Source organism: Primulina tabacum, chromosome 9 (assembly GCF_025594145.1).
Source record: "Primulina tabacum isolate GXHZ01 chromosome 9, ASM2559414v2, whole genome shotgun sequence".
In the NCBI taxonomy this organism is placed as follows: domain Eukaryota; kingdom Viridiplantae; phylum Streptophyta; class Magnoliopsida; order Lamiales; family Gesneriaceae; genus Primulina; species Primulina tabacum.
This window is the reverse complement of record NC_134558.1, coordinates 7,014,858-7,086,946: the sequence shown is the minus strand read 5'-3', so window position 1 is coordinate 7,086,946 and position 72,089 is coordinate 7,014,858. Positions and strand designations below refer to the sequence as shown.

Sequence of the window (72,089 nt, the reverse complement as noted above, 5' to 3'; positions counted from 1 at the left end):
TTTTATTGAATGTAGATTGTACAGGACTTGTACTTTATTTATACGAATTTGTATATTAGTTAGATTCCATTACGTTCCGCAATTAAAGAAATTTTTTTATGACTCAAATTACTTGAATTAATAAATTGATCCTAATGATGATTAAGAATTGAATTAGCGTCCGGGTCCCCACACCCCTTGTGATGATGATCATGATACGATGATGTCTTCATTAAGTGATTTTGTACTGCCTCGTTAAAAACCTTACTAGGAAAAACCCATTGGGATAAAAACCATAGTAAGGAAAAAAGAGTACAGTCACGTAAACTCTCCCTCATGTTGACATGAACAATTCTTCACAAATTTCGTAGATTGCGCATCCCAATATTATATATGTGCTTTCTGAATATTGTCGTAGGAAGTGCCTTTGTGAAGAGATCTGATGAGTTTTCACTTGATTGAATGTGACGAACATCAATACATTTATTCTTCTCAAGCTCCTTGGTGAATGCGAAAAACTTAGGAGGAATATGTTTAGTTCTATCGCTTTTTATGTATCCTTCTTTCATTTGAGCTACACATGCAGCATTATCTTCATATAGTATCACAGGCTTCTCGTCGAATGATAATCCACATGAGATTTGGATATGTTGGCTCATTGATTTTAACCACACACATTCACGGCTTGCTTCATGTAGTGCAATAATCTCGGCATGATTTGATGAAGTTGTTACAAGCGTTTGTTTCTGTGAACGCCAAGAAATTGTAGTGCCTCCACGAGTAAATACATATCCAGTTTGGGAACATGCCTTGTGTGGATCAGATAAGTATCCAGCATCGGCATAACCAATTATACTTGGATTAGCATCTTTTGAATACAAAAGTCCCAAGTCTGTCGTTCCTCGTAGATAACGGAATATATGTTTAATTCCGTTCCAGTGTGTCTTTGTTGGATATGTGCTAAATCTTGTCAACAAATTTACGGCAAAAGATATATCAGGCCTTGTACAATTTGTAAGATACATAAGGGCACCGATAGCACTTAGATATGGTACTTCTGGACCAAGAATATCTTCATCATCTTCACATGGACGGAATGGATCCTTTTCTATGTTTAATGATCTAACAACCATTGGAGTACTTAAAGGATTTGATTTATCCATATTAAAACGTTTAAGGATCTTTTCTGTATAATTTGTCTGGTGAACAAATATTCCACATTCTTTTTGTTCAATTTGTAAACCCAGACAATACTTGGCTTTTCCAAGATCCTTCATTTCAAATTCTTCCTTCAAGTATGACACAACTTCTTGAATTTCCTTATTCGTTCCAATGATGTTTAAATCATCAACATATACAGCAATAATTACGCATCCGGATGTTGTTTTCTTAATGAAAACACAAGGGAATATTGAGTTATTTACATATCCCTTTTTCATCAAGTGATCACTTAGTCGATTATACCACATTCGACCGGATTGCTTTAACCTATATAATGATCTTTGTAATTTCACAGAATAATATTCTCTGGGTTTTGAACTTTGTGCTTCAGGCATCTTAAATCCTTCAGGGATTTCATATATATATTACTATCAAGTGATCCATATAAGTAAGCTGTAACAACATCCATTGTAAGGTCAAAAATTAAGACGACGTAATCCAACTGCATGCGAATCTAGGAAATTATGAAAAATTGAGTAATTAATTGATTTTAGATGCTAATTAATTATGTGACGTACTTGTTTATATGCTAAATGAGATTTATTTGTCATCATGCATAAAAAAATGTATTTTAGGAATATTCAAGTGACGATCGAGGAACGGGGACCGAGGGCTGAAGAAAACGTAAAATATTTTTATTAAATAATTATTTTTAATTATTTAAAAGATGGTCGATGCTTTTTAGTATTTTTGAAAATAAAGGGTTTTTGAGGTGATTTTATACGCCGGGACATAAATTTTATCGGTGTTGGTTCTTCAACTAAAATAAGAACTTTTTGGCAACCCGGCTAATAAATTCACATGTTTAATTAATCAAAACTTTGGTTAAAATTTTATTAATCCTAATTAAAGCTAATGGGCTTGAATTTTGTGGCTTAATAGGCCTAAAGCCTACTTAGTTAATGAATTAGTATTTAAAGTGTTAATTATATCAAAACCCTGTTCTACTTCATGATCATAATCGGCCACCAACTCTCAATAATCTGAAACTCTCCACCACACACACACAATCTCACGACACTTCACTCAATTTGGAGAGGATTTCGAAAAGGCAAGCAAGATCAAGCCATCGTCGCGTCCCGTTCTTCGTCGTCAACGGATTTTCGAGCGTATAAAACGCAAAGGCACGCCATACATCTCCTTTTCTCATCCATCATATCATATTATTGATTGAATTATTGTGTGCATGAAGAACATGAAATATTTTTCAGAATTTTCGGTTTATGGCATGTATAAATGAGAAAACATGATTTTTGAATCCAATAACTTGTATATTATTTGGTTAAGGGGCTGCCATGACATAAGGAAGGATCAAGAGTGGTTTACACTTGTTTTAGAATCACACCAACTCACATTAATCACCACCAAAAGTTACGGCAGAAACAAAACACCAAGCAGCGCGAGTTGCTGTCTTGGGTTGAGGGTTCGGGTTTTCATTGCAGGGGGTTGGGGTTGGGTTGGCTGGTTCTAGGGGCTAGCCAAGGTCACGAGGGAGTCAAGGAGGGAGTCCTAGCCAAGCTAGGACTCACGGTCAGGGCTGGGGAAGAGTCCTAGCTATGCTAGGACTCCACCCGAGAACCATGCACAAGTTGGTGCAGGGTTTACGCACAGGTCCAGGGGATGAGGGGCTCAACTCGGGGTCACAGACTGGGCTAGGGTGGCTCACTAGGGTTCTAGCGTGGTGCACAATAATTTGGTTCAGAGGCTGGGGCGTCGGCTTAGGGTCTAGACACCAAAATCGTAGAGTCCATGAAAGCTGAAAGTCTCGGCCAGCATGGGGTTACTTAGGAAGCTGTCGTTTTTGTGGTTTGGGCTGGTTTCTTGGTGAGGTTAGAGTCCAGTAGGGTACTTCAACATGTTGGGCAGGTTTTGGTTCGATATTGCTCGGGGGTAACTCGTGAAAATCGAAAGTTGGCTCGGGGTCGAAGTTTAGGTGTCGAATAGGGTATTTAAAAGAAGAAAAAAATTGGAAAACGGCTCACGGGGATCGAGTCGGGGTCCATAAGGGGCTAAAATAATATAAAAAGACTAAATTTAGAATTTAGGAATTTTATATTAAAGTTTGGTATTTTTCGGGATTAAAACACCGTCAAAATAATTAAGAAAAGATAATTGAAAAAGTCTAACATTTAAGCCAAATAAAATTATGAAAAAATTCACGTAAGCTTAAATAATTATTTGGGACATGTTAGAGTCATGAAATCAAGGAAAAAGTCGAAAAGGTAAAATTTTACGTCTAGGGGTAAAACGGTCTTTTTGCACCTAGAGCATAGTAAACGTCATGGCAGTGCCCTAAATGCTATTTTTATGAAAATATGATTATTTTTAAATGTTTATGAATTATTCATGATTAAATGATGATTTTTAAATGTCTAAGGGATTTTTATGATTTAAGAAGACATTTAAAATACATGTTGCATGCTTGGTTTCAAAAATGAAAAACGTAATGATATTCATGATTTTTTTAAAGTGATGTGAATGAAAAATGTTGAAGGATGTGAAATAATTGTGACTAATTCGTTAATGTTGGCGACGTCGTGAGTGTTATGGTCCCAGTGGGAGCCCGACGATCGTGTTTTCATCATTGCGAATATGTGGTAACGGTTTTGTGGTAACGGAAGAATGGGAATATCGTGAGGGGAAAAGGCCCCAGAGGGAGCCCATTTATGGGAAAAGGCCCCAGAGGGAGCCCCGACGATCGTATTTCTATTCGAATCATGATAGGCCAGGGCCCAGTTGACCGGTGAGAGTGTTGCTGGTGTCCCCCGCCGCCCAGTACTGTGGTTTTATGTAGATGGATCCATCGACCCTCATGAGCATGATCAGGAAAGTCACAATTAACGATCTGAATTCAACAAAAGGAAAAGGAAAAGGAAAAGAAAAAATATTTATGATCATGAAAAATGTTTTGTCATGTCATGGAGGAAAAAGGGAAAAGGTTAAGGTTTATGATTGCATGTCATGAAAAAGTATTTTATGAAAATGTTTATGTTTAAAGTTTTATGCATCATGAAAATATTTACAAAAATGTTTATGTTTATGCATCTTAATGAAAATGATATTTTAAGTACAAATATTTTTCACCGTTATATGTTGACTGTATTACGTATTACTCGTTATCAAGATTATGGTGTGTTGAGTCTTTAGACTCACTAGGTGTGATGGATGCAGGTGGTATTGAGGGAGGACTTGATGAGTGATTTGACTGGACTGAAGGCGCACATAACCCGAGGACCAGCGCTACATTTTCCGCATTATGCTTTATGATTTTATTTAAATATTTTAAGACGATTTACTTATGCTTTTGAGAGATTTTGAGAGGTTTAGTATGGGCTTTACTTTTCAAATTTATTGCTTTTTAGGTTTGGTAATCATGCGACGATTTTATTTTATGACCATTGCACTTGATTTTTAAAATGCTAGATGGTTGGTATTTTATTTTAAGGGTTAAAATATTTTATAAAAATATTTTAGTGAAAGCCGAAAATTTTAGAGAGAGGAAAAAAAAATTCTAGTACTTTTAAAGCAATAAAAAGAGCAGGACGTTTCATCCATAAGACGCATTTCTAAATTTTCAGATACTGCCAAGCTAATCAAATACCGAAACGTAATTGCATCCATCACGGGAGAATACGTTTCTTCATAATCAATTCCAGGCCTTTGAGAAATACCTTGCGCAACAAGTCGAGCTTTATATCTTACTATTTCATTTTTCTCATTTCGCTTTCGAATAAAAACCCATTTGTATCCAACAGGTTTTACACCTTCAGGTGTAAGAACTATAGGTCCAAAAACATTACGTTTATTTAGCGAATTTAATTCAACCTGGATGGCTTCTTTCCATTTTATCCAATCATACCGATTTTTACATTCACCAAAAAATTTTGGTTCATGATCTTCATTATTATTTATGATGTCGATTGCCACATTATAAGAAAATATATCATCAATTTCTTCTATATCTTTTCGGTTCCATATTTTTCCAGTATTAATATAATTGATAGAGATTTCATGATTCTCGTCAGTTTGTGGTTCTGACAGAACATTTTCATCATCATGTGTTTCTTCAGGAACACCATTCTCTATTTTGTGATCATCATGTGTTTCTTCAGGAACATCATTCTTTATTTTGTGATCATCGTGTTTCTCTATGAATTTTCTTTTTCGAGGATTTTTATCCTTGGAACCGACTGGCCTTCCACGCTTCAGGCGTTTAATGACATCATGAGTATCTTCAATTTGTTTTTTCGAAAAATTTGATTTGCTATTCTTTGCAAGTGCACAATTTGCTGTACATCTTTTTCACATTGTTTTGTTCTTGGATCTAGATGTAACAATAATGATACATACCATGTAATTTCTTTTTCAGTATGTTTCTGTTCTTCCACTAACATTGGGAATATTTCCTCATTAAAATGACAATCAGCAAAATGTACTGTGAACATGTTGCCTGTCTGAGGTTCAAGATATCGAATGATTGATGGACTATCATAACCGATATAAATTTCAACCTTTCTTTGAGGTCCCATTTTCTTTCGTTGCGGTGGTGCAATAGGCACATACACCATACATCCAAAAATTCTCAGATGAGAAATGTCTGGTTCTTTACCAAATGCAAGCTGCAATGGGGAGTATTTATGATATGCACTTGGTCTGATGCGAATTAATGAAGCAGCATGTAAAATTGCATGTCCCCATATAGAAATAGGGAGCTTTGTTTTCATAATCATTGGTCTAGCAATCATTTGCAGACGTTTAATCAATGATTCAGCCAATCCATTCTGTGTATGTACATGAGCAACATGATGCTCAACAATGATTCCCATAGACATACAATAATCATTGAAAGTTTGGGAAGTAAATTCACCAGCATTATCAAGTCTAATTTTCTTGATTGTATAATCGGGAAATTGATTCCTCAATTTTATTATTTGAGCAAGTAATTTTGCAAATGCAACATTTCGAGTTGACAATAAACATACATATGACCATCTGCTGGAGGCATCAATCAATACCATAAAGTATCTGAATGGTCCACATGGTGGATGGATTGGTCCACAAAAATCACCCTGAATACGTTCAAGAAACATTGGTGATTCAGTTTGGATTTTGGCTGGTGATGGTCTTATAATAAGTTTTCCAAGAGAACATGCTTTACATTGAAACTTATTATTCTGAAAGATCTTTTGGTCTTTCAGCGGATGACCATGTGTATTTTCTATAATTCTTCGCATCATTGTTGAACCAGGATGTCCTAATCGATCATGCCAATTGGTTAATATTGAAGAATTATCAACTACCATGTTTGATTCAATGAGACTTATATGTGTATAATGCAATCCAGTAGGGAGCATTGATAGTTTTTCAATCACATATTTCTTTCCTGATTTATATGTGATAAGACACATATACTTCTCATTCCCTTCATTCATTGTTTGAGTATCATAACCATGGGAATATATATCATTAAAACTCAACAAATTTCTTTTCGATTGTGGTGAATATAAAGCATCATTGATCAAAAATTTTGTACCATTATGTAACAAAAATTGTGCTTTACCACATCCTTTAATCAAGTCTACAGAACCTGATATTGTATTCACTGTTGTTTTTGTTGGTTTTAGTTCCAAGAAATATCTTTTATCTCGGAGGATAGTGTGCGTTGTACCACTATCGGGTATGCAAACTTCAGCTTTGCTCATAGCATTTTCCATATTTGAACTTCAAAATAAAATATGCAATGAAATAAAATTACTGACAATACATATGTAAATATAACACATATCATAATTGTACAATAAAACATTATTATATGAATACATGAAAAATAAATTATTGTACATTTATATTCTACCATTATATTGTTCATTTTCAGAGAAATCATTGAGAAAATCTGTAGCATCAATATTGTTCATTTCTATCCCACCAACATATTGATCATTTCTAGAGAAATCATTCATAAAATCAGCAGCATCAAAAACGAGTTGAATTACTCAAACTGTCACTTCGTTCAGTGAAGTTGGTCACTTTTTCTTTCCCCTTTATCGATTCCTTATAGAGCTTGCAAAGGTGCTCAAGGACACGAGACCAATGTCCTGGAGTGCCGCATCTGAAACAAGAACTTTCAAATCTTTTCGAGTGATTTTCATTAACACTCATGTTCTCATTATGCCTTTTCCGTGGATGGTTCGTGACGCCCTTTTGAGATGAGTTATAAAAATAACTATCTCTATTGTTTTCAAAACCACGGCCTCGACCACGACCACGACCAATTCCACGTCCACGTCCACGACCACGACCTCGACCAAAACCTTGTCTCTGGATTTGATTTTGGTTTCAAGGTTTAAATTCATTTTTACTCACAGCATTTACTTCTGGAAATGCTGTTGATCCAGTGGGTCAGGACTGATAATTTCTCATTAATAGCTCATTGTTCTTTTCCGCCACAAGAAGACAGGCTATGAGTTCAGAATATCTCGCAAATCCACGCACTCTATATTGTTGCTGTAAAGTTATATTTGATGCGTGAAACGTGGAAAATGTTTTTTCAAGCATTTCCGATTCTGTAACCTCATGTCCACAAAATTTTAGCTGCGAGATTATTCGATACATCGCTGAATTATAATCACTGACTTTTTTAAAATCTTGGAATCTTAACATATTCCATTCATCACGGGCGGTCGGAAGTATAACTTCCCTTATATGTTCAAATCTTTCTTTCTATCCTTTCCACAGAGCCATGGGATCTTTTTCGATGAGATATTCACATTTTAAACCTTCATGAGATGCCGACGCAAAAATATTATAGCTTTTGCTTTTTCTTGTGATGAAGATATACCATTTTCTTTAATGGTCTCGCTTAGACCCAATGACTCAAGATGCATTTCTACATCGAGAGTCCATGACATATAATTTTTTCCCGTGATGTCGAGCGCAACAAATTCGAGCTTTGTCAAATTTGACATGATGGTACTAAAAAATTACGATGCATTTTATTAGTTAATGAATATTGCAATACAAAGTAATGGATAAACAACAAGTACAAGCATTTGCAAAAATAAAGAAAACACACGAGGAGGATATTCTCCGATAAATAAAAGACTCGTGAGTATGATAACCAAAATAATTAAAAATAACCTTGAGAAAGCCATCTTCTTTTTTCTTCGAAAATTTGATGAAGAATAATTTTTAAAATAGGAGAAAGTTGGAGTGATTGAAAGAGTTTGTGAGATCATATTTATAGGGCAAAAACTAGCCGTTTTGTTACCGTTTATGACCGTTGATGTACAAAAAAATAAATGTATGTATTTGTATAATTTTATGGTAATAATATGGTGTATATAATTTTAGTCATGTTTAAATAATTATGTATATCATATCACATTATTATAGTGAAGTGTCATAAGTTATTTTGTTTAAAAACCTTATAGACTTTTATACTTGTCGTATCCCTTATCGGGAGTGTGGAATGTCGTCTTAACATCATCCCAGGATTTATAACAAGTTTTTGAAAAATTTATTTTTATTATTTCTAACATTAAATTATATATTAAATATATACACAATAAATAAATAACAGTAAAATAAATATTATTACTTTTGTTACATTTTTCTTCTGTTTGGAGCTTGAAAAAGTATGGAGGACTTTTAAAGCTTCGTGCTGATAACGTGTTGTGAAAAGGTAAAAATTTATGGTAAAAAGTAAAAATCTCAAACTCTCAAAATTTACCAAACTACACACTTTATAATATTTTTCTCTCTACTCAATTGTATCAAATCTTTACAAATGGAGACCTATTTATAGGATTTCTTTGGAAAACAATCCAAAAATAATTTTATCATTACATACATCATCACACACTAATTTTCAATATTCAACACCTAATTTTACCTAATTTTCAACATTCAACATTATAATTTTCAACACAAATTTTTCTCATACTTTCAACGGAATTAATATTTGACAACAAGTTAGTTTTATATTTGTACGGATTAATGTGAAAATCCTAAAGGTATAATTTCACAATAATTGGGGTGTGACAATAAATTATATTTTCACGAGAATTTATTGCCAACATTTAAAGAAAATCTCAAATATAGTTAAATAAATTAGGTGTGGGGAGGGGACCATAGTGAGAAATAGACCGCCAAATGTGGGCCGGTCCATGGCCCACCATGACCGGCCCACCATTTTAAATTCAGTGGCAGGCGCACCAAAACATTAATGTTGTAGTCGGATCTCATCTCTAGGTAGAGGTGGTTAAGGGTCGAGTCAAACCTAGACTCGAATCGGAATTGGTCCATGGTCAACTGATATGTTAATTTATTTAAAAGATTTGACCAACTATCGTGACTGGAACCACCCTAAGGCGGTCGGTTAAGATTTATAGATATAAAATCCGACGATCTGACGGGTCGGTCAATTATATATATATATATATATATATATACTTGAAATCAACGAACATTATGATGTGGATGTTGTGCAACGGTCGACCGATCCGGACCGACTGGTTGACCGTTGCACAAATGATTATTTTTTCCAAATTTTTTTCTATAAATACCACCCTGATCCACCCTTTCATATTTTTCATGCGATTTTCTCTCATTCTCTAATTCTGAATTGTTCCTTGATTATAAAAATATCAAGTCTCGATTATTGATTTATTTTCACTTTTTGATTTATTTTCATAATTATTTCAATTTAATATTTATACAAATAAAAAGATCCAGATCAAGTCGTAGGTAGGCATGCTTAACGGACCGGTTCCGGGTCTGAACCTTATCCAGTAAGGATGAACCGAACCCGAAACCGTGCACAATTCATTGTTTGGTGGGTTGAACCGGATCCGACCCGGAACCCAATTTTTTTTTTTTTTAAAAAAAAAACCTTTGGCCAATGACTGCACAAGGCTACAGATTTCAGTAGCCATTCAACGGCTACTCAAATATGTAGATTTTAATTTTGCAATTTCGAGGCTTTATTGCAATTGTATATATATTATTTTTACCCCCAAAAATCACCTATAAATACATGTCATTTTTTATATTTCACACATCAATTTTCTCTCAACTTTATATTTCTCTACAATTGATATCTTTCTTTGCTATAATTTCTCCAAATATATTCGATAATTGTGTTGTAATTTTATCTATAATCAATATTCTTTTTATTGTTATTTATTTACTATTTCGTAATTTACTCATATAAATAATTCAAATTTCAATGGCATCATCGTCAAACCGTGGTGGTGGTGGAGGCGAATACGCTTCCGACTTTGGTGGACATTTTGGCTACATCCCCGAGTTTGATGAAGTCGAACCTGGCCACGAGGATGAAAAAGCCATAGAACTCCCCAACATAGATGTAGGGACGCCATCGTCTACCCGAGCAAGCAATACAATGTCAACGAGCACGACGACAGCCCGTGCAAAGCGAAACAAAGTTTGGGATCACTTCGATATTGAACAACAAGGTACGAATAATTCTTTTGCCATATGTAAAATTTGCAAAACGAGATATTCTTACAAAAGGGTGGTGGTTCCGGTGGCACCGGCACTTTGAAAAAACATTTAGTTAAGTTACATAAACTTGACCCTGATACGCTACAACTATTCGGTATGGAACCAACACAACAACAAATTAATCTTTCAAGTGGTAAAGCTTTCACAATTAGAAAATAAATTTTTCGAAAAGTCATCGTAAAGTTTATTACCAAATGTTGTCAACCTTTTATAATAGTTGAACAAGAAGGTTTTGTTGAATTTAATCGTACTATTCAACCTGTTTTTCGCAATATATCTAGGCACACACTTAAGAAATATTGTTTTGATATTTATAAAGAATATAAAGAAATACTAAAATCGCATCTTTCAAATATTTCTTGTAGAGTTAGTTTGACAACTGATATTTGAACTAATTTAAAATATGAATCTTATCTTGTTGTTACATGTCATTGGATTGACGAAACTTGGATTATGCAAAAAAGAATTTTAGCGCTAGATTATTTAGAATCGTCACACAACGCATATATTATAGCTAGATATGTTTTAAATGTTGTTAAGATTTATGGCATAAAAAATAAAATATTGTCAATCACGTTAGATAATGCGAGTGCCAATACTCTTGCAATTAAATATCTTAAAGATTCACTAAAACCAATTTTAGATGGTAATTTGCTTCATGTTAGATGTGTATGTCATATTATTAATGTATGTGTTAAATGTGCCTGTGATGAGCATATGTCAACTGTAATAGAAAAATTCAAATTATGTGAGAAATTATTACATGAAAGAAGATATGGACGTGACTGGAAAAAACTAATTGAATCAAACAAAATTAAATTTAAAAAATTTCCTCTTCATGTTGAAACTAGATGGAATTCTTTATATCACTTGCTTCATACTTTATTACGTTTTCAAGATTTAGTTACTCCATATTACAATAATATTGCGGTAAAATCTTTAATACTAACGGATGATGATTGAAATATTTTGAGTAAATGTGTTTCTTTGTTAGAAATTTTTAAAAAAGCAACCGAGAAATTTTCTGACATTAACTACCATACTTCAACCATGTTTCTACCTTTGCTTTTCAATATGTTTTATAAATTTATTAAATATCGTGATTATTCTGTTATGCGTGATTTTGTTTCAAATATGGAAAACAAATTTTTAAACGATTGGGAAACTATTCTAATTATGCATGATTTAGCAACATTACTTGTTCTTACTCAAAATCAAGGAGGATTAGACGTGTTTTTTTGAATATTATGCTAAATTTCTTCTGAAGAATGTTGACGATCAAAAGAAGTCAATCATGCATTCTCCAAGAATTGTTTGATTTGTATACTAGTGAACAATGTGATGAACCGAGTGCACAACCAGGAGAAGATGCCGACATATAAAAGTAAAAGTGGACCACTGAACTTCTTTCAAAGTTTGAAACGACAAAAGTTCAAAGGAAAATCGGTGACGACAACCAATTACAATGAGGTCCAAGTTTAACTAAGCCAATATATTGAGACTACGGAGAATTTCGATGTTCTTGATTGGTGAAAAGTACATTATCCAGTGTTAGATGTAATTGCAAGAGATGTCCTACCCATTCAAAGTCTACGTGTTGCTTCCGAATCAACATTTTCAGTATTTGGAAGGATCATTGGTGAACAAAGAACCAATTTAAAGCCAGAAACACTTTATATGCTAACATGCCTACAAGATTGGTTTGCAGCCGAAAAAAGAATATGACTGTTGGCGCAATCGATGAATTTCAAAGTTCAAGTTCCGATGAAGATCCGGAATATTCAAAATATATTTTAATAAATCGTGATGAATTTTAAATTTTAAATTGTAAAATCAATCTTTCAATTATTTTATTTTTATGATTATGCAATATTGTTTCAACTCAAAGTACTAAAAAAATGTTCATTAATAAAAGTAAGTATATATTAAAAATAATAATATTCGGACAAGGACTCGGAACCGGTCCAAACCGAACCAGAACCGGTCTAAAATTCATCGAACCTGTCCATATTGGATTGGTTCCAAGATTCCGAACCGGTTCTGGCATCACCCAATTCGAAACATGTCCCGGAACCTTAGAACCGATAAGCACCCCTAGTCATAGGAGTGGTAAAGGAAAGGGAAAAGACATCATGCCACCAAAGTTCGAGCATCGCGATTTTCCTTAATTCAATGTTGATGACTATGATTTTGATTTTTCCGATTACGAATATTAAGAACATGAACAAGAGGCTCAACAAACACGTAATTATCAAAGTCGAGAAAGTATGAGCAATCCGATGATGCCTAAAACTAAAACTCAAGCGGTTCATCAACCGACATCTGAGGTGATAAGCAAGGCAAATGAAAATATTGTTCGAAAACTTACAAATTTCTTCAAAGAGTTTCTCGTATATAGATGTTTTAACGAACACACATGACACAAAATATTTGTCAACTTATATTTATTATTTTTATATAGATGTTTTAACGAACACACATTACACAAAATATTTGTCAACTTATATTTGTCATTTTAGAAGAATATGATATAACTTCTCAAGTTTTTTCAATTTCTTTTGATAATGTTTGTTCAAATACTTCTAGTATTAGTGAGCTTGTTGAGATATGTAAATTATTGGGTGCAATAATTGTCCATGCTTGGTAGAGCGATCGAACCGTGGTGCTTGAGCTGCTGTGCCGTTTAAAAGATTTGAGTTGCACTATTAGTACTAGCTATAGCTTTTAGTAAAGCGGTAAGCACTCGGTCCTACCTTTGATATCAGAGCCAAGATCACGGGCTCGATTCCCATTGATTGCAAGGAGTGCAATTATTGAGAGGGAGATTGTTGGGTGCAATAATTGTCCCTGCTTGGTGGAGCGATCGAACCGTGGTGCTTGAGCTGCTGTGTCGTTTAAAAGATTTGAATTGCACCATTACTACTAGCTATAGCTTTTGGTAAAGCGGTAAGCACTCGGTCCTACATAAATCATCATTAAATGATAAAAAAAATTCATATTAGGTTCATATGTCATATTTTAAATTTGTGTGTTCAAGATTGATTAAAAAATTTATCATCATATATTCAACCAATTAGGAACACAATTAATTATTTATGGATATATCCCCAAGTTATGAAACAATGTGGCAAATTTTACAAAATAAATAGTATAAGGCCTAAAAGATTTGCACGAGACATTCCGATTCGTTGGAATTCAACGTGTAAATTGTTATTCTCGTCTTTTGAATATAAAAATTTATATGTATATTTTTCATCAACATGTTCAAACTCGTGATAATTATTTATTTTCTAATCAATGGAACATAAGCACTAGTGATCAATTAATATATGATGATTATTATCTTACTTCTCATTTAGTTTTAACACATTGCTGCAGCAGTGCATGTATTTTTAATGAATATATTAAATCTAATGATAATACTTTAGTTCAATATATTCATGTCATGAAATAAAAATGAGAAAAATATTTTTACAAATTCCCAAAATATTTTTATGTGCTTTTGTTTTAGATCCTAGAATTGAATTAGATGATTTACAAGAAATTTTAACATTATATTATAAATCTTTAGGCCCTGTTACAGAAGCAGTTTCTAATATCTCATTAATTTTGTTTAATACTAAATTTCATTTATATGATATTTAGTATGAATATAACAAAAATATGGTTGACAAATTGTTCCATGTGAAATACAATCCACTAACACTAGTAATATTACTTCTAAACTTACTAAAACACAACTTTTATTAAGAAAACGGACGAAACATCCACGAAGAATTATTTTACTACTACTTTTGATTTTCGTGATTCAGATGAGGAAATTTCGACATTTGGCTATAGTGGTCGCAAAAAACACAATTATATCCAATTTTGTATATAATGACAAAAAAAATTATTGTTTGCTCTGTTTCAAAGGTTATAATGGAATAAGCTTTTAGTATTGTAGGAAATACAGTGAATAAAAGACGTTTTTGTTTAAAGTCGAAAAATTTGGAAGCTCAATGTTTGCTCAATGATTGTCAAAAACCGCTAGCAGAACACAACATATTAAAAGTGATGAATTAGAAGATCAAAATAAAACCGAGAGAACATCTTAAACAACGACAGAACAAATGTGAGTGAATATAGTTGAATATAATGAAATATAATATATATATTTTATATAAAATGTCAAAAATTGAAAAATAATATATTTTTTACTGAAGAAGGTAATAGATTTTTTGTCAAGATAATGAAATAGTTGATAAAGTTTTTATAAGTTCAATCAGACAAGTCTTGTTTTTTAATTTATTTTTTAAAAAAATAAAAGATTGATTGGACTCGGAATAAAAGACGTTTTTGCTTAAAGTCGAAAAATTTGAACGCCCAATGTTTGTTCAATGATTGGTCAAAAACTGCTAGCAGAACACAACATATTAAAAGTGATGAACAAGATCAAAACAAAACCGAGAGAACATCTTAAACAACGACAGAACAAATGTGAGTGAACATGATTGAATATAATGAAATATAATATATATTGTTTATATAAAATGTCAAAAATTGAAAAATAATATTTTTTTTACTGAAGAATGTAATAGATTTTTTGTTACGATAATGAAATATTTGAAAAAGTTTTTATAAGTTCAATCGGACAAGTCTTATTTTTTAAAAAAATAAAAGATCGATTGGACCCGGAATCGGCGGTTAACCAGACCCGGACCGCCAGTTCCACGACTGAATCGTAACAAACTAGGGTTGGGCCGGTTAAAGTCGGGATTTTCCAGACCCGACGCATGGTCAAGTCTATCTCTAGGTGTTATCTCATAAATTTTGTTTCACAATTTTTTAAAAAACAACTTCTATGCTATTAAAACAAATTATTTAACTACTTATAAATTGTTTTTTTTTTTTTAAAGGTAACTTACATTATTTTTTAAGATCTTATTCAAATGTTTTTTAAATACCACATTATTATTATTATATATATATATTTTATAACATTTCAAACATATTTTCGTACAAAATAATATATAAATCGATTAAATCCAATAATAATAATTATTATTACATGAACAATATTATTTCACATGTCTATGATTTATGCTGTTTTGATAATTGCAATAACAAAAAAATCTTATAACACCAAACAATCCACAACTTTAATATTCATTATTTTGTCTTATTTAAATATTTTAACAACTTATTTCTGAAATAAAATCGTACGACTTATAAGCAAATGAAACAATATATAAGACATGAGTTATAAGCTGTTTTAAATAAGTTTAGTCAAATACTCTTTAAATAGAGTTTTTTTTTTAAAAAAAGCTAAATGTTGGATAAAATAATGAAGTGTAATCAATCAGTGTCTTATATCTCATTTCAAACAATGGAAAAATACGGATATGAAAATGCTAGAAATTCACAAATAAATGATTGAGAAAACATATCATGTGATACAATATAACTATTCATACTAAATCATTAATGTAAAATACGTTGCCTCGTAGAATCACAACATAACTTTTATGCGATATTTTTTTCCACGAAAACTCATATGAGATCATCTACTGGTCAATTTTGTGAGATGAATATCATACGAGACCCGATACATGAAAATATATTAATTTTTATGTCAAAAATATTATTTTTGACTCCAAATATGGACTGAATCGACCATCTCATGGATATAAATCTGTGTGACCGTCTCACAAAATATCTACTTTTATCTTTTAAAAAGTTTACACGTCTAGATAATTAAGACTACTAGTAACTTATTGTTGTATATATAGTCATATCGTTGTATATATAGTCATATTTTTTTTGAATAATTTAAAAAATTAACTAGATCTCCAGAAACACACACCCATATATAAATAATTAATTAAAGCATAGGATTTGGTAAAGTTGAAAGCTTTTATTCAAAATCCACAATCATATTCACCTAATGAACAATATAATATAAGATTTTAAAAATATTTATAATAGACCAAAATTATAAGCACTATTACATTAATTACATAAGAAAACTGTTTCATCATATATTTAGGGACAATTATTAGTGGAATTAAGGCATTTAAGCAATAATTATTAGCATTCAAATATAAATATTGACTCACTAATTTTAATTCAATTGTTCCACCAATGAACAAAATAAATATCCTCAATAAAACCGATCACCCTTCGACAAGAAACCTACGAAATTGCATAAACCAAATCCGATTCAAAGAAATTCACGGAACTGAATTAACATTTGTAGGGGACAGTCAAATCCCATAATCCATCACAATTTTTGAGTGTATATAAATGGGGCCAATTAAGAATATCTATGAAATGGGAGGACTATATTGTTAATTATGATTTTAAATTATGTATGCGGGGCAATTCCAAGTGAACGTTTACCCTGTGTGTGTGTGTGTGTGTGTATATACGTGTGTGTGTGTGTATACGTGTGTGTGTGTGTATAATTGCATTTTTATTATTGTACACAGCACAGCCTTTGAAGCAAGAACTGTGTGTGTGGTGGTGTGTGTTTCTTTTGGGGTGGTGGGGTTTTTCTTTTGTCAGCAACGAGAAAAATCCATTCTTTTTTTCTCCTTTCACTCTTACTCTCACTCACCCACTCGTCGCTCGATTTCCCGCTTATTCTTGAATTTTCATGGGCTAGTGCTTGAGCCCTTTTGTTCCTTTCTCTTTCGGGAGGGAAACAAAGGGTTTCTCATGTGCGGTGGACGGCCGGGGGACGGGATAAGGCGATAGATACGCATAAGAAGGGATGGGGGAGGGTTGTGAGAATTTTGAAAAAGAGTGTAATGGAGAAGAGGATAAAGTGATGGATACTCCAGAGAGGAGCAAGAGCAGCCAGATCGCAGCATCCGTATGCAAGTTTGAGGTTTGATTTTTTGTGGGCTCTGTTTTTTTTTTTTTTTTTTTTTTGGGTTATCGATGTTTAATCGATGCTGGATTTATGTTGTTTGGCTGGTGCATAAGTTTTTGTAAATCTGTTTTGGGTGATTTCCTTTGACAGATATGTTTCGGCTTTTTGCTTAACTGATCTTGCATTTGTGGAATTTTTTTTCTTAATAATGGAAAAGAGGTGCGCTTTTATTTTAGAATTTTTGGACCAATCGATGTTAAATTTATGGCTCCTGGTCTTCTGAAGAAAATAAATATTTATTGATTAAAGTTGTAGGATTTTTTATTTCGGTTTTGACCCCAATTTTCCTTGATCTGTTCTTTGATTACTCGGGAAAAAAGTTGGAGTTGTGTGGTTTTTTGATTTATTCCCCTCTTTTGGGACTCCTGGTCATGCTAATTTTTCATCGGTTTTCTTATGCATCACTACTGAAAGATTTGGCGAATAGTTTGTTTAGTTTGTGGGAATCCCTTTCCTCGAGTACCTTTAATTTTTAGGGAATCATTTTTCACGTGGGCTGTGTCAAGACTGAAAAATTCTAATCTGCCTTTGGGAGTAAATTATGAAATTGGATGGTAACCTCAATTCTGTTATGCATGTCCTTGTAATCTATATTTGGGTTCAATCTTATGCTTGGTGAAGCGGAAATGCTTAATGGGTCAGAATTTAGTAGTTTGTAATGCTTGCTTTCTTCAAAGTTCTGTTCTCATGCTTCATGAGGTTTTTCTTACTGGTATTTGACTTAATGGCTTATATTTCCACTCGATGTATTTGTTGAACTGGTTACTGGTATAGCTATATACTTCCCGTTCAATGAAGATAATTTTGAAAGTGCATTGTTTTTTAGAGTTGGAGGCTAGAAAAATGAACCAATGGCTTCCACGTTATTTTCTCTTGCCACCTTTAATTTTTTATTTTTAGAGCTGTTAATTTGTTTAGACGATGGGGGTTCATCCTTAAATGATGGTTTTTTGTTATTGATTTTATCTGGTACTTTGCTTTTTCACTATGATAAGTTTTTCCTCTTTGGATACAGGAGTCTCCTGTCTTTAATTTCTTGAACAACCTTTCCCCAATCAAGCCAGTTAAATCCATACATATTACACAGACAATCAATCCTCTTAGTTTTGCTACTCTTCCATCTGTTTTCACTTCACCTCATGTTAGTTCTCTCAGGGGATCAAGATTTATGCGAAGGTAATTCTTCAAATTAATTCCAGTTTTAGGTCCATTTATCAGGCTCTGTCTTGTATCACGAGTACATTTGCTTAAATTGATTCTTCTCTTTTCAGGCACCAGTTTTCAGATCCATCAAAACCTGAGTTTTCTTCCGATAATGCGAACACAGTTGATTTGAGTAAGGTAAATAAGGATGGTAACGATAAATTCGATGAAGAGGAAAAACTGGAACCAGAGGAATCTCATTGTGTGGTGGGCCTGGTGGCTAGTCAGCCATCTTATGAATGCTCAAACAAGAATACGGAAAAATTTGATTATGATCCAAATAGTCATAACTCCACTGTAAAACCAAGCCGTGGCCTTGAATCCACTTCTTCAGTGCTTGTTTATGAAAGTGAAGTGAATCTCGAGGAAGCAGGCCGAACTGATGAAAACAAAGAAGGCCTATCATGCGATTGGGAGAGTTTAATAGCTGATGATTCCGATCTGCTAATTTTTGAATCGCCGAATGACACAGAGAACAAGAAATTGTTTGGTACTGAGATGAGTTTCTACGCTACTATTAGAAATGACAAGCAGAATATGCAATCTCTTGTTGCAATGTACTCTGGTGAACAAATTGGAGAGGGATGTCAACCAGAAAATTTGTCTTTTAATCCCGGAGGAGGTACTGAGATGATGGAAAATTCTGAAAAACATGACATGACTGCCAGCTCTTTAATGAATGATCCCATGGAAGAGATGGATTATGAGGTAAGAATGACATTCCTAGCATATTTGGTTGGCATTCGACACCATAAAGGAAATTTGTAAAATTAGGAACAGAAATAAAAGCCTTTTGTTTCAGACTAAGGGTCTGAATCCATAAGTCTGAAGAGTCATGAGCATAAAATTCTCCTAGGCTACCATATTGTTGTTATGGAAGTTATGTAATGTATGAAAGAGTTGAACAATGGGAATATCTATGTTAACTTCTTCTGGAAATTTAATATTTTTCTATGTTTTGTAGAATTTCTCTGGTTTGTATCGAGGTATGAGAAGACGCTGTCTAGTTTTTGAGATGGCTGGAGCCCACAGACAGCGTTTTGAAGATATTTCGGCTCCCGAATCTTCAGTGGTGTTGCAATCTGGTTCTGATACTTCCACCAACAACCGGCAACGAGTTCCAACAAATACAATAGATGAGTCTCCACGGTGTGTTGTACCTACCCTTGGCTTGCATTTAAATGCTCTAGGAACAACACCCAAGGATTACAAACTTGTCAATCTCGAATCTTCAGCTTCTGGAAGATTATTAATCGGACCGAGCCCATCAGTTGATTTTCATCCTCCAACTACTGGTCAAGAATCGTTAAACAATTTGGATGTTACCTCGTTGGGAGGAGATATTGATACCATTGAAGATTTTGCTCCGCTCACAGAAGATTCTTGCCAGGCCTCTGTATATGTGGCTGATGAGGAGATCACTCAGAGTAGTCCAAAGAAGAAGAGGTACATTTTCTTGTTCGCAGCATCTACTTTTCATAATCTATATCTGTCTGCAAGTTAAAGTTTTAATTGGATTGGCAGGCGTAGGTTGGAACAAGCCGGGGAAGTTGAATCCTGCAAGCGATGCAACTGCAAGAAATCAAAATGCTTAAAACTGTAAGTTTTTTTTATCCTTTATACCCCTTTCCTATTGCTATTGGTCGTTTCCCTGAACTCCGTGCTGGATTACTTTTCATTGTGTGGTTAGGCCTATTTAATCCTGATAAACTCCTAATTCAAATTTTGAATGCAGCTACTGTGAATGTTTTGCTGCTGGTGTCTACTGTGTGGAGCCATGTGCATGTATAGATTGCTTCAACAAGCCTGTCCACGAAGGCACTGTCCTTGCAACCCGAAAACAGATTGAATCAAGAAACCCTCTTGCTTTTGCGCCTAAAGTGATCAGGGGCTCAGATTCTCTGACCGAAACTGTGGTTAGAAGATGAAAATTCAGCATATGCTTTTGATCTTTTGGTGAATTTATGATTTGTATAATTTTTGTGTTGCTTCTTGCAGGATGACTTGAGCAACACTCCTGCTTCAGCTCGTCATAAACGAGGATGCAACTGCAAAAAATCCGGTTGCCTGAAGAAATATTGTGAATGCTATCAGGTTTCTTTTTTCTATTTTATGAATCTATATGGTTTTCTTTAGTGTGTCAGCTGAAGGGAGACTTTTTGTTTCTTCAAAGGGCGGTGTTGGATGCTCGATCAACTGCAGATGTGAAGGGTGTAAGAACGTGTTTGGTAGAAAGGATGGTAAGTGTACTCTTGAATTTTTAGTATACTTCTCAGTTTATATGAAAGAGGTTCAAAATTTTTGGAAGAGTTGCATTTGGAGGAGCATTTTAAAATTTTCATTGCAATCTTGAATCTTAGGATCCGTTATAATAGACACGGAAGCCGAATATGAAGAAGATGAAACGGATACAACTGAGAAGAGCGTGCGAGAAAAAGCAGCAGTCCATATTGACTCGGAGCAAAACATGGATTCTGATCCTCCAGAAACACCGTTACTGGCTGGAAGGTACAAATAATCAACAAACATTTTCACATGTTATCCAGAATCCATGCTTTTTAATGAATGACAAATATCCTTATATTTTCAACAATGGTTTAAGGATACACTTAAATCGTTTAGATGCATGGTATATGAGACATAAACATGAATTCTTGATTTTGCAGGAAACCGGTTGAACATCTGTTCTCAAACAAAAAACCACCAAGATCTTCATTTCCATGTATCGGTTCCTCTTCCCGTTCTTCCGCAAACCAAGTGTTCAAAAAACCGAGCTTTCAACCTGCACCTAAACTCGATAGACATTTCGAAACTATCAAAGAAGACGAAATCCCCGAATTTCTCCAAGAAGGGTCTCCAATAAGTGGCATTAAGTTGTCATCTCCCAACAGTAAACGAGTTTCGCCCCCACACAATGTAGGTATGTCCACAGGATTAAGAAGCAGTCGAAAGTTGATACTTCAATCAATTCCATCTTTTCCGTCTCTCACTCATAACCAATGAGTAAAGTTATCGGATCCTCTGCCTGAGGCTTCAGAAATGGTTCAAGTTCGGTTTATCGCCTCTTGTAGTTTTGTAAGTTAAGCTTGTGTTAGTTTTGATGCTATTTTAAGACACTTTACTTTCTTGTACGATATAATGTTACCATCTGTTTCAAATAAAACAACCTGTTTTATTACCTCTGATGTCTTCATTTCTATTTTAACATGGTCATTAAATAACTGTAGTTACATCAAGTTAAATTTATTCATGTAGTGTAAAATCAATGAATTATCCAAACTCACAATCGAGTACCATTTCATGCATTTTATCAGGTACAATAGTCATAATCATGAAAATGAAGGTACCTAACAATGAATTAAGTAGGCCATATGTCATCTCAAAGAGAGCAAAAGAAACGTGAACCACTGCTATTATTACTATAATTCATTAGTTGTATTATTAAGTACACAAGAATTTTTGTAATATTGGCAAAATTCAAAATTCTTGGTCTCAGTATTAATATTTCCCTACCAGCCAACATCAACTACAGAAAAAAAATGCCCCACACTGCACATGGGGTTGCCTATTTGTACATATACATTTCAAAGTTAGAGCCGCTTGCGGGCTCTATGGGCTATATCCTTTCCATTTTGCCACTTAATTTCAAGAAACTACGACAACTTTTCGTGCAAGTTTAGGACTTGGGTCAGAATATTGCGCAAATGGGTAAGTCTATGTTACACTTAAAGTAACAATCTTCCTGTGTTTTAATATAACATGTTCAATTAATCACCAAGTCAACAAGACTATCAATTGAATATTTTATATTAAAATAAAGGTGGAGTATTTTAATTATGGACAATTTTTCTACTAAAATATAAGTTTTCTTGTTTTGAGTACCAATCCTTCCTTTGTCTGAAGGGGAACATGGATGTCCATAGCTGGCAAATATATACTAAGAAACAAAACCACAATTTGGAACTTTTTTCATCAATATCTTTTATTATTTGAAGGTCCCATTGTTTTACTTTCCTTACCTAAATAACTTTTATTGATTTTGTTCTTCTGAAAAGTGGTTGGGGATGGACTTTACATTTTAATGTCTTTTGTTTATTCATATTATTGCTCAGAATCAATTGGTAAAATATAATTATGTGTTTTATTTTATTTTGTCAATATTTTATAGTGACCTTTCAATTCGTTCAATATTTGCACATATCATTTCTCAGACCGACAGTCATATAGTTGACTGAAATGAGTAATGGTACAATTTTCCCCTGTTGGTAATGATGCAACTCAAATATTTTAAATTGTACAGCAGTTTAGACGTCGCGTTCAATTTCTTTTCTAACAAGCACAATCAATTATTGCACCCTGACAATTCACCTCCTAATAATTGCAGCGATTACATTCAAATACGTAATTGTCTTTGATACAAAATACTTATAAATTTTCAAAAAAGTTATTTTATGATATATGAGTTAATGTTATTGAACAATTTTAAAAAATAAAGCCACTCAATTATTTAGAACTTTCAATATATATATCTATGAAATATAAAAGTTGGATAAATGGAAGATCCGGGAGAGTCGAGATTGAAAGTGTGGATACGATATTTGTGTTGGTGAATTCCAGCTAGAGTGGTACAAGCTGGTGGAGACCACTTAGGCAAATAATAATAATAATAATAATAATAATAATTTGTCTTTCTCCAAAAAAATAAAATAAATAAAATAAAAAAGTAGGTCTCTTGTTAGATGGTCTCACGAATCTTTATCTGTGAGACCGATCAACCCTACCGATATTCACAATAAAAAGTAATATTCTTAACATAAAAAGTAATATTTTTTTATGGATGACCAAAATAAGATATCCATCTCACAAAATACAATCCGTGAGACCGTCTCATACAAGTTTTTGCCAAAATAAAAAAATATATAATTGTCATGAAATGTCTGTTCTTGGTTGGAAATTTGAAACAAAGGTAAAATTAAATATTTTTCTTATGTCAATTCATGGTTGTTTTGTGAAAGTAACACACAACGGTTACATATTTTTCTTTATCCATCGCTAGAATCAACATTATTTTTAGTCGGATCAATTTTTATGATCATGATTGCATAATCCTTACGTCAATTTATGGAGGATTTTAACGATGTATTATATATTATAGATAAATTTTGTTTAACAAATCATTTATAAATTCATGTTGATACGACTACATAATTACAAACTCACATCACAAAATCGAACCGATGCTGATACGACGTAGTTCCTAATGAAACTCATCATAAGAACATCTAAATTCAAAACAAATAAAATGGGATCCGTCGATACCTTTTTCTCAATAAATTCAGATGTTCATATAATATCTTGTATAAAATTAATCAAAGTAACACTCTCGATTCAGCATAGACCAAATCGCATCATGACTATCTTTCTAACTTGGCACAAGTAAATAACTAAATAGATAGATATATTTTAATTTTATACAATTATGAGAATATGATGTTTTGAAGAAATAATTATTTTAATATTTTTGTCTAGCACCACTTCATAAAAAAAAAAATCAAATTGATATTTTAGATGATACAATGCAAAAAGATAAGAAATAATAGATAATGATTTCTTTTATGAACAGCAAACATCATTTTCACCCTAAGAATTTGAGATGATAATAATTCTTGGATTTTTTTTCTTTTGTTTTGTTTTGTTTTGTTTTGTTTGTGTGGCACAAATATAAGATTGGAAACCCATGTTGTGTAATTTCCTTGTAAGAATCCTCATATACGATCTAATATAGAAACAAAGGTTTTTCACTTATATAGTTTTTAGTAAATATGAAATTTAAATATATAAAATCATAAAATAAGCTGTTTTTATTGATCGTTTTTCCAGCATGGGCAATTATTACGTCAAATATCCGAAAAAATATTTAATAATCAAAATTACAATTTGAGGTAATATTGCAATGATTAGAGTTTTGAAGACGATTAATTTATCTCACAATTTAATAGGTTTCCCTTACTATTCAAGCATGATATAAATTAGGAAAATGTTGAAGTGGAATGTTTACTTAAAGAATGGTAATGCTCTATGAACTTTAAAGTTGTGGGGGAAATAAAATAATTGTCTTCGTATACAAACTCAAGTTAGAATGAATAGTAGCATTTATTTTAAGGCAAAAAACTTGTATGAGACGGTCTCACAGGTCGTATTTTTTGAGACAGGTCTCTTATTTGGGTCATCCATGAAAAAATATTAATTTTTATTGTGAATATCGGTAGGGTTGACCCGTCTCACAGATAAAGATTCGTTAGACCGTCTCACAGGAACTTACTCTTATTTTAAAGTGTTTATTCGTTCCAAATAATCCGAATTTCTAAGTGATCCATAATGAATAATTTTTTTTAACAACGAGAGATCTTAAGATTTAAATATCTCATGTTCATAAAACACATCATTTAAAAAAAATATCTTGATGGGCATACAAATTAATCACAGATTTTGAAAAAAAAATCAAGATAACATTACGAATATGTCCGAGCAGATCATTACATTCGTTCACAAAAAAGCGAGACGTGTATTAATTTTTTCAGGATACTAATATGCACGGCTATACACACATGTCACATAAATGTATACGTATGTTTGTATACGACTAGAGATGTCAATGGGGCGGGTATGGGGCGGGTTTGGCTGAAAAATTGGACCCGAGACCCACCCCATACACGCGGGTCCATTGTGGGTCTGGGTAAAACCCGGACCCATTGACATCCCTATATACGACCGGCCGAGTCCTTAAATACCATTTGATTGTTCAAATATGTAATGCTTATATTGTTAGAGTAGATGCCCTGCAGGCCAACGGTTGGCTAGGGAATTTATTGACTCAAGTGAAATAAACAATCTTTATTTTAATATAATTTAACTTTTTATGGTCTTGTTATACTTTATCTGTATACCCATGCAAACAACATAGATAAAGTCCTTGATTATGCTTTAATACAAATGAATCGTAATTCGATGTTGAAACTCATTTGTAAACACTGCATATTCTAAATTCGTTCCTAGTCGATTCAGCCGCCTAAAACAGGGATAAAGGCCGCTTGAGCTCGAGACTAGCATCTGTGATGTTGTGTACTGCATTTCTTGGTAAGGGCATAGAGATGTCCAAACATGCAGATGAGTAGTCATATGATGATTATACCGAACAACCCTCCCTCGGACTTTCCAAGTGGTTATCATTCATCGAGAGGATAAGTCCGTGGTTATGATTGTACACCATTAGTCCTTACGACCCGGGACAACACTGAGGCTCTATATGCTAGGGCTGTGCTTTGACTCGTTTACCGGCTCCAGGAGAGTCATCAGGTGGCGAGATTGGGTACAGTTGCGACACATATAGGAGCCAGTGCATTGTAGTCGGGGATTCACCGCTCACCTACGGGTGTGGATATCCTATGTGATCTGATGTAATAATAGTACATGAAATCTCTGGCCAGAGTATGAGATGTACGTTAGAGAAAGAGTTCTCAAACAGTACACGCGATGCCACTATTATAGTTATCACATAGTTATCGAATTAATATGCAACCCTCGATGAACCAATGGCTGCAGATTCGATCGGGATATATGAGATGAAGGGACCATACTGTACGTTAATCATAATCGACTGGTTCTTGCAGGCACTATCAGTGATACCTAGGGGATCATGGGGCGATGCTACTAGACGCTCTTACCATGATCCGATGGGTGCAATCAGAAACGAGTTCTGACATTCTTGATCAAGGTGTTGATGAAAAGAATGGGGCTAACTAGGGTAAGCCCGAATAAAGGATTATGTCCTGAATCACAAAGAGTTGAGAACCCACGGCTAGCTGTATCCCTGAACCATTGAGGGTCACACAAGTACTGGATTGTTTGTTCCCGTTGAGAGAATAAATTCAAGAAGTTGAATTTCTTCTTCAATTTATTTTATATAGTAAATTCAAGGAGTTGAATTTATGATAATTAAATTTTGAGAGAATAAATTTAAGGAGTTGAATTTATAAAATTTGATAATTTAATTTATTAAACTCAAAAGTTGGGTTTATTAAATATTACATTTTGGAGGTGATAAAATTCAAGGAGTTGAATTTATAATTTAAATATTAAATTCAAATGTTGAATTTATAATGTATTTAATTTATTAAAGCTCAAAGGTTGAGTTTATTAAATATTAAATTAAATATAATGGGAAGTATGTTTAATGGGCTTGTAGGAGTACAAGTCCAACATACTAAATAATTAAAGTTTAATGTACTTTGATTAATTAATTAAACTAGTTGGACTAGTCCAATTAATTAATCAAGCTCATTAATGTTAATTAAATGAGTCCAATTATTATATTATGGTAATTAGGCCATAGATGTTTTATTTAAATGAGAGACCTAAAAACCTAGCCTCCATAATATATGCATCGAAATTCACCATGGGAGGGGATGCAATTTTGGAATCTTTAATTGACTTAATTAAGTAATTAATTAAGTAAATAAAAGATTAGAAAATATAAAAGAATTTTGATTCTTAATTGAAAAGATCTCATCCGAAAGTTAAGGGGCAACAGAGATCATTATTTGGGATCCTCCCAATTTTATGGTGCTCTCTCGAAATTTCTTTCTTTGTGACAAGAAGAAACTTTTGGCTCTTTGAATGAATTTTCGGTTCTTCCAAAAGAATTAAAAAGTTGCTCTCGAAATTTCTTTCATTTTGCAAGAAAAAATTCGGCTTATTGTATCGAGTCGATTTCTTCTGTGTGTTCATCTCTACGCAAAAGTTCTTCTAAATTTCTAGTGCAATTTAGAAGAGGAACAAATATTTCAGTCGTGGACCAGATTAGGAGATCGAAGAATGTTCGTAGGGATTTACAACAAGAGCTACGTCCGCTAATACCGGAGTAGTTGGAGTCAAGTGATTTATTCACCAAAGGTATAAATTTTCTAACGCCCTATGAATATTTATGAAAAAATCATACGAGCGTTCAAACATATTTTGATTGTCAAAATAAATAAAAATTTTAAAACGTCCGCTGCGTTTGAGCGTGTAGAAAACCGAGATCCAACATATATGTTAGAGGAATCGAGCGAATTAATCATCAATAGTTAATTTATTTTCCAATTACTTGATATAGAATGGACATGTTAATCATCCACATGGTAGGTGGACCACGAACAATAAATTTCATAGAAATCATATCGGGTCTCCCATGTGCTCAAACATATATATATATATATATACATATATATATATACATATATATATATATACATATATATATATATATATATATATATATATATTTCAAAGTTTGCTTGACATATGTTAATAATCAATTCCAAACACAATTCTAATATATTTTGATCACAAAGACAATTGAAACAATAATAGAAGCCATAACATGATTTTTTTTTTTTGCCTTAAAAAAAGAATGAAAGCTGGCTAACTTTAATAATTAGTCGTATATGAAAATCCTAATCTCCGATCCTTTTGTAGTGAAAGCCAATTTTTTTTATCTAATCATGTCACCACAACCTTTTAAACTATTCCTTGAGGTATGATTATTTATGTTTGTGTGCATATATACTGTTGGAATACTTTTTCTTGTACCCAAGATGCAACACAAGTTTAAAAATTTTGTTTTGACGTTCAAAACGTTTTTGGGTTTCGTATGATTTAAATAAATATTCATAGGATGTTTAGTTCAATTTATCTTTGCATATATAATGTCGGTTCCAGCTATTCCTTTTTTAAATGGATATAACTTTTTTTTTGTGAATCCCTACGAACGGATCTCCTCTTTTCTTCGATCATCTAATCAAGTCCACGATCAGAGACTGTATTTCTCGTATAGACTGCACTAAAGATCTAAACGAAATTTGTTTTAAGATTGGATTGTCGAAATTTCAAAAATCCGGCGGTGTTGCGGCGACGCGGTGAAAGAGTGTGTTGGGAAATTACACCGAAGCGATGCCGACCACGATGATAATAGTACCCAAAAATGCGGAATAAAATAATCAACAAGAACACAAAGATTTACGTGGTTCACCCAATATAGACTACGTCCACGGAGCACTGCAACTTTTATAACTGGAAAAAATATTACAACAAGTGTATACACCAATACACTCAATATTTCTCACTCTCAAACCCCGAGTATACCGAGAAAATAATTTCTTTAACTCACACAAGAGAATTCCCTCACTCAAGAAAAAAATACACTTTTTTTTCTATGCACTCTTTTTTTATCAAAGCTGAAAAACTTTTGATTTTGGGATACAATAAATGAAGGAATTGAGCTCTATTTATAACTAATTCTCTCGTTTAGTTTTCAGATTCTTTCGATGTGGGATAACATGTTTCTTTATTATTATATTTAATTTGGGCCCCACCTCATTAAAAATCTGACATAACAATTCTCCCACTTGAAGACTTGATTTCAATCATGTCTTCACACCATCAGTGCAGCAGCTCATACCTCCTTCGTTAGTCCAGGAGACCAACTAAAGTCAAACATAACTTCAGTTTTTCAATGATAACAGCCTTTGTGAGCATATCAGCTGGATTCTTGCTTCCAGGAATCTTCTCAAGCTTCAAGACTCCATTCACCCGATCTATAAGGATCCCTATTCCAAGGATTTGTTTTGCAGTACCCAAATCCTTCAAAGAAAATTCATTTGATAACTCTTTCTCAAGTTTATCAATCTCCTCCAGACAAGCTCCTGCTATCAACATATCATCTATATATATCAGTAGTATGATATAATAACCATCAAGCTTCACGTAACAATAGTGATCAGCCTTATACCTCAGAAAACCATCATTATTCATTACACCATCAAACTTCTTATACCACTGTCTTCGAGCTTGTTTGAGACCATACAAGCTCTTCTGAAGTTTGCACACCATTTTCTCTTTCCCTCGTACTTCAAATCCCTGTGATTGATTCATTTCTTCATCTAGCTTACCATGAAGAAACGTCGTCTTTACATCTAACTGTTCCAGATGTAAATCTTCTTTTACCATCAATCCAAGTACAGTCCTGATAGTAGTTAACTTTACCACCAGAGAGAAAATATCAGTGTAATCAATGACTTCCTTTTCACCTTTTTCAACAAGTATTTCTTTGTACCGCTTGCTACCGTCATGTTCTAACCGGTACTCCCACTTGCTATGTAAAATCTTTTTACCTTCAGAAAGTTCTGACAACTCCCATATGTGATTGGATGACGGTGAATCCATCACATCTTCCATGGCTAACTCCCACTGTTTAAAGATCTCATAAACATCCGATTTATTTTTCACAAAATAAACCCAAAATTTCCTGCTCGAATCGTCAATAGTAGTGCCATAATATCATGAGTGATCTCCAAGGGATGTCACATGAGATGGTCCACATACATCAGTATGTACCAGCTCTAAATCCACCAATTTCGGTTTTCTAACCTCTTTTGAAAAGCTCACCTTTTTCCGCTTTCCAAAAATACAGCTTCACACAGCTTATGTTCAACGATCTTTAATTCCGGTAGCTTTCCGTTTGAAACAAGCATTTTCATTCCCTTCTCACTCGTATCCCCAAGCCTACTTTGCCATAGACTTGAATTAGCTCTAGCATCCACAGCCGCTAATTTATTTATCAAACTGGAAGTCATATAAAGTGTTCCAGTTTTCTTTCCTCGAGCAACAATCATGGCTCCCTTTTTCACTTTCCAGAAACCATTACCAAAGGTCACCTTATGACCTTCGTTGTCAAGCTATCCCACTGAAATCAGATTGTGTGTCAACTTTGGTACATGTCTTACTTTGTTGATTTTCTAGACATATCCATTTGTCATCTTCATCCGGATATCACCCATACCAATTATTTCCAAAGGTTTTCCATCAGCCAGGAAAACTTTTCCGTAATCTCCCGCAATGTAATTATCGAATACATCACGATTACCAGTGGTATGAAACGAAGCTCCCGAGTCCATAACCCAAGAATCAATCAGGCTTTCCATGGATAGTAATAGAGCATCATGTACCTCCTTAGTAACAACATTAGCGTCTTTCTTTATTGATTTGCAATTCTTTTTCAAGTGACCAGTCTCACCACAGCTCCAGCACTTCATATTCTTTTCAAATGTGTTATTGTCTTTTCCATTTCTTGACTTGGACCTACCATGCCATTGGTTAAAACTCTTTTCGCCACTCCTGCCCCTTCCTCTATTCTCGATATTTAGAGCAGAATTTGATGATGTTCCTTCACCAGAATCCATCTTGCGAACTTCCTCGGCAAGAATTTGATCTCTGACATCATTGAATTGTAGCTTTCTTTTTCCAACAGAGTTGCTAACCGCTGCCCGCATTGGTTCCCAATTGTCTGGTAAAGATACCAAGAATAAGTGCCCGAATCTCATCATCAAATTTAATTTCAACCGATGTTAGCTGTGAGACAATCGTGTTGAATTCATTGATGTGTTTAGCCACCGATGCATCTTCTCTCATCTTCAAGTTAAATAACTTTTTCATGAGATGAACTTTATTATTTGCCGATGGCTTTTCATACATGTCCGACAAAATGGACATCATCTCCTCCGTTGTTTTTGCCTCCGCCACGTTATGTGCCACGTTCTTCGTTAGGGTCAATCGTATTACACCTAACACTTGTCGATCAAGAATCTTCCAGTCATCATCCTCCATCTTTTCCGATTTCATTCCAGATAGAGGTTGATGCAACTTCTTGCTATACAAATAATCAATAATCTGTATTCGCCAGAACGTAAAATCTGTATCGTCGAACTTGTTGATTCCCGGTCCCGATCCATCATCTCCGGCCATCACTTCTTTAGCCTTAGAAAAAAATCTAAAAAATCTTTTCTGATGTGGAAGATCAGACAAAGCTGCAACCACAGAGCATACTCAGAATTCTTAAGAATTTTTACAACAAGGCTCTGATACCAGTTGTTGGGAAATTACACCGAAGCGATGCCGACCACGATGATAATAGTACCCAAAAATGCGGAATAAAATAATCAACAAGAACACAAAGATTTACGTGGTTCACCTAATATAGACTACGTCCACGGAGCACTGCAACTTTTATAACTGGAAGAAATATTACAACAAGTGTATACACCAATACACTCAATATTTCTCACTCCCAAACCCCGAGTATACCGAGAAAATAATTTCTTTAACTCACACAAGAGAATTCCCTCACTCAAGAAAAAAATACACTTTTTTTCTATGCACTCTCTTTTTATCAAAGCTGAAAAACTTTTGATTTTGGGATACAATAACTGAAGGAATTGAGCTATATTTATAACTAATTTCCTCGTTCAGTTTTCAGATTCTTTCGATGTGGGATAACATGTTTCTTTATTATTATATTTAATGTGGGCTCCACCTCATTAAAAATCTCACATAACAGAGTGGTGGCCGAAATATTTCTATAAAATTATGGAGTGGCCGAAAAGTTGAGGGTGAGAGGGGGAGGAATTTTTATGTGTGTAAAATTTATGTTATATAATCTTTAATGAAATATTTATAAACTTTAATTCCTGATCAAATCTCGAATTTTTTTTGAATCAAGATACTGTAATTTCATTATTTAAAATCTCTCTATGTATGCATTTTCTATTCTTGAAAATATCATGATCTTGTCCAATGTCAAAAAATGATTTGGAAAATTTGAGCAAAAAGAAGGCAAACAGAAAATAAGAGAAAATAAAACAAAAAATATTTTAGAAGAAAATGAAAAAACTATCTGGAAGAGTCCAATCAATATCGTTCTTCTAATGTGGAAGCTATCATTTCTAAGTCAAAATACAGATAGAAAAAACTATCTAGAAGAGTCCAATGAAGACCGTTCTTCTAGTGTGAAAACTGTCATTTCTGAATTAGGACATACTTGAAGCATAATTAGGACATGTATTCTGATTGTTATATGATTTTATCTTGTTCAATGGGCTATTAGCGTTTAACCTATAATATTTGAAGAAAACAACAATCTTCTTAATTTTGAATTTTCTTTATTTTTATGGTAAGTGGGTTAAATCGACGTGGTGTTAAACTTGGATGTTTTCTTGAATTAAAAATTGCACCTGTTCATATTTGTTTCACCGTTAGATTAAAGAGTAAATTCTGATTGGAGAATTGAGTTTGTTTCGGGAGAAAGTTACCGTTGGGTTGGAAGCCATATCTTTTAAATGAATGGAACAAATTTACTATTGCTGATTAACTCATCTCCCAACTCATACTCCTCTTATTCTCATTATTCATCTGTGCGAGAACTTGTTATGATTCTTGATATTTCATTATCTAATTCGATCACTCTACTATTTTCATCTACAATCACTTATCTTTTATCTCAAGTGGCAGAAATTGGGTATGATCCACGTGATATCTGCAGTTAGATGACAAGAAGTGGGTACGATCGAGTTGCTACAAGAATTTGATGACAATCTCCCTGACCCTTCTGAAAGTTCCTCTTTTGAATCTAATTTTGAGTCTGAGGAACATACTGATGATGATGAGTCATGAGATAGTGATGGTAAAGAAAGAGAGTCTATTGATTATTTTGCTGATGGAGCTGTAGATGTCGAGGCTGATGTGTTCAACACCAAAGACAACATTGACTTTGTGGACTATGATATGAGCAAGTCCTTCTCCACAAAGTTCTACTCTGAAGCTGCTTTATTTTTGTGTCCAATGTACATCAATAGAGAATTTATTGATGAAAAGAATATTGATATGGAGACATATGGACAACATAATTTGATTGTTTTCTTCAAAGATCGAGGAATGTTTGCCACTGTGAGTTATGCGACTCCTTATGCCAGAAGACATGTTCTGGAATTTTACTACAATATCCTGTCCAATGTTGCAGATGAAAGATCATTGAAGTTTGGCAAGGTGTTTGTCCATGACATGATTTTCAATTTTAATTCCACAGTGATAAAGGCCTTCTATAATATCTCTGTTGGAGAAGAAGAAGAAGAAGTTGCACCTGATTTCAATGTCATTGTTGATGTTTTCGCTGGAGGATTAATCAATTTGTTTCCTGATCATCCCAAAAGGATGTCTGCTGCATGTTTAACTTCATTCTATTCTGTTTTGCACAAGACCACAATCAGAAACCGGACTCCTTCCACCGACACTACAGTGGTTACTTAACCACAGGTCATAGTTCTCTACATGATTGGTACTGGTAGTACCACTTTCAATTTTGGTCGGATGATATTCAATACAGTTATGCAGTTTGCAGATGGAGGATTCAAATCCACCAGGCTCTCTTTTCCCTCCTTCATCTATGAGATTTTGGAGTCCCGAGGATTTGGGAAGGATGTAGATGAAGAACTTTTATATGTGGCTAACCAACTGAATATAGCGCCTGCATATTTAAAAAGAAACGAGAGAATGAATCTTCCATGGTCTACCTCTTATGTTTCCCAGGATGTTGGCAACATAGTTACTTTATCATCTGAAACCAAATAAGCTGAAGCTAAATCTTTTTATAGGGAAAAACCTTATGAGTATGTTGTACTATCTACCTCTCATATTCAAGCCCAAATAGATTTTGGTCAACAACAAATTCAGACCACAAGAGAGATTATTGAATTTTAATGCGGTATTTTATTCGATGCGGGATCGAGGAAAAAAGACCGTCGAAGATTTTGGCAATTTTAATGCGGTATTTTATTTTAAGCTAAGATTGGGGCATTTTAAACGATTTATTTAATTTTTAGCATTTTAAAAGCCTAATCAATTTATTAGGTGATTTTAAGATGTTAAAACTTTTAAAGTTTAGTCATTGTGCATTTTATTTTGTTAATTAGGGGATTTTGTAAGAGTAGAGGGGATTAACTTTTAACTAACATTTTTACTTATCATTAAGCAATCTAATTACCCCTACTTAATCACACACACACGTTACACACACTCACACACACTTACATAGTTTTTACACACACCACATATACAATTTTCACACACACAATTCTTTACACTATATTTCAGATTTTTTAGAGAGAAAACCTAGGGTTTTAAAAGAAAGAGCAGCCGCCCCTCTCCCTTCGTTTTTCCAGCAAGTTTTCGTGGGTTTTGTTGCAAGAAAATCGTTTCACGGTCGTTTCGGATCGTCTCTCGCATCCTTCCCGCTTCGGTATCGTCGTTTCGGTATTTCAATTCGTCAAAAGGCATGTATATTCTTTCATTTCTGCATCGATCTTGGTGTATATTATGTAAGACGTTTGAGCAAATATAGTTGGATCACTTTTGAAATGGTTTTTGGATCTCAAAACTCGAATTTACTGTCTTTTTAATTACTGCGACTTTTCGGTCGATTTTCTGGAAAAAACTTTCAACCTATGAAACGTAAAACTTTTCGATACCTTTGATTTGATATAAAATTCTAAATATTTGGATAAGAATTGAGTGAGTTATGACCGTTTTTGTGGGACTGGTCAAACTGCGTTTTTTTCGAAAAATATGTTCTTGATGTGTTCTTGAAGTTTTATTGTTGCAGGTTTTGTTGGGGATCAATTGGTTAGCGCTACTTTGTTAAGTACATCGAGAATGATGTTGGGATGATTGTTGGTGTTTCGTTTCATGTCGTTAGGCACTCGGTTGAATTAGAAGTCGTAGGAATTGATTTGGTGTCAAATGTCGTGTTCACGGATTGGGTTGCGTCGTTTGTGATGCGTAGTTGTTTTGATGTGTTTGTTGGAGTTTTATTATGTGCCATAGCATCCTAGGATGAGTCTCGAGGCATTGGTTCATGGTCCGTATGATCGAGTTAGGAGGGATAAGCCTTAAGTGTAGTGTTTCTTCGTTGGTTCGCGATTCCAGCACCTACATGGACCTGTAGACGGACCCTGGCATGGGGTCCGTGCACTTTTTCCTTCAAAATATGAATTTCCAGTGCCTACCCGGACCCCTACACGGACACGGGGTCCGTGTACCCCTTTTAAATTTTTTTTATTTTTTTATACAAATATAAAATGTAGGATTTGGTTTGTGGTTATGAATATAAAATATAGGATTTGGTTGGGGTTTTATGTCATGATTTAGTACGATGATTAAACGCGGTCAAGTCCCGAGAGATTTAAAACATCATAAGGAAAATTGTCATTTTTGGGTGTGAGCATGGCTATACATCTAAGCTATGAAAGATAAGTGTTTGAACTCATGTTAGTATGTGCAGCAGTGGTCCAAAGTGAGATCCAACGAATCTCTCAACGCCAAGTAAGTATGTTCGACGTGCGAAAGAAAATATTTTCAAGTTTTTTGAGGTATGCTAAATGTCTTGTGACCAATCCACCCCGGTAAAGCATGACCGGGTTTAGATCAAAATTGGAAAGCGGTAAAGCATGACCAGGGACCAATCCATCCGTTAAAGCATGAACAGGGATCTCATGTATGTGGCAGTGGATCTTCCCTGTCAGGCCCAGTACTGTGGTTTAGTCTGATCATGCGTATTTAAGTATGTGTCACTTGCTTTGAAACATATCTCTACGCAAAATGATGAAATTCACGTATGTTCAAGTATGTATGTTGCAAGTATGTTTCAGAAAAGTTTCACGTTATGACACATCTATGTTATGTATGTAAATTCAAGCTTTTACACGCATGTTCAAGTTTCAAATATGTACGTTCTATTTTAAAGATTGCATGTGGTTTTACTACGTAATACTTATTATGACCAGTTTATACATGTTGAGTCTTTAGACTCACTAGACTTGATCGATGCAGGTGAGGATGAATTTGAGGAGATGAGAGGTGGGGACCAGTGAGCTGGCTTGGACTGAGCGGGAAGCTAAACCCGAGGACCGCTCATGTTTTTAAGTTTTTATGCGATGCTTAAACTACTCTAAATTTACGTTTTGGGTTATGATGTTTAAACAAGTATTTTTCTTTAGCAACTTTATATGTGATCTATCTTATTGCAAATACTTTTTGGTTGGATAGTTAATTTAGGATTACAATTTGAAAGTTTATTTTATACTTGATTTTTTTTTATTTTTTCGCAAATTTCAAGTAGTTCAAAATACGGTACGTTACAGAGATAATACATATAAAAAGATAACATATTTTTTATGTTTGTCCAGAAAGACAAAAAAGAGAGATTGAAAGAAATTTTTTATTCTTTAATAAAAATTTTAATAAAATTTTCTTGTTGATAATATTGTGATATTAACATATGAAGTTTTACCTTTCTAGACTAATAAGATTTTTCTAGAATATTGATATCTATTATAAGGTTTTCTAAAATATTGATATTTAGTATAAGATCTCTAGATATTGTACCATTGTTAAAATAGTTTATTTCCTAATGAAATTTTTGTTTCCATATTTGTGTAAGAATCTATACAAAGAATAAACTCTAGGACAAAAGAAGTTTATAAATAAGATATCATTGTTGTTGCGCGCGTGTGGTTTTTTTTGAGTTGAAAGAGAGCAGTGAAACGCCGCAGGAAGAGCAAGAAATTACGTGAGTGAATTAATAAAGAGCTCAAATCAAGGCATATTGAAGTATTGCCATGAAGTGCTGATAACATTCAATCACAACTTCTAATCATTCTTTTGAATAATGTGTCGTTTATTCGAGAATTTCGGCTTCACGTTTGTTGCATCCGTAGCTTTGATTATACGGTTTGAAATATATCTTTGGATGCACTTTGCTCCCTCACTTGTTAAAGAAGTCAACTTTTACTCTTTCACTAATATTGATTTTTGTAAAATGATAAATTTTCTAGTGAATCGTATTTTTCTGAGGCACCACACAAGTATAAAATATTTATATTTGTGCATGATTTATTATGTCTTATTTTACTCATTAAAGTTTATTTGTGTGTTTAATTAATATATTATTGATTTTTGTAAACTGATAAGTTTTCTAGTGAATCGTATTGTCACGAGGAGATCGCATAAGTATAAAGTATTATACATATACATTATTTATTATGTCTTATTTTATTCATTAAAATTTATTTGTGTGTTTATTTAATATATTCCGCTGCATATTGTGAATATGTGTTACATCACTTGCACACAACACATAAATCTGGTAAACATAATCTTATTATTTTTGTACTTTTATGTTAAACAATTATTTCAAAATGACTTTTTGTTGTGATAAATTTCAAAATATAACTATTTGAGATTTGTAATTCATTGCTATTTGGATATGTCCAAATATTCCAATGAATTTGTTATTAATTTCAAATCCGTAAGTCCAAATGAAACCTATAAATTTAGTGCGCAAAATTTCTTGGCGAGTAGCTCTTAAACTGGTTCTCATATCGAATATTTATTCTGCTGCTGTTTCCCTCCATTTTGCAGAAAACATGTGGATTGGATAAGTTCAAATCTACATGAAAATGTAGAATCTACACAGAAAAGATACGTGTAATGAATGACCTTTTGCATTTGATTACTGATTACAGTTGCTTTTTTCCCCCTTAAAAAGGAACACATCGTACAATGAAAATATGCAATAAAGTTGTCTTGTCTCGTGTTACCTCAAAATCACACCTAGTTTTAGGTCAAAAATTTTATAGTAATTCTCTTAGCGAGATTTTCTTACAAATATTTATCCGTGAGATGAGTTAACTCTACCGATATCCCCAATAAAAAATAATACTCTTAGCATAAAAAATAATACTTTTTCATGGATGACCTAAATAAGATACATGTCTCACAAAATAAGACTCGTGAGACCGTCTCACATAAGTTTTTGCCGAAAATTTAATATGTCTAAATCGACTTGAACAACGAACAACTATCAACTTTAATCTCTTTAGGTTACGTATGGTATGAGAGATTAGGTGGGTTTATAGTTTTTTAACCCACCTAATCTCATGTTTGGTAGGATTTTTATTTAATCAAGTCAATCGCTGCTATAAATGATTAGGTCATATTAACTGGGATAAAATAATCACTCATCACCTTCTAGGATTATTTATCCAACTCTTAATCCATATTATTTTTTTAATTTTACCCTTCTCCTATATCCAAACTCACCACCACTTCCCGCCACCGATCGCCGCAGACCAACGCCGACCGACCGCCGTCGGCCGACAACCGCCAATTGCCGGACGCCGCCGACTGACAGCCGAACGCCGGCAGACCGCCGCCGCTGCATGCCGACCGATCACCTCCGGCCGACCACATCCGCCGCCGCCGACAACCGCCGCCGGCGGTCGGCCGACCGACCGATCACCTGCCACCACACCACCGCCGAAGTGGATGGGCAATTTTGTCAATTCATCAAAAGATTCTTAATTATCCGATTCTTAACAATCATACCAAACATAATATTATTTTATCATTATATATTATATTTCTACTTCAATCATTCTTTTTATCATTTCTCTCTTAATCATTTCATAATTTTATCCTCCACCCAAACTTAGCCTTAGTCTAAAACAAAATAACAAGTCAAATAATTCATAAATCAACCTACAATAACAAATAATCCAGCTAAATTCCCAAACTTTCCAACGTTGAATTATTTATTATGACTTCGTCCTAAACTCTAAATAATCTCAAAATATAATAGATAGTTTGTGGAATTCCAATATGAAAAATATATCTCACAATTTTTTTAGAGCATTCGAAATTAATTAAAAGAGATAAAATTGTAGTTAAAGGAGATTAAAGTGAGATATTTCATTTTTGACTTTTTTCTACAAAGTTGATGGGAACGTATCTCTGTTTTGAGACAAAGTCCAGAAAAATAAAGTTATAATTAATTCAACACCATATTAGTCTATTTCTCACGACTTCCCTTTCATTTTTATTCAACAATACTCGAGAAAGCACGCGCGCACACATATTTATAAGTAGGTAAAAAATAATATTTTTAAAATAAAAATAAAAGTAGGTCTCTCGTTAGACGATCTCACTTATCTATATTCGAGATTCGGATCGTCCCGATACATATTTAACAATGAAAAATAAAATTTTAGACATAAAAATAATATTGTTTAATGAGTCAGGTTGGGTCGGAGATCTGTTTTACAAAATTGATGTGTGAGATCGTATCATAACATTTTTGTGAAAAAATAATACTTTTAATGAGTTAGGTCGAATATGAAAAATATCTTACAAAAGACAACAACTTGTGTGAGACGGTCTCACAGGTCGTATTTTGTGAGACAGATATTTTATTTGAGTCATCCATGAAAAATTATTATTTTTTATGTTAAGAGTATTATCCTTCTCATAGATAAAGATCTGAGAGACCGTCTCACAAGAGACCTACTTCTCACAAAATTATATCGCGTAACAATCTCATACGGGTTTTTGTGCATATTTATCACTTAGTTATAATCATTGAAAAATGAGAAATCGTGAATATTTTGTATTACAAATTAAAATTCGTAAATGTTGTAATTAATAAATATAAAATACCAAATCCAGCTTTATTTCATATAAAATAAAACTATTTTATTGTACTTAATTTAAATCACATTATAAAAACAAAAGAATAAGTCTCTTGTGAGATTATTAAACGAATTTTTATCTGTGAGACGAGTCAACTCTACCGATATTCACAATAAAAAGTAATACTCTTAACATAAAAAATAATACTTTTTTATGAATGACCCAAATAAGAGCCCGTTTAACCGTCTCACACAAGTTTTTACCAAAACAAAATTCATGCTCGATCCTACCATATATAGTTAAATCTAATTATGGTTAACTAAAACGCACACGCACACACATATATATTATTACTCAAAATATCTTTTTCTCACTGTATTTTTAATTTTATAAGAAACAAAAACATATTAAAAATTTAAAAACAGATAATTAGACTTTATATTAAAATTTAAAGATATACTATATATACATATATATTGAATTTGTTTTTCAAGAAAAAAGAAGATATGTTTATATATTATATACACAATAAAACGTGTGTGTGCGTGTGTGTGTATATATGTATATATATTGCATTTGTTTTTCAAGAAAAAAAGAAGATATGTTTATCGTGTGTGTGTGTATATATATATATATATATTGTATATATATTGCATTTGTTTTTCAAGAAAAAAAGAAGATATGTTTATTGTGTGTATGTATATATATATATTGCATTTGTTTTTCAAGAAAAAAAGAAGATATGTTTATTGTGTGTATATATATATATATATTGCATTTGTTTTTCAAGAAAAAAAGAAGATATGTTTATTTAGTATACACAATAAAACGTTGGGAAAAAATATGAAATGGAATACGCGTCCGTTAACAAAATCCCAATTATGAATGAAATCACAACGTTAAATTTCCCGATTTTTAGCAAAACCCATTATTGAGAATCTGTCCGTATACACACATTCATATTCATACGACGGTATGTATACACAGTAAGAGCCAGTTTTCTATCACATCCTGTAATACCGACGCAGTACCAAACAAAAACACAAAGCTTGCGGCTGTGGAAATGACCCATCAATGATAAAGAGGGTTTAGAATTTTAGAGAAAATCTCGTAGCTGTAGCTGGGAGCGGCTTTCGCAACAACAGCTGCTGATCAAAACTCCATTTTTCTTAATTTCACTTTGTAAGTTTAATCTCGGGTGGCAGCGAGATTTTCTAGTTTGCCACGAAGTGTTTGAAAATTCAAATTCTTTGAAGTTTTGTGGAAGGCCCATTTGCTGAGGATTTAGTATTTTGAAGTTTCCATTGGCTAGAGTTTCTTGATATGGAGTTGTTGAACTTTTTGATGATTTTTGATGATGCGGGTTTGTGTAAATATTGTTGTTCGACTGTTCTTCGTCAGAATAAGTTCATTTGTGAAGTTGTTGACCTAAGTTGTCAGTAAAGATTCTTCATTTTTCTTCAGTTTCTGAAGAGTCTCAATGCGATGAAAAGCTATGTTCTTCGTTGAATTGTGTTTGAAAAGTGAATTTTGAATAGCTTTATTCAATATGCTCAGATTTCAATAAATCTGAAAGTTATTGAGATGCTTTATCTGTGAATAAATGTCAATATCAGTTTATAAACTCGTTCTTTAGTGATGAAAATTTATATTTGCCGGACTTATCACCGGGTATTGTATTTTTTGTATATCTTCATGATCAGTTTGTTTTGGCGAACAAACTAGTTGACTAAGTTTCTTTTCCTCCTTTTGGCCCTTTAAAGAGAGACAACAAACTTTTCCTTTTCCAATTTATGGTTGGATTGAGTCTCAATTTTATTTTATTGATTAATTACCTAAATCTGGGTTAATTTGTGTTTCTGTAAGTTCATTTAAAGTATCCTGTTTATTTTCTTTTAATTGAGGGACTCATTCTTAATATTTGGTCTTAAAATTATTTTGGATGATTTAGTTGTGAGTGTAAAATGTGATTCTATAGTAAAATATTTGGGAGATCTAAGTCGTGGATTTTAATGCATTGCACAATCCAACCACAAGTTTCTTTCACCGTGGTTATTTTCTTGGATGCAGACCTAATTAAAGTTAATTTGCTATATGTGTTCTTTGGTTCAGGTTTCCTTTTGTTATTCCCTAAAAGTTCGTCTTCGTCTTCTACCAGCTTCTAACACCGTTTCTGATTTAGCAGGTAGCATCAAATTCATATTTCTTGGAGGAATTTGTTTCATTTGTCATATCATATATCAGTAATCAAGATATGAAAGCTTATTTCTTGACATGCTAAAGACGCTTCATGTTGCTTTGACCAGTTTTTGACAAACATCAAGGAGAGTTGTGTTTCTATCTGTTTCTGGAGTTATGGCAACCCTATCACATTCTGAGTCTAGGCGCTTGTATTCTTGGTGGTGGGACAGCCACATTAGCCCAAAAAACTCAAAATGGCTCCAAGAAAATCTCACAGGTGATGCGGCTTTCTCATGTGGTCTCTTTAGTTCCATCTTTGACAATGCTTCATGATAACAAAAAAATTTAAGCTGATATTTGAACGTGTTGCATTCTTTGTTCTGATGCACTTACAAAATTATTTTCATCATGGGGTGAATTTTGAAGTAATAGAAACATAGTGAAAAAGCCAAGTAGTCAACACAATGCTAGATTTATATTGCTTTTGAATCTATGCCGAATTTCTTCTGTTTTAACCATAAACAACTTGTTAATTGCCTAAACCGAAAAATCCTTACGACTGCATTGCTGAATCTCATCCCTTAATTTTGTTTGTCTGACAACTAATATTGTCTACAGATATGGACGGCAAAGTTAAATCAATGATCAAGCTTATCGAAGAAGATGCAGATTCATTTGTACGAAGGGCTGAAATGTACTACAAGAAAAGGCCTGAGTTGATGAAATTGGTCGAGGAGTTCTACCGGGCTTATCGTGCGCTGGCTGAAAGATATAATCATGCGACAGGGGAACTTCATCAGGCCCATTGCACCTTAGCAGAGGCTTTATCTGAAGAACTACCTTTTGAACTGGCTGAAGATTCACCTTCTAAAATTTTGACCAAAGATGTGGAACCTCATACACCAGAAAATAAACTTCTTATTCGTGAAGGATCAGTACGAAAATGTCCAAAAGGGGAAAAAGGGAGAGAAGAGAACTTTCGAGATGAAGTGCTCAAATTGTCAAATGAAAATCATATTCTTAAAGATGAGGTTTTTCATGAGACAGGAAGAGCAGAAAAAGCCGAGAGTGAAGTTCAAGACTTGAAAAAAAATCTCGCTAACGTGCAAGTTGAAAAGGATGCGTTCCTCTTACTGTATCAACAGTGCCTAAAAAGGCTATCTGATATAGAGGGAGAGCTTAATAATGCACAAAATGATGTTAGGAGGCTGGATGACGAATCAAGTAAATCTGAAATAGAGGTTCAAACGTTGAAAGAAGCCCTCCTTCATTTAGAGGGTGAAAAAGTTTCTGCTTTGGTCAAACATACTGAGTATTTGCAGAAGATATCAAATCTGGAGGCTATGGTTTCTCTGGTCGAAGAAGATAGGAAGGGGCTTGACGAGAGAGCAATCCAAGCACAAAGCGAAGCTCAATCTATGAAAGATGAAATACTGAGACTAAATATTGCAAATACAGCTGCAGTTGATCAGTACAAGCAGTGTCTTGTAAAAATATTAGATTTAGAGAAGGTAATATCTGCTATGGAAGATGAGGCCAAACTGCTAAACATGCATGCAAAAAGATCTGAAGCTGCAGTCATGGAACTTCAAAAGGCTCTTGCTCAGCTGAACAAGGAGAAAGAAGCTTCGACTCTCGAGTACAAGTGCTGCTTGGAGAAAATAAACCAGCTTGAGAAAGATTTATCTATGGCTGTAGTGAATCTAAAGCACCTTGAAAATGAAGTCCTGATCGGAAATGCTAAATTCCGAAATGTGGAAGAGAATCGCGTACTTTTGGAGGTATCAAATCAATCACTGAGAGTCGAGGCAGAGAATCTGGTCAAGAAGATTGCCATGAAAGATCAAGAACTTTCAACAAAGGGGGAGCAGTTGGAGAAGCTTGAGAATCATTTACAAGAAGAGAACACCCATTGCCAACAAGTTGAAGCCGTGCTGAAGAATCTGCAAATTTTGAATTCTCAATCTAAAGATGATAATAGAGCTCTGCAACTGGAGTTAAAAAATGTTCTTGAAATGCTCAAGGAATTGGAAATCTGTAAGAATGGCTTAGAAGTTGAGATTCAGCAGGTTAGGGATGACAATCGTAGTTTGAGTCAATCAAACTTGTCATCAAATGTCAAAATGGAGAATATGGAAAATGAGATCATCAGCCTGAGAAAGTTGAAGCAGAAGCTTGAAAAGGAAGTTTCACTACAAATGGGCTCTAGTAAATCCCTTCAGCAGGAGATACTATCTTTGAAAGAGGAAATTAAAGAATTGAGTAGTAGCTATATGGCTTTAATTGAGCAAGTAAAAGCAGCAGGTCTGAACCCAGCATGTGTTGGAGCTTCATTGAAGAATTTAGAGGATGAGAACATGAGGCTGAGACATATTTGTGACGAGGGTATCAACGAGAAAGAAATTTTGTTGAAGAAGTTGGAAAACATGGAAGACCTTTTAAAGAAAAAATCTGTCGATGAAAGCTCCTTGTCGGACTTGAATGGAGAAAAGACCATCTTTATTAGGGAGAAAGCTTCTCTTCTCTCTCAGTTACATGCTGTGACAGAGACTATGCATAGGCTACTGGAGAAAAATGCTGTTCTTGAGAATTCTCTATCTGCTGCAAAAGTTGAACTCGGAGGTTTGAGGGAGAAATCGAAGGGTTTGGAAGAGGTCTGTGAACTGCTTAAAAGCGAAAGATCTTATCTTCTAACCGAAAGGGGTACCTTGTTACTTAAGTTGGAAACTGTTGAGAGGAAATTAGGAAGCCTGGAGAACAGATTTTTCAGATTGGAAGAAGAATATGCGGACTTAGAGAAAGAGAAGAAAGTTGTAAACTCTCAGGTGGAAGAATTCAAAGTGTCCTTGGGTGTGGAGAAGCAAGAGCGAGTGAGCACCCAGATTCAAAGTGAGATCTTATTTGTTGGACTACAAAGCCAGATTCATCTCCTGAAAGAAGAAAATGAATGGAAGAAGAATGAATATGCAGAGGAACTTGAAAGAGCTCAAAAATCACAGTTTGAGATATCCATTTTGCAGAAATTTATTGAGGATATGGAAGAAAAAAATTATTCGCTCATTATTGAGTGTCAGAAACATGTAGAGGCTTCCAAATTAGCAGAGAAAGTGATCTCTGAGCTGGAGAGTGAAAGCCTTGAGCAACAGGTGGAAACTGAGCTCCTCCTTGATGAAATCAAAAGATTAAGGTTGGATATATATCGAGTGTTTAGGGCTGTCGAAACTGGTATGGATTATGCTCTTGATGGAAAGATTGCAAACGAACAAACTTTCGTAAATCACGTCCTGGGAAATATCGAAGATATGAAACGTTCCATCTCCAAATATGAGGATGATAAGCAGCAGCTCTTGGTTGAGAACTCAGTCCTCATTACTGTACTCGAGCAGTTGGAATCTGAAGGCATGGAAATTGAGTCACAGAAGATATATTTTGAGAATGAGTTGAAATTCATGCTTAAGAATCATACCATACATAAATCTGAAAAACACAAAATTCTCGAGATGAACAAACAATTGAAATTGGATTTGAGTGAGGGCCGTCAGCGTGCTGCTAAACTTGAGGCTGAATTGGTGAGTCTTTGTGTCAAGCAGGCTGATTTGCAAAAATCTTGCAGCACATTACAAGAAACATATGCTAGAGTGACGGAGGAAAACATGTCTTTGCGGAAGAAATTTTCTGATTTAAAGGATGAGAAATGGCACACAGATCAGCAAAATGATGCTGCTGTCCTAGATTTCTTGGCCACTGGTAATAAATCTGCAATTCTACGGAGCTTTGGGGCAGAGAAAATGATGGAATTAAAGACTATTCTTGAAGATCTGAACAGACAGCATGATGCTAATTGTACCCTTGAAAAAGAAATGAGTGTTTTGAGAGGGCAGCTGGAGTTGCAAAAGGTGGGAAATTTGGAACTTACTGGTGCTGTTCAGACTTTGGAAATGGAGATTCAAGGGATCAGAGAATACAATGTTCAGATGAAAAGGGGTATGATAAATGGTAAAGAAAGTTTAATTCAAACAGAAGCTAAGCTCTTGGATGCCGAAGCGAAGCTTGAAGCTGCTGAAAATTTGAACTTGACCCTGTGCAAAATGGTGGAAAAATTGAAATCTGACATCCAAGGATCACTGCAGACAAAACAAGATCGAGGAAAGAGCATACTCCAACTGTCTGAGAACAATATTGTTCAAAAGAAGGAAATTGAGAGCCTTAATTCAGCTAATACAGACATAGAGTCTGAAATCCAGGACATGAATGATGAGTTTGAACTCTGGGAGGCTGAAGCTTCGGCATTTTATTTTGACCTTCAAGTCTGTTCTATTCATGAAGTTATGTTTCAAAATAAAGTTCAGGAGCTTACGGGAGTGTGTCGAAGTTTACAGAGTGAAAGTGCGGAAAAAACCTTTGAGAACGAACAGATGAAAGGGAAGATTTTTTTGATGGAGAGTGAAATCGGAGGGTTAAAATCCGAATTAAATGCATATGCTCCGGTCATTGCTTCTCTAAAAGATGATATAGCATTTCTTGAACACAATGCACTTCTTCATTCAAAGCTTAAAGCAACACTAACTGAAGAGCCGGAGGTAATGTCCTTCATCATTTAAGTTTCTTCAACTTATAATTTAATGTCTTAGAAGTTTCTTATTATCTTTCGAACCCTCTTCATTATGTTTAGTTTCTTCATTTTTTTGCAGTTTCTGGAAGTTGCTGCTCATCCCAGAAGAAATATCTCGAAGAAAACTCATGTTGACTCCCTCCTTGGCTTGAAGAAATTGCAGGGAAGAATAAAAACAGTTCGAAAGTTGATGGAGGAAACGAAAAATCCCATTTTTCAGGGAAGATCAATCTCTGATACCAAACAAGAAGGTCCTGTGAAAGATATTGAGGACTTGAAACGGCGTCGTTTCTTTGGTCAAGATAGACGCAAGTTGCAGAAGATAAAAAATAAAGCCTCTAAAGTTTGGAATGGAATGCTAATGAAAGATATTCCTGTCGACCAAGTTCCCCACGCAAAAAGAGGTGATTCAGGGGCAGATGATCAGGTTCTTGATCTTTGTGAAACTTCTAAAAATGGGAAGAGAGATCAAACAATCGGAGGGTCGCATACAGTGTCTTATCAGATGGTGGCGAAGGATAAAGTTTTCAATAATTCTGAAAATGGAAAGCATAAAACTGATACTCCCTTTACCGACTCGGATGTGGAGAAAGAGTTAGGAGTGGATAAGTTGCAGGCGTCAGCAAGAAATATGGCATTCTTTCCAGAAGTGAACGACAGAACAATCCACGATAGACTTGCCTTGAATGCCTATAAACTCGAGATTCTTCAGACAACCGCGCAGAACTTGAGAACCAAATTGGCGATGAACCAACACAGCAGAAAGGCCAAGAATGTCGATTTTGAAACAATTCACCAACAGTTACTTGTGGCTGAGGAAACTGTTTTACACTTAATGGAGTGGAACCTGATAATGGCAGAAAATATCGAGGAGACCCCTTGTCAAGATGAAGTTTCATCACCAAACGGATCCAAGATAATGCAGAGAACAAATATCACAGAACAGGCCAGAAAAGGGTCTGAGAAGATCGACTGGTTGCAGCTAGAGCTCCAGAAAATTCAATATATTTTACTGAAATTCGAGGATGGGAAGAAAAACAAGGGGAGAAGCAAGTTCTTCAAGAGCAAAACTGTGATACTGCGGGACTTCATGTATAATGGAAGGAAGAAGAGTGGGAAGCGTAAGAAGAGTCCTCTCTGTGGATGCTTAAAGCCATCAAGTAGCATGAATAGGAGAAGCTCCTAATTTGGATTTATTAGTATTGTAATTTGTGTGTTAGGATCTTGTGTTCAAATTCTTAGCTGTATAAAACTGATTTCTTTAGTGTAGGGGAACTGTAAGAACTAGATTTTATATAATTCACGTCAGTCTTTGATAATCTCTTTGATGCTCCCTTCCGAATTTTCGCAACGATGAAGACATTAAATTATTGCTGATTATAATACTTATTTTTTAAATTACTCACAAGGCTCAAATGAGAAGTTAAAAATCTGGATATCGATTCTTGGTTTTCTTATATATATTTTTTAGAGATATCTCAAAAGAAAAATATAAAGGATAATATTGTATTGTTAATTTATTGATTTGAATAATGCGAAATAATTAGATAAATGATTAATTATTTAATTGATGAAAATATTTAATAATTGTACGAAATTGCTTATATCAACCAATCAAACGCAATCCTTAAAGTTTACAGTTTAAGTTAAATTTAGGGATGGAATCAAGTTTTTCGTTACAGTTAATGAATTTATTATTATAACTGTGTAATGTATGTTAGAATTATTAATTAGAATGAAGCAATTAGTCAGCACTGTGAATGTTTTTTCATCGCAATTTCGTGATTGCAATTGTTCCCTTAATGAAAGGGAACACGAGGAAACAAGTGCAAAATAACGTTCATCGGAAAGAGACTGAAAATTAATTCATTACTCTCACGAAATGTTGGAACATTTTAATTTGCAATCTTGATTTTGATTTTCACAAAACTTGTTATTTTTTTCTAATAATGTTATCTAAGTGCGCATAAACTGGAACTGATCAGCTATCGAGCCAAAACTGAAGCCATCGAGACTCAAAATGAAAGCGCCAGCTGACCGTCAAACTGAACCAGTTCAACTGAAATATCAAAAAATCAGTTCAACTGATTGTCCAGCTGATAGACAGTTCAGTAGAAGACCTTCAGAAGCCAGCTGATGAAGAGCTCAACTGATGATAGTACAGCCGATCAGTTCAACTGAAGCAGCGGAATCAGTTCAACTGAAGCAGCGGAATCAGTTAGACTGACAAGCCAACTGATTTCACCGAACCGGTTAAAGATCAATTCAACTGACCAGTTCAAAACATCAGATAGGAACCAATCAGTTTGCAGAACACGACAAGCTTATTCAATCGAATCCAGCTGTTCGCACTGAGAAAAAGCTTTTTTTCAGTCAAAGGACAATAATAGACGTTGCAGCAGTGCTTAAAGCCAAAACGTTCTAGAATGGATGTCGGAAAGTACAAGACACATATCGACGAAAAGATTAAAACTGCAACGTTCATATTTGATGAGTCTTGGTGTACGATCTCATTGCCTCTATAAATATCAGACCAAGATCATCAATACATAAGTTTGGAAAATACACAAGTGTGTTGAGATAGAAGAGAAAAAGGGCATGCAAACTGCTTAGTATAGAAGCAAAATTATCAGTGTGTGAGAACACTTTCGTGTTGTATTCATAGTTCAGTTCTCACTCACGCACACACACACAATCACTCACATATACAGAGAATTGAGCGTACTAATAAGCTGAGTGAGTCTTGCATAAAGACGTTAAACTTGTGTGTGTAGTTTTTGACACATAGATGTTAAACAAGTTTTGGCTGGAAATTGTTGCCTTCAGTCTAGGCTAGGAGTTCAGTTAGGCAGTATGGTAAGTCCAAGCTGAGTGAGTTTGTACAAAGTGTTATATAAATCAAAGTCTTCTAGTGGAACCTACCCGAGGTGGTAGAAGGGGTGACATAGGAGAAGTTGAAGTCTCCGAACATCCATAAATATATCTAGTGTTATTAACTGTTTAGCTATTGTTTTAAAACTGATTTGATCAGTTCGAGCAGTTATGAAACGTCTACTATTCGTTTTCTTAACTTGTACTAGAAATTTTTTTTAAACCTTACATAGCATTGGTCGAATCATACATATTTGTATAAACTATTTTTGACATCATTCTAAAATAAAACAACCAACTAATATTTTACTAAATCTAAAAATAACATTTGAAAAGTATAGCTCATACTATAACTTCTCAAAAACCACTCATAAATAATCGTCGTAAAAATATCTTTAACATAATTTAAAATCATAAATCATATACTAGTGCAGAAACTAGCGTCGGTCCTTGGGTTATGTGCACCTTCAGTCCAGTCAGATCAACCATCAAGACCTCCCTCAATTTCATAATCACCTGTATCAATCACACCTAGTGAGTCTAAAGATTCAACACACCATAATCTTGATAACAAGTAATACATATACAAATCACATGCAACAGTGAAAATTACTTGTACTTAAAATATTGTTTTCATGAAAATGCATAAACTTTAACCATAAACGTTTTCAAAAAACCTTTTCATGATGCATAAACTTTAAACATAAAAATTTTCATAATGATGCATCAACTTTAAACATAGACGTTTTCATAAACTTTTCATAAACATTTTCGTAAACCTTTTCATATTATTCTCAACATATTCATATGAACATGCATAACATAAACCTCAACAATTTTCCTTTTCCTCATTTCATAACATAAATCTTTTCATCATGAGCATATGCATATTTCCTTTTTATTGAATTCAGATCGTTAATTGTGACTTTCCTTAAACCTCAAAAAGTCGATGGATCCATCTACATGAAACCGCAGTACTGGGCGGCAGGGGACACCAGCAACACTCTCTCCGGTCAACTGAGCCCTGGCCTATCCTCATCGAATGGAAATACGATCGTCGGGGCTTCCTCGGGGGCCTTCTCCCATAGACGGGCTCCCTCTGGGGCCTTTTCCCACGCATGGGTTCTCTCTGGGGCCTTCTCCCGAAAATGGGCTCCCTCTGGGGGCCTTTTCCCCTCACAATATTCCCATTTTTACCTCAAATCCTCAATAGTCACAATTACTTCACCTCCTCCAATGATTCACATTTTCATCACTTTATAAAATCATGCATTTAATATCATTTTCTTTTTAAAAACAAGCTTGCAAAATATTTTTTTAACGTTATCGTTTCCTCGTAAAAATCCATAAACATTTTAAAAAAACCTTTTAACAAATACAAATCCATAAATCTTTTAAATAAACATTTCAACATCATAAACATTTAAAATATGCATTTAAATCATAAACATTTAAAATAAACATTTTAACATATTAAATCATAACCTTTTAAAATAACATTTTGACATAATAAATCGTAAACATTTAAAATCCATGTCATAAAAATTCATAAACATTTGAAATAATCATATTAGCATGTAAAACAACATTCAGGACACTGCCATGACGTTTACAAATTTCTAGGTGTAAAATGATCGTTTTATCCCTAGACGTAAAATTCCACGTTTTTGACTTTTTCTTAATTTTATTGACTCTAACATATCTCAAATAATTATTTAAACCTACATGAATTTTTTCATATTTTTATTTAGCTTAAATCGAGGACTCTTAATTTAATCTTTATGTAAGACGTATTACTGCATTTTAATCCCGAATTAAACCAAACTTTCATATAAATTCCCAAATAAAAAACTTAAGCTTTTAATAATTATTTGAGCTTAAATATAATTTTTCATAATTTTATTCCGCTTCAAACTAGGCTTTTCAATTAATTCTTTATTTAGCATTTTGTGCGGCGTTAAAATCCCGGATAATTCCAAAACTCGTTATTTTGATCCCAAATTTTAAACATAACATTTTTATTATTTATTCTACCCTTCCAATTCATGAGCCACACCCGTGAACCCATGGATTCAATTTTAGTTATTAAAATCTCGTTTTTGACATCTTATCGAACACACCGAGCCATCTCCTAATTTACTCGAGACACGCCCGAGCCACCTTGAGAAAAACCCAAGCCAACCCATCTAGGGACCCTACTAACCAAGCCCAGCCCGAAAAACTAGCCCTGGCCCAACCAAAACACTTTTGGAACTTGACCCCAAAATCTGTGCGTGTGTGTGGGTGAGCCTTCCCTTGGACAATAGGACTCCTTCTCCCTCTAGGGCACTACCAGCTGCTAACCAATCGACCCCTCATGAACCTAACCCTCCCTGAACCACGCCCAGACCCAGCCTAGGCCAGCCCAAGCCCTTGAACTCACGCCCGAAGCACTGCCCATGACAGCAACTTCTCGAGCATCACATGCTTCCCTCACGTTTTCTTGAACTAACAGCCTACCAAGCCGCCCCAGCCCCTGACCAGACCCTTGTGCACACTCCTAGGACCATAAAGAGTCGACCTAGCCCAGCCCATAGGCCCCTGGACCAGCGCACAAGCCACCTGAAGAAGGCAACAACCTATGCGTGACTCTATGATGAAACCCTCACGTTTTCTGTTGCTAGCCACCCAACCATCAAGCCACCCCTTGAACCAGCCCCCCAAGCACTCTCCTAGGACCCTGACCACTTGACCTAGCCTAGCCCAAGCCCTCTGGCCGAGCCCCTTAGCCATCTCCGCAACAGCATACACCAGCGCCCCCTTGAAGCTTCTCGGGTGGGAGTCCTTGTTGGCAAGGACTCCTCTTAGCCCCTGGTCTCGAGTCCTAGCGTGGCTAGGACTCTTCCCCTGACCCACACATGACCCTAGCCCAGCCTGGTCCAGCCCCAGCCAAGCCAAGCCACAAACCCCCATCAACCGTGTAATGCCCGAGATTTTATTTTGTTAATCAGAGATTATTGATTATGAATTGATGAGATTATAGAAGGACCACTCCGAGGCACAATTTGAGATAGCATGTGATATTGTGTGTGCGAGGACAGAAGGTCTCGCGTATATGCGCGAAACGAGCTGCACATATGCGCGAGCGAGACAGAAGACCTCGCGCATATGCGCGAGAAGAGGCGCGCATATGCGCGAGCATGTGAAATGCAGAACTTCCGAGACAGTAGGTCTCGCGCATATGCGCGAAGACGGGGCGCGCATATGCGCGAGCAGTTAAAGTGTTATGCGACGAGACAGTAGGTCTCGCGCATATGCGCCGATGATGGTCCCGCATATGCGCGAGACGTGTAGTACAAAGATTGAGCCACATGTCTTTGCCATGCATATAATATGTAAATGTAGTAATCTTCCTTCAGAACTTGCAGCTGAGAACCGAAGGAAATCCATAGAATTCCTCAAACTCTTCAAACTCTAGGCTTGTGATGTTGCGAGATCCGTCCGTCAGAATTTCGATCCGACTTTAGTTCCGTGCTCCTTTCATCAAAGGCTTCGCCAGGACGTAAGTTTTATTATGTTCTTTTATGATTTGAAAATATGATATTGAAGAAATCATGATATGATTGATATTATCTGTTCCTGAGATTGTGATAATCGTATAATCGAAATCAGATTGAAGAACGAATACCGTATGAAATTGTTATCATTTTCAGATTTGATTTGATTGAGAATATACAGATTTGGTATTGGAATTGTGTTTATTAATCGATTATGAGTTGTTGAGATTGGTATCTATTGATGTTGTATTGCCGGTATATCGAGATTGTGCCGTTATGCCGTCGAAACAGAATTAGATTGAGTTCTGATCATATCCAGTATTGATTTGAGTTGTATAGTGATATTGTATATTTCGAATGTCATTGTCAGATTGAGTGTGGACATCTTCGAATTCAAGACTTCGACTTCGTCAGATCGACAAAAGAAAGGTATAAATCAATGTTAAACCGGGAAGATACGATTCGAGTCAGAGATAGCTTGAGTTTCTCAAAACCACATATCTTATTGTAATTGCTTTGATGTTTGCAATTCATGAGATTGATATGCTTAGTATATTGATTTATACCAAAGCATGTATTGAGTCTTTGGCAGATGTGCCATGTCTTTGGCAGAGGTGCCAAGTCACTAGACATTTGGTTTATATCGATGTTGCTTAGGAGTAGATCGACTCCTATTGTAGAGATTCGATATAGAAGGCCAAAGTCTGAGAATAAGAACGTACAACCATCTAGCTGGGAGAGTAGGTGGGAGACTGTTGTGTTCTTATTCGACCGGGATCCTTAGATAAGAGTCGAGTCAGAGATTAAGAGTCAAAGAGTTTGATTTACAGTTTTATATCGATTAATGTCTTTTAGATTATGATACATGTTATTGATAACTGTTCTATGCTTTTATATATGCTTATATGAAATGCATGCATACGTTGTTTATACTGGGAATATATTTCTCACCGGAGTTATCCGTCTGTTGTTGTGTTTGTATGTGTGCATGACAATAGGTGGGACATGATCAGGGTCGAGAAGAGGATGAGAGATTGAGTTTAGAGTGAGATTCGAATCCAGAAGTAGAATTGATTTTCATCACTTGATATGTAGTGAATGAACATTAGTTTGTTATGATTTTCTTTTGTACAAGACCTGTACTTTGGATCATGTTATAGATATTAAACTTGATCTTGTATTAGAATGAGATGGGACCTACTTGTTATAGAAATTTGTACGCTTGTTTATAAGGTGTTCAACATTTTAAAAAAATTTTATGACCCAGTTTATTTAATTATTCCCAATTAATCCTAATTATGATTAAGAAGATGAGTTAGCGTCCGGATCCCCACAAACCGAGCTCCTTGAACACATGACAGGAAGGTGGTGCCAACTTGTTGTTCTAATCAAGTTTGTAGCGTTTTGGGGAAACTTTAGGGTTCTAAACTCATGAAAAACATTATTTGATCATAACCTATATCATGACAGCCCCTTTAGATCATATTAAACATGAATTGGAAACAAAATTGAGGCTTAAAAAAATCCATGCTCATGAAAAACGAAATTTAAATAACATGTCCCTTGTTTTTCATAAAAATTCATGCATAAAAGCATAATATGGTGTGATGATGTTTTGAAGAAAAGAATATGGCGTGCTTTTGCGTATTTTACGCACGATTAAACGTTGATGAATCGAAGAACGATGACGAGGAGGACCTTGGCTTGAAGAACTATGAAGTGATGTTTTTCCTTCAAATCTCCTTGTGGGTGGCCGTGTAAAGCTTGAAGAAAGAGTTTGTAATTTTATGGGGTGTGGGGGCGTGAGTTGTATATGGTGTAGGGTAGGTTTTTAGTTTTAAATATTGCTTAGAATTCTAGTTAAACTCTAATTTCTAGCTTAGTCCATTAACCATGTTAATTAGGCCCATTTATCCCATTAGTGTTTAAATAAAATATTAAAAATAATTTTGTTTAAATAAGTTTGTGAATTTATTAGCCGAGTTGCCAAAACGTTCGTATTTTTGTTGAAAATCCAACACCGATAAAAATTACGTCCCGGCGTATAAAATCACCTCAAAACCCCATATTTTCAAAAATAAGAAAAAGCATTACTAAACAATTGCTTAATAAAAACATTTTCTATTTTTCAGCTCTCGGTCTCCGTTCTTCGATCGCAACTCGAACCTTTTAAAATTATTTTAACGCAACCATGTAGAAAATATATTTTAATCATGCAAATATGCACAACATAATTAATTAATGCAATTAAAATATCTAATTAAAATACAAAGAATTTAATAATTGCATGCATGTGGTTTGCGTGGACCTTTAAGTTTTCGGGGCGTTACAAGTTATTAGTTTAGTTTTCACCATAACTAAACTGATATATGCAAGAACTGATCCCCTTGTATCAGTTAATCAGTTTACACAAGTTAAAAGCTTTAAACTGATTAGCTTTCTTAAAGAAGAATTATTTCGAGTATTTTTCGCGATTATTTCGAGTATTTTCCGCTTGATTTAAAACCAAACTCGATCTAATTCATGGGTATTTATATTCTTAGAACACGAGCTATTGCATCTCATTGAGAATATTGTGTTTGAAGCACCTTCAAAGGCACCCAAACCGATCCATTAATTGGTATCAGAGCTAGTTGTTCTAAGAAGAACATTTGAAAGCTAATATTTTAAAATATGTTTCAAAATGTTATTTAAAATGGAATTCAAAATCCTCTTAAAAATTTTATATGAGCTTACCATGGGAAGAGAGAAGATTGTTGGATCTGCAACTAACATTGTTGCCAGTTCTCAACTACGGATTTTGTTGTTTTAGCAACTTGCAGAGTTTTGAGTTCAATTGACAGTAGAACAACTAAACTGATTGGTGGACAAGATTTCAGTTGTCAGCCTAGCAGTTCAGCTGATCAACAGACGAGAACCAACTAAGCTGAAATGCTAGATGATTAAAGTGGAGCTTAATCATCAGTAGTATACCGCCGCTTAACTGCCATATCAGATCAAAGTAGATGACCAATGCGGTTCAGCATCAGTTGAGTCCAGTTTGAGTCAGCTCGACCAGTTAGCCAGCACAAAGCTCAAGTCCAAGGCAAATAGCTGCTCTTCTGGCAAAAAAGAGACTCAAAATCGATACAACATTTCAAAGCATTGAAGGCAACATGTTGTTGGCATATCTAGTTCTATTATGTATAAACTAATTGATATTTGACGTTATTTAATATTTGCTAAGTTTAATAGCATTTCCCTTACACTTGATGGTGTGCTTCATGTATAATACAAGGGACACATATTTGATTAAATGAACATCATGTTTATCCTGTTGGTTTGAATGTAACTGAACTGATATTTTCAGTTAATGCGTTGCATAAAATGCTTAAATGTTAAAAGATGCTAAAACTTCATTAAAACACGTAAATAATTATATTTTAAGGGGGAATTTTTAATTCAGTTCTTGAGGGGGAGTTTTCTTTAAAAAATTTCATCGAATTGAAAAAATGTTTTAAATTTGTTATAAAAACTCGTTTTTAAATTCAGTTCTTGAGGGGGAGCTTTCTTATCCCTCGAACAGAAAAATTCTTTTTAATCGTTTTAAATGTTTTTAGTCTTACAAAGGGGGAGAATCAGTTAAATTTTAAAATTTTAAATTTCTAAATCATTTTAATTGCTCAAGTATTGTGATCATCAAAATGAAGGAGATTGTTGGAACATTTCATGTTCGCAATCTTTATTTTGATGTTCACAAAACTTGTTATTTTGTTTCTAATAATTTTACCTAAGTGCGCAGAAACTGGAACTGATCAGGATTCAAACTGATCAGTTATCGAGCCAAAACTGAAGCTATCGAGATGCAAACTAAAAGCGCCAACTGATCTCCCAAACTGAATCAGTTCAACTGAAATATCAAAAGACCAGTTCAACTGATTGTCCAGCTGATAGACAATTCAACAGAAGACCTTCAGAAGCCCGACCAGCGGATGAAGAGTCCAGCTGAACAGTTCAACTGAAGCAGCGAAATCAGTTTAGCTGACGAGCCAACTGATTTCATCGAACCAGTTCAAGATCAGTTTAACTGACCAGTTCAGAACATCAGTTATGAATCAATCAGTTTGCAGAACACGAAAAGCTTATTCAATGGAATCCAGCTGTGCGCATGAGGAAAAGCTTTTGTCCAGTCAAAGGACAATAATAGACGTTGCAGCAATGCTTAAAGTCAAAACGTTCCAGAATGGCTGTCAGAAAGTACAAGACAAATATCGAGGAACGGATTCAAACTGCAACGTTCATATTTGATGAGTCTTGGTGTACGGTCTCATTGCCTATATAAATACCAGACCAAGATCATCAATACATAAGTGTGGAAAATACACAAGTGTGTGAATATAGAAGAGAAAAAGAGAATGCCAACTGCTTAGTATAGAAGCAAAATTCTCAGTGTGTGAGAACATTTTCGTGTTGTATTCATAGTTCAGTTCTCACTCACGCACACACACACAATCACTCACATATACAGAGAATTGAGCGTACTAATAAGCTGAGTGAGTCTTGCATAAAGACGTTAAACTTGTGTGTGTAGTCTTTGACACATAGATGTTAAACAAATTTTGGCTGGAAAGTGTTGCCTTCAGTCTAGGCTAGGAGTTCAGTTAGACAGTATGGTAAGTCCAAGCTGAGTGAGTTTGTACAAAGTGTTCTATAAATCAAAGTCTTCTAGTGGAACCTACCCGAGGTGGTAGAAGGGTTGACATAGGAGTAGTTGAAGTCTCCGAACATCCAACATATCTTGTGTTATTAACTGTTTAACTATTGTTTTAAAACTGATTTGATCAGTTCGAGCCGTTATCAGTTCAGTTCTCACCATAACTAAACTGATATATGCAAGAACTGATCCCTCTTATATCAGTTAATCAGTTTACACAAGTAAAAAGCTTTAAACTAATTAGTTTTCTTAACGAAGGATTATTTCGAGTGGTTTAAAACCAAACTCGATCTAATTCATCGATGTTTACATTCTTAGAACACGAGCTATTGCAGCTCATTGAGAATATTGTGTTTGAAGCACCTTCAAAGGTGCCCAAACCGATCCATCACGAAATTATCTTACGAGTCAATTTTGTGAGAAGAGTCTTCAATCCGACTCAGTTTATAAAAAATATTATTTGTTGTGCTAAAGTATTACTTTTTTATAAAATATATATCGGATCAATCCTTCTCAAGATATAAATATGTGAGAATATCACAAAAATTTAATATTCCATATTATTTTTATCATTTTTTTTAAAGCGTTGAAAAAGAAAATTGGAATTTTTTTTGTGATTCTTTCCACAATTTTTAAAATCTTACTAAATCATTCTAATGTGAAATTTATGATCTTCTTGAATAATATTTTGATGATTTATAATATTCTACTTAATTTTTTATTTTGTAGAATCTAAAGTGAAATTTATGATATTTTTTGGATCAATTAAGATTTTTGTGTTAAACAAATTTTAAAGCAAATCTTAAGTAACCAAATCCACAAGCTAAACTGAATTACTTAAACTGAACTAAGTTGGGCAGTATTGACTCGAACCTAAATTAAAATGTATCTTAACAGTTTTATCAGTTTAGCAGCTATCTTCATTCAGTTTCAAATACACCAGTTTACACTAGAGGTCTAAACTGATCTTTTGGGTAATTTTTTACTTATCTTGCTGACACAGCTAGTATCAACATCATTACAGTTTGTACGGATGTCAGGTTCAGACAAACTTGGGTATGTCTCACTTTCAGTTTATCATTCAGTTAACATAGCCAAGCCATTATTTGATTTGTTTTAATATGTCAGTTTGGCTTCTCAAAATTTATAAGACTGTCAAATAAATTTGAGAAAAAATGATTCAGCTGCGCGAAGGTAATGAACAGACCAATGAAAACAAACTCTTTCTGAACTTACAAAAGTTTGACAATATCAAGATGAAACCTGGATAATCAATGTCTGACTTTGATGAGAGATCCGTCAAATTGTGATTGAACTTAGTGCACTCAGAAAAGTGTACAATAACCGAGAAGTGATCTTGAAGGTAATGAGAGGACTCCCCAAAGAATGAGTTGTCAAAATTATAGTAATCCGCGAATCCAAATATTTGAGCTAGATGGAACTTCATGACTTGTTTGCGGACTTAAAAGCTTATGAATTCTGATTTCAAACCAGAGAAGATGATTAGCATGTCTCTCAATTGATTAAAGTTCTAACTGCTGTGAAACTGGAATCATCAGCCTCACATGAAAAATCAGCTAAACAATCGAGCAGTGATGTCATGTCATTGTGTGTTAAAATTTTTGGAATATTCCTAAGGAAGAATTAAGGATCCCACTAAAGATCTTACCAAAAGAAGGAGTCAACTGATGACTCCAATGCATATTTCAATTGTGGCAAGATTGAACACTTCATAGCAGACTGCCGTAAACCAAGGAAGGATGACAAGAGGTCATATGAGAAGGGAAAAAGATATTTTGACAGAAGGAGATCTAAGGATGATAAAAAATCAAAAAGATGCATGACCCAAAAGTTGTTGGTGGCCGAGAAAAGCAAGTCAAATTGGGCTGATTCAGATTCTAAGTCATCTGAATCAGAATAGTCGAGTAGTTCCAGTGAAGATGAAGAATTGAAGTGCTTGTTGGCCAATGATATTGAGTTTGAATCTATCAGTGACCACTTAGTTGATTTTAGCTCAACTGATTTTTCATAAGAGGAACTTTTGAATATAATTTATGACATGTTCAATGAGTACCAAACACTTTCTCAATCATTCAAATAAGTTAAAGCAAAACAAATTGATTTGCTAGATAACAAAACTAAAACTGACTGGGAACATTCTAGTGAAATGTTGAGTCTACAAGCAGAGATTGCTAAATTTAAAACTGAGAATGAAAGATTACTGGATGAGAACCAAAAGTTAAAATCTGAGAATAAGAAACTAACTGAACTAGTTTCATCATGGAACAAGTCTCCAGTTACCATAACTGAATGTAAGAGTTGCAAAAACCTATTGGAGACAAAACTGGTCTCAGTTTCAACAATAATGAAAGCATTTCTGACACAAGTACTCGACGGAAAATAGATGTGTGTAAAGAAAAATACGTTTATTTTGTTAAATCCAGTCTGGTATATGAACATCAAGAACACATTTCTCAAGTCGGAAAGGCTATTGAAAATATGAGTAAAGGCAGAAAGTTTGGTGTTGGTTACATGTCTTAGAGTTCCAATACTAAGCCAAACTGGAAGCCTAACCAAACCAGTTTAGCTAGGCATAAGTTGATGAAAGATAAGTCTAACCGACACTTTAACAGCAAGCCTATTCAGTAAAGATATAGATTGACCAATGAAGTTGGAAATGATAAACGACATATGGTTTCTACTGCACATAGAACACACTATACACATTCATATGCACAACCTATTTGGAATATAGCAAGTAGTCGGTCAGTTAAACTTCTCCAAGTTTGGGTTCCAAAAGGACTAATCTAATATGGACCCAAGTAGGTACGAGTACCAAGAGTTATTCTTCATTTGTGATTTCAGGGCACATGAACTGAACTAACCAAGAAGTCAGTCTGGTACTTGGTTAGTGGATGTTCAAGGCACATGATTGATGAAGCTAAACTGCTATCTAAACTGACTTACTGGACCTAAGACCACATTTGGAGATGCTTCTCAAATTAGAATTGTGGTTAAGTTTAAGCTCATGGTAACATTATCTTTGAAAAAATATGACTTGTTGAAAATCTTAAATATAATTTAATTAGAAATAGTCAGATGTATGATCATGACTATTCAGTTGAGTTTAATAAGCATGTATATACTTTCAAAGATACTTCTAGATGCATTATAATGACAGGTGACAGATGTGGTAATATATAAAAAAAGTTGGACTACTCAACTGAGTGAACCAGTGTGCTTCATTGCTTCTAACTTACCAAAGAATTGGTTGTGACACAAAGGTTAAATCATTTAAATTTCAGAGCCATTGCGAATCTGAGCAAGATTGATTTGGTCAGTGGTCTGCCCAAAATTCAATTTTCCAAAGACAAAGTCTGTTCAATTTGTCAGTTTGGAAAGCAAGTTATGCGATTTTCTAAAAACAAACGGTGTAACTCATCAACCTCAAACTTAGAAATATTGCACATGGACTTGTTTAGTCATATCCTAGTCATGAGCTCAGGGAGAATAAAATAAACTCTGGTTATTGTTGATGATTTCTCAAGATTTATGTTAGACTTAATTTAATTGTGGTGATGAGAGTCAAAACCAGTAGGCCGTGATAAGTAAAAACAGAAGACAACATAAATAGCAGAAGCACTCGTACCGCTAAAACAGTAGCAGTACTTATCGAGTACTGAACGGCTTGTAAAAGCAGAAGTAGAACATAGCTTAAGCAGAAGCAGAACTTAACGTCTTTCGTTTGATTGTTACAAGTCTTAAAATGTTATCGTTACTTTACCTAGTACTAGTATTATTTACACCATTTAATGCTGTACGAAGTCATTTAACACACCTTACTAGTTTTGGTATAAAACAAAGGCTGATTATTCTGAAGCTTTCTGCAAGACCCTTTTTCGGTGATAAAGCTGATTCACTCAAAGTCAAAGAAGCTGTTTTGTTTATAGACGTTGGATTCAAGGTTTCTATATATAAAAGGATCAATCCAATATAGATATCAACGATCATCATTATCAAGATATACATTATCTATCCAACATTGTTTTGAGCAATCAAGAACTACTATTTATCTTCAAGCTCAAATATACAGAAAACAGCACACTCTTTATAGCAGATATCTGATCTTCTGAGATCATCTTGTGCTGCTGTTTCGTTGTCTCTTCACAAGCTATTCACTTCATTATATCTTATTGAGAAGAGTTTGTAATCTGGAAAAGAGTCTTTTCCAGAACCTTGTTGTGTTCATTATTTTGTGTTGTGAAACTAAGAGTTTCAGTAGGCGAAGGGTAAGTCCTACTGAAGTGGGTGTGTACAAAAGTTGTACTGTAAAACCCAAAGTCTTTTAGTGATAACTTCTGGAAACAAAGAAGGGGAGACATAAAAGAATTCATCTTCGAACTTCCAGAAACAACTACTGTCTACTGCCTACTATTTTATTGTTTTCACCTCAAACCATCAGATCGTTTCCGCACAAGTTATTGTGATCTGCTGGAAATATATTCGAACAAAATAAGCTTATTAACAGGATTCTAGCACATTTGCAAAAATTTCAAAGAAAGGAACGAGTTTATTCACCCCCTCTAAACTCTATATCGATCCCCAACAAGTGGTATCAGAGCGGGTTATTCTTGTTCTGAAAATCTACAACAGAAGTGACACATTTCAGCAAAGTCCTTATGTTCTCAAAGGAGGATTTCGATGATTGGAGGATCAGGATACAAGCCCATCTTGCAGCCCAAGATGATGATATGTGGTTTGTCATCACAAATGGTCCCTTGAAAATTTTAAAGCCTAATACAGCTATTGCTATTAGTGAAGGTACACCACAAATGCTTGAAAAGCAAAGAAGTAAATGGACAAGAGAGGACAAGAAGAAAGAAAATCTAGACAATGTTACGAAGGATATTCTCTACAAAACACTTGATAAGAATACCTTCAGCAAAATCAAAATGTGTCCTACAACAAAATAGATTTGGGAAAAACTCATCCAAATCTGTGGAAGAAATGAACAGACAAAGGAAAATAAGCCGTTTGTGGCAATGCAAAAGTTTGAAAATCTCAAGATGAAAACTGGAGAAACTCTAAGAGAATTTGATGAGCGGTTCAGCAGCTTGGTAAATAAATTGGAAGCCTTGGGAAAGGAACTTGGCAATAGAGAAGTGGCACTCAAAATGATGAGAGCTTTACCCAAGAATGGGACGTAAAGACAATGGCTATGAGAGTCTCAAAAGATCTGAATAAGTTAGAGCTACATGACTTATTTGCAGACTTGAAAGCTTATGAGTTTGAGTTGGAAGTAAGAAGTGGAGAAGAGCCCTTGTTGAATCCACCTACCAAGGCTCTTGCAGCTACTGCTACTGCTACAGTTGTTCCAAATGTATCACCTACTGCTGTTATTGAAAGCACATCTGACAAGACTGCTGAACAAATCAACAATGATGCAATGTCCCTCTTCGTGAAGAAATTTTCAAGATTCATGAAGAAGAATCATCGAGCATACCAAAACCCAAACCGAAATTTCAAAAAGGAATCACCATCTTGTGATATGGCATGCTTCAACTGTGGAAAAATCGGACATTTTATTGCTGAATGCCTGAAACCTAAGAAGGACGACCAAATTCAGCAAGATGTTGAAGGATGCTGGTTTTCCACTTACATCAGAACAGGATGGTTCATATGTCACCATGGCCGATGCTGACAACATACTCGCTTTAAGGCCAAAACTAGCTATGGCAGAATTTGTTGCCCTCAAGAAGGAGATTGGTGATGCTCAAACTGAGGCTCAAGAACCTCAGAAGAAAGTCAAGAGGAAAAGAATTGTTGCCTTGACTGATTCAGATAAAACCATATATGAAAAATCTGCTGCCCCCACCAAAGCCTCACTCCGGTCCATTCCGACCAAAAAGAAACACAGAACCACAATCTGTATTAAGAAGACAACAACCATTGCTGATCTTGATAATGTTCCATTGAGACAAGTTTTTCCAACAGTCACCTCATCCAAACCAGCCTCTATCCCCTCCTCAAAACCCACAGCCATCCCTACTGCAACTACTTCCACCTCTTTTCAGACCCTCAGACCCTCATCTGGAGTTGTCATTAGAGAACCTTTCACAGGGTTTTCTGCTTTTAGACCCGTGCAACGTGCCTCCTCATCAGACAAAGGCAAATGATAACTCATTGAAGAACCAACAGATCTTGGTGCCAAGTCATCTGCTAAAACCGCCTTTGATCTTCACCTGAATGAAATCGAAAAATCTGCCATTGAAGATATAATTTTCTTTGATGATTGGCTCAAGGTTAGAGTTTTCCACCCCATCACATATTTAAAAACTCCATGTTCTTATTCAAAAATGGTGAAAAATAATAAGCAAGTCTTTGCTTCTACTAAGACCAAAAATGTGATTGAAGCTATTAACAGAAGAAGCTTCATTCTTTATCAGCTCAAGCTTCAAAAGATGAATTCGGTTTTGAAGACTCTTAAGTCAAATTTTGACTCCACGAATCCACTGCTGCTCAAGATCAAAATTTGATTCAACTTTTGTCTGATTGATTGAGATTGCTAAATGAGAAACTTCTTGCTCAGGAACACGCTTTTGCACAGCCTCCGCAGTACAAAGTAGGTCTTGTCCCAGACATTCTCAAGTTAAAGCCAGTTGAGGAAAAGACTACAGCTCCTTCTGAAGCTAAAGTCTTTAGTACTCCTATTGTGACGCCCCAAATTCGACGTCTGTCCTCACTATACCAAGACGAGTCTTTCCAGCGTTCTTATGTCCTCACTCACATGCACCCTGGGAAACTTCCCAGGAGGTCACCCATCCCAAAATTGCCCCAAGTCAAGCACGTTTAACTTTGAAATTCTTATGTGATGAGCTACCGAAAAGAAGATGCACCTTCATTATATGAGTAGTACAAATCAAATCTTTTAAGCCATCTTCAAATGTACAGTCCATTACATTGAACAGTCTCGAAATCCCTCTCATTCCCGTGTGGGTCGGTTCATTCATGTTCCCTCCACCTAGAAGCCTGCCAGGAGCCGCTCATTGTCCGTGCAACTGATGGCACCGGCGATCACCCCCCGCCCTCTTCGGCCCCGGGCCTCACACTTGTATCTCCGACATTGCCTACTAAATATTCATCACTTATTTCTGTTCATGACTTGGCGTCTGTTGATGAAGTAATTCAATCGATTGTTCATGCTGCTACTGCACTAGAAGAATATCAGGTTGCTGACGTGATACTTCCAGAAGGAAATACAGAAGCTCAACCAGCAGTACAAACCATGCAAAAATCAGATGCTGCTCCTTCATCTTCACAGCCGGATTTGGATAAATTTTCTGCTGAACATCAAGCAGAAATGGAAGCTCTGTTGATTGTTCCATCTGAATCAAATCCAACTGTTGAGCCCATGGAAACCACCGAAACAGCCAAACTAGAAGACAGTGCAGCACTTGCACAATCTACTGCTCCTGAAGGCACTTCTGCAGCACAAACAACAGCTCTATCTACTGCTCAACCAGAAGATGTCCCTTCTACTGCACTGATTGTCCCTCCTTTTGGTTCAGCTGCTCACATTGCTCATATTGCAGAAATCTAGCAGTGTCTTCAAGAAAGATCTCCCTCCCCAGAAGAAGAGTTTGACCTTGAATTTGAGATATATGTTCTGAAAAGAAATCTTAACAATCTCTCGGAGATAGTAAAACAGTTGTCCCGTGAACATGCTGGTGAATTAAGTGCTACCAAATTTTTCCGTGACCGCATCTCTAAAGAAATAACTCGCACGGCAAAATTTTTTGCCAAGATGAATGTTGAAACCAGTATCTTCAGGCAATCTGTTTTTACAAGTCAAAGCAACATCTTGCTCGGTCAAGCTGAGATAACTAAAACTGTCTCTGATCTTGATTCATCTATTCTCTCAGTCTCCAACAACGTTACAGCTATAGATTCGAAGATCGAACTTATTGATGCCAAGATTGAGTCCCAATCTCAACCTCTTCATACTCTTAATGAACGAGTTTCCAATCAAGCACAATATCTGGAGATGCTGAATAATGAAATTCATACTCTTACTGGCCGGGTGGATGACTTGCTCTCTTGAATTCTGACTAGTGATGCCACAAAGGGGGAATCATAAGACAGAACTGGAGATGGCAGATCTTCAGAAGGAAGAACTGGAGATGGCAGACATCATGACGAGTCATCTTTCAGAAATGAAGATCCTCAGAATGAGGAAACTGTTTTAAGAGATATTGGCACTGACGATTAAACTCTTTTGTTTAAATTGCTTACCAATTATCTTATTATATACCCTATCTGTTTTTCGCTATAATTGTTGATCTTTATCTTTACTAACATCCAGGTTTTGGCATCACCATAAAGGGGGAAATTGTTAGACTTAATTTAATTGTGGTGATAAGTGTCAAAACCAGTAGGCCGTGATAAGTAAAAACAGAAGACAACACAAATAGCAGAAGCACTCGTATCTCTAAAATAGTAGCAGTACTTATCGAGTACTGAACGGCTTGTAAAAGCAGAAACAGAACATAGCTTAAGCAGAAGCAGAACTTAACGTCTTTCATTTGATCGTTACAAGTCTTAAAATGTTACTGTTACTTTACCTATTACTAATATTAATTACACCATTTAATGTTGTACGAAGTCATTTAACACGCCTTACAAGTTTTGGTATAAAATAAAGACTGATTATTCCGAAGCTTTCTGAAGAACCCTTTTTCGGTGATAAATCTGATTCACTCAGATTCAAAGAAGCCGTTTTGTTTATAGATGTTGGATTCAAGGTTTCTATATATAAAAGGATCAATCTAATATAGATATCAACGATCATCATTATCAAGATTTACATTATCTATCCAACATTGTTTTGAGTAATCAAGAACTACTCTTTATCTTCAAGCTTAAATATACAGAAAAACAGCACACTCTTTATAACAAATATCTGATCTTCTGAGATCATCTTGTGCTGCTGTTTCGTTGTCTCTTCACTAGCGATTCACTTCATTATATCTTATTGAGAAAAGTTTGTAATCTGGAAAAGAGTCTTTTCCAGAACCTTGTTGTGTTTATTATTTTGTGTTGTGAAACTAAGAGTTTCAGTAGGCGAAGGGTAAGTCCTATTGAAATGGGTGTGTACAAGAGTTGTACTGTAAAAACCAAAGTCTTTTAGTGATACCTTCTGGAAACAGAAGAAGGGGAGACGTAGAAGAGTTCATCTTCGAACTTCCAGAAACAACTACTGTCTACTTCCTACTGTTTTATTGTTTTCAACTCAAACCATCAGATCGTTTTCGCACAAGTTATTGTGATCTGCTGGAAATATATTCGAACAAGATAATCTATAATCTCTAACATGATTCTCGCACCTTTACAAAAACGTCAAAGAAAGGAACAAGTTTATTCACCCCCCTCTAAACTCTATATCGATCTCAAAAAATTTACTTGTGTAATTTTCTTAAAATCAAAAGATCAAATTACTGTTCAACTAATCAAAATTATCAAAAGATTTTTAAATGAAAAATCAAAAGAGATTAGCCAAATCAGATTTGATTGAAGAACTGAATTTGTCAACCAAATTTTGTCTACCTTTTTAGAAAATCATGGATCAGGCTTGAGTTCTCAGCAGCTAGAACACCTCAACAAAATTGATTTGCTAAGAGAAGGAATATCACCCTTAAAAAGGCTGCTAGAACAATGCTCGTTGATTCTGGAATTTCTCAGAGATTTTAGGTTTAACCAGTGAGCACTGCGTGCTATACTCAAAACTTTATTTTTTTTCATGTATACTCATCTTGTACCTATAAATGATTGATGAGAAAGTGTTGGAACTAAGTTCGAGATAGAATTTCTAGTAAACTGAGTTAGTTTTTTTTGCATAGCTTCAATCCAACTACTATTAGTTAAAGCTTCATCAATATTTTAGGTTCAATGTTATAAATGAATGCCGGGTGTAAAAATAGATTGAGCATATGTCCTCTAGTTGTCCCCATAGCAGATGTGTTACCTATTACTAAGAGATGTGGATGATTCTTGTTCCATATATAATTGGGTTCATCAATTTTATTCTGTGGAACTAACTCAGTTTGGTTGTGCTCAATTTTGTTGGCATCGATTAAGTAGACTTCAGTTGGTTGTCATCAATTTTGTTTTCAACTATTCTTTGTGTATCAGCGAACTAGTCAACTGAAACATCATCTTGTTCAACTGATTGATCAAATAGCTCAAGCTCTGGAGATTGAAGTGTTCTTTTGTTAATATGGACCTCAATTTCATTTTCATCCTCCATATTGATTTCTTCAAATCGATTGGTCAGTTCAGTTGGATCAGTTGACTGGTCAATTGACATTGTTTCATCAAAAACAATGTGCACAAATTCTTCAACATTTAAATTTCTTTTGTTAAATACTCGATAAACTTTGCTAACAGAAAAATAACCAAGAAATATACCATCATTGGACTTAGCATCAAAAGCAGTCAGATGATTTTTACCATTATTGTGGATAAAATATTTGCAACCAAATATTTTTTAAATAGGATACCACCGATTGATTTTCATGTCAGATCTCATATGTGGCTTGCCATGTTTCTTATTGATAGTTGATATATTCAGAGTATAGTAACCAGTTTTCACTGCCTTGGTCCAAAACTTTTGAAAAATACCATAATTAACAAGAATTGTTCTAGAAGCCTATTTAAGAGTCTATTCTTCCTCTCAGCGACTCCGTTTTGCTGAGGTGTTCTAGCCGCAGAGAACTCATGCCTGATTCCATGGATTTCTAAAAAGGTATAAAAACTTTGGTTGACAAATATAGTTCAACTATCAGATCTGATTTTGTCAATCCATTTTGATTTTTTATTTAAAACTCGTTCGAAAATTTTGATCAGTTGAGCAACAGTTTGGCCTTTTGATTTTAAAAAATTTACCCCAGTAAACCTTGATAAATCATCAACAATAATTAAAGTATATTTCATTTTCCCCAAGTTCATGACTGGGATAGGACCAAACAAGTCCTTATGCAATAGTTCTAAGCTTCGGGTTGATGAGTTACACAATTTTTTCTTAAACGATAACCTAACTTGCTTCCTCAGACTAAAGAGCTGAACAAATTTTGTCATTGGAAAAGTCAATTTTTGACAAACTCGTGACCAAATCATTTTTGTTCAGAATTTCAATGGCTTTGAAATTTAAATGATTTAACCTCTTGTGCCACTACTAGATCTTTTGTAAGTTAAAAGCAATGAAGCACACTAATTCAATAGGTTGAGTAGTCCAACTGATTTTTATTCATTTCCACATCTGTCACCTTTCATTATAATGCATCTAGAAATATATTTGACAGTACAAATATGTTTATGGAACTCAGCTTAATAGCCATGATCACGCAGTTGGCTTATGCTAATCAAATTGTATTTAAGATTTTCAACAAGTAGTATATCTTCAATAATAAAGTAACCACAGATAAGCTTACCTTTACCATAGTTCTACCATGAGAATCATCTCCAAAAATAATCTTAGGTCTAGTAAATTGAATAATTTTAGATAGCAATTAGCTTCACCAATCATGTGCCTGGAACATCCACTATCAAAGTACCGAACTTACTTCTTGATTAGCTCATGTGCCATGTTCACAAAAGAATAATAACTTGATACTCATAACTACTTTGGTTTTCACGAGATTAGTTCTTTTGGAACCCAACTTGGACCAGTCTAACCGATCACTTGATGTGTTCCAAAGAGGTTGTTCATATGCATTTGTGCGATGTGTTTTGTGTACATTAGATACAAAATGTCTTTGTTTTTTGGCCTTTCCAACTTCATTGATCTGCCTGTATATTTTTCTGAACAGGCTTGCTGTTAAAGTATCAGTTAGGCATGCCTTTCATCGAGTTATGCCTAGCTAAATTGGGTTGCTTAGGCTTCCAATTTTTTCTTAGCATTGTAACTCTGAAACCAACACCAAAATTTCTACCTTAATCAAATCTTCAACAAGCTTTGCAGCTTGAGGGATGAGTTCATTATGTTCACATACCGAACTAGATCTCACAAAATGAATGCAATTCCATTTGCGCATGTTTAGCTTCGGTTGAGTGCTAGACTTAGAAATGCTTTCATTGTTGTTAAAATCAATACCAGTTTTGTCTTCAAATGATTTTTGTAACTCTTTCATTTTAGTTAAGGAAACTGAAGCCTTGTTCCAAGATAGAACTAGTTTAGTTAGCTTCATATTGTCATATGATTTTCATCTTGTGACATGTCACTCTTAGTTTTAAGCTTGACAATCTCTGCTTTTAGACTCAACATTTCAATAGACGATTCCCAGTCAGGTTCAGTTTTGTTTCTAGTAGATCAATTTACTTAGCTTTAACTTCCTCAGTCTTTGGTACTCATTTACCATATCATGAAGTGCAATGACAAGATCATCTCTTGTGAAATCAGTTGAGCTAAAATTGAATACCTGTTCACATGTAGATTCTAGCTCAACACCATTGACCATCAAGCACTTCACTTCCTCACCATTAGTCGAACTACTTGAGCTTTCTGACTCAGATGATTCAATATCAGAATCAGCTCACTTTGACTTGCTTTCCGCGGCCATCAAAACCTTATGCTTATTCTTGAAGGACTTCTTCTCATATTTGAATCTACTTTTGTCAAATGACTTCTTGCCCTTCTCAGCTGATCTTTTGTCATCCTTCTTTGGTGATGTGATCATGGATAATCAAGCTCCAAGGAAGGCGTAGGACCCTTTAGAGTTGCCGGAATGACCAATCACGAGAGGACGAATGAAGAGACTCAAAGATGCAAGCACTTCATGGACTCATGATAAGCAATCAAGAAATGCTTGCAAGCAAAGTTCCAAACCTCGAAGGATTCGTGATGCATGGAAGTGAGTTTGGAAGCCATATAAACGTTGTTCAAGTCATAAATGCAGAAGAAGAAAATCTCGGACTCGAGAGATCCGCGTTAGGGCGGTCAAAAATTCATGCCCCAGCACGATTCAGTGTCCCGTACCGAGATCATCGCACTAGGGTGGTCCAAAACTCCTGCCCTAGGGGCTACAATTCCTCACCCCAGAATGCCACAATGCAGATTTGAAGTTGGAAACCTAACTTGCAAGTTTTCTTGTATTTTTTTTTATATAAACACATTGTAAACACTAGAAACACAATTATTGAAGATTGAATATAGTTATTTGAGTTTTTTCTCAAGATTTTCAAAGCTTTGCTTTGTACAACCAAAAATCAAAATTATCAAAGATTTAATATTTGTTGCGTTCGTCGATTGTTCTTCACTCGGATTGTCAAAGACGAGTTCTTTCAAGGTTTGTTTGAGATAAGTTGTATTTTCGTGAATATTTGTTGCCAAGTTTTTGTATCTTAGTGGAAAATATTAGAAACAGTTGCTTGTTTCAAAAAGATCGGGACAACCCAATATTTTTTATTTTATCGAATCAAGGGCGTGACTCTGTTTTAGAGCGTGTTTTCTTTTTGTGTCTGAAGAATCGTATCATTTTGTATCAGAGCTTTTGGTTTCATTTGATCAAGTAAGTATATCGTTTTTAATTATCATATCTGCGTGATTCTATAGTTACTTGTCGCTTAGTGAATCTTGTTATTCTCAAAATTTTGTGAGTCGTTTTTTGTTTTTCGAGTTGCACAAACCCTTTTTATGCAAATCCAAAAAAAAGTACAAAAAATTCGAGTACTTATAGTTAGACAAATAAAAAGTAGAGTGAATTTTATTCAGAGTGACAGTAAGAATTTAGATGAAGAATATTTTTATTCTACTAATGTATCTAGCAGGTACAATATCCGAAAGAAAAATTGAGAACGAGGTAGGAGATGGATCGAACCAAAAGCTTTCCAATGTCGAAAGGGAGTATTTAGGTGATATCACTAGGATGATGAGGGCCGAGTTTGTGCCATTATGCGAGAGAGTGGGCA

The 72,089-nt window shown here is 34.7% G+C and overlaps 2 protein-coding genes across 8 annotated transcripts; both read left to right on the top strand.

Annotated features, from left to right (window-relative positions):
* Positions 1 to 17,182: 17,182 nt before the first annotated feature.
* On the top strand, positions 17,183 to 22,022 carry LOC142504557 (protein tesmin/TSO1-like CXC 2). 2 transcript variants are annotated; one of them, XM_075617411.1, is made up of 10 exons: positions 17,183 to 17,596; positions 18,657 to 18,817; positions 18,913 to 19,552; positions 19,809 to 20,290; positions 20,369 to 20,443; positions 20,580 to 20,760; positions 20,843 to 20,938; positions 21,018 to 21,084; positions 21,205 to 21,352; positions 21,511 to 22,022. In XM_075617411.1, exons 1-10 carry the CDS (start codon positions 17,480 to 17,482, stop codon positions 21,845 to 21,847), a joined length of 2,304 nt encoding a protein of 767 aa, XP_075473526.1. In that variant the 5' UTR covers positions 17,183 to 17,479; the 3' UTR covers positions 21,848 to 22,022. The 2 variants fall into 2 exon arrangements, with proteins under 2 accessions (XP_075473526.1, XP_075473527.1); XM_075617412.1 differs by lacking the exon at positions 17,183 to 17,596 and adding an exon at positions 18,237 to 18,353.
* Positions 22,023 to 41,218: 19,196 nt separating this feature from the next.
* Positions 41,219 to 48,347, top strand: LOC142504556 (protein NETWORKED 1A-like). Of its 6 annotated transcripts, XM_075617406.1 has the most exons (5): positions 41,219 to 41,416; positions 42,347 to 42,419; positions 42,541 to 42,692; positions 43,034 to 46,995; positions 47,107 to 48,347. In XM_075617406.1, the coding sequence occupies exons 3-5, from the start codon at positions 42,590 to 42,592 to the stop codon at positions 48,211 to 48,213; spliced, it is 5,172 nt and encodes a 1,723-aa protein (XP_075473521.1). In that variant the 5' UTR covers positions 41,219 to 41,416; positions 42,347 to 42,419; positions 42,541 to 42,589; the 3' UTR covers positions 48,214 to 48,347. The 6 variants fall into 6 exon arrangements, with proteins under 6 accessions (XP_075473521.1, XP_075473525.1, XP_075473524.1 ...); XM_075617410.1 differs by lacking the exon at positions 42,347 to 42,419; XM_075617409.1 differs by lacking the exon at positions 42,347 to 42,419 and having other exon boundaries at positions 42,479 to 42,692.
* Positions 48,348 to 72,089: the final 23,742 nt, after the last annotated feature.

Excerpts from the sequence above, each read along its gene's own strand:
- LOC142504557 (XM_075617411.1), top strand. The coding sequence starts at position 17,480 with ATGGGGGAGGGTTGTGAGAATTTTGAAAAAGAGTGTAATGGAGAAGAG. Across the intron at positions 18,818-18,912 it reads GGATCAAGATTTATGCGAAG|GCACCAGTTTTCAGATCCAT; the intron begins GTAATTCTTCAA and ends TTCTCTTTTCAG. Across the intron at positions 20,444-20,579 it reads AAATCAAAATGCTTAAAACT|CTACTGTGAATGTTTTGCTG; the intron begins GTAAGTTTTTTT and ends TTTTGAATGCAG.
- LOC142504556 (XM_075617410.1), top strand. The coding sequence starts at position 42,590 with ATGGCAACCCTATCACATTCTGAGTCTAGGCGCTTGTATTCTTGGTGG. Across the intron at positions 42,693-43,033 it reads GCTCCAAGAAAATCTCACAG|ATATGGACGGCAAAGTTAAA; the intron begins GTGATGCGGCTT and ends TATTGTCTACAG. Across the intron at positions 46,996-47,106 it reads CACTAACTGAAGAGCCGGAG|TTTCTGGAAGTTGCTGCTCA; the intron begins GTAATGTCCTTC and ends ATTTTTTTGCAG.